This window comes from Ascaphus truei, chromosome 7 (assembly GCF_040206685.1).
Source record: "Ascaphus truei isolate aAscTru1 chromosome 7, aAscTru1.hap1, whole genome shotgun sequence".
NCBI lineage: Eukaryota > Metazoa > Chordata > Amphibia > Anura > Ascaphidae > Ascaphus > Ascaphus truei.
Genome location: NC_134489.1, coordinates 35,153,447 through 35,225,535, shown reverse-complemented (window position 1 = coordinate 35,225,535; position 72,089 = coordinate 35,153,447). Strand labels below are relative to the sequence as shown.

General features: G+C 46.1%; 2 protein-coding genes across 6 annotated transcripts in view; both read right to left on the bottom strand.

Annotated features, from left to right (window-relative positions):
- Positions 1-1,375, bottom strand: part of LOC142498957 (SLAM family member 5-like) — a 31,506-nt gene extending 30,131 nt beyond the window's left edge. For 3 of the 4 annotated variants that reach the window (XM_075607642.1, XM_075607643.1, XM_075607645.1), the window contains exon 1: positions 1,091-1,373. In XM_075607642.1, coding sequence (XP_075463757.1) covers positions 1,091-1,139 — 49 coding nt within the window. In that variant the 5' untranslated portion in view covers positions 1,140-1,373. Of the gene's footprint in view, positions 1-1,090 lie in introns of all 4 variants that reach the window. The other variant, XM_075607644.1, reaches the window with a different exon arrangement.
- Positions 1,376-17,770: 16,395 nt separating this feature from the next.
- On the bottom strand, positions 17,771-50,469 carry LOC142498960 (SLAM family member 5-like). 2 transcript variants are annotated; one of them, XM_075607649.1, is made up of 4 exons: positions 47,842-47,999; positions 43,436-43,756; positions 32,365-32,667; positions 17,771-20,959 (listed from the first exon to the last, which is right to left on the bottom strand). In XM_075607649.1, the coding sequence occupies exons 1-4, from the start codon at positions 47,870-47,872 to the stop codon at positions 20,928-20,930; spliced, it is 687 nt and encodes a 228-aa protein (XP_075463764.1). In that variant the 5' UTR covers positions 47,873-47,999; the 3' UTR covers positions 17,771-20,927. The 2 variants fall into 2 exon arrangements, with proteins under 2 accessions (XP_075463764.1, XP_075463763.1); XM_075607648.1 differs by lacking the exon at positions 47,842-47,999 and adding an exon at positions 50,275-50,469 and having other exon boundaries at positions 17,772-20,959.
- Positions 50,470-72,089: the final 21,620 nt, after the last annotated feature.

Genomic DNA, 72,089 nt, shown 5'->3' with positions numbered 1-72,089 from the left:
GATAAAGTATCTGTTGTCTAAATTTAGCATAGGTTGAACTTGATGGACGTACGTCTTTTTTCAACCTCATCTACTATGTAACTATGTAACTACATAATATATTTCATGAAATTATCATGACCGTGAATTGCAGGTTTTTTTTAACCTTAACCCGATCTGTAATATTGATACTCGCCATCAATTTGTGAAATGTGTCCATTATAATTAATCTCCGGATAAGACCATTGTTTTACGCAGCAAAACTCAGGCAAAAACACACCAGATTTAGCATCTCCCCCCCACCCCATCCCTTTGTTCCCTCTGAATTTTACCACTTGTGTCTTGATACAGAGAGGGTTATTTATCAAAGTATACCGTCTGCAAAAACACTGCAACAGATTTATTAAACTAAATATTCTTATTAATTTCAATGGGAATGCTTTTCCTTAATACTGCAAGTCTGGTGCAGTTTTTTCTTTCCACCAATATTGCAGCCAGGATCTGCTTATTTTTAATAAACAAAAATAGATCTGCAGCAGTTGAAAGCCTTACATTACCTCTGTGCACAATAAAAATACATTTTACAGCTGCACTATAAAATTATAAATCTATATGTTTTTCCACGCATAAATCAGGGAGAAAATCGGTCTCCAAAAATATATAGTAAACATTTCTCAATAAAATACAAACTAATATTTACGAAAGCTCCAAAATGCAGGAAAAGCAGCATTATAAAAACATGCTGTAACCCATCTCAACTCCAGTCCTTAAGCCCCCCCCCCCCCCCCAAACAGGTCAGGTTTTCAGGATATCCCTGCTTCAACACAGGTGGCTCAGACTAAGCAATGTGCTGAAGGTGGGATATCTTTAAAACCTGACCTGTTGGAGGGGTCTTGAGGACTGGAGTTGAGGACCCCTGCTGTAACCAATATCCCCCAAGTGTCTCACTGCAAAACAGCATTCAAAGAGATTCAGCAGAAGTCACAGACCCTTCGTGTGTACAGTTTCCTAAAAACTTTGCCTTGACCTCAATAGAAATGTTTAGTACTAAGACCCATAGAAGTAACACATTGTGTAATGCTGAGAATGCTTAACCCTTTGTTTTACTGACCTGACACAGGGAAAGTGTAAAGAAAAAGAAGTTGCAGGACTTGCAGCATGTTGCTTCTGATACAAATCGACCGTTGTTACTTCATGAGAGGGGAACGAGAGGGGAACAAAGGGGGGTGGGGCCCAGGGCTTCCAATTGGAAATGTCAGTTTTACTAGTCCCAATTGTAAATGTCCTGGTCAAATTTCTCTGCCCAACGTACAACAGGAGCATTACTGCTTTAATTTGGGGGACAAAAGACACCTCTGTGTGTTTTCCTTCTTTCTGCAGTTAATAAACCTGTTAATGTCCGTGTGAGACTAGGTGGGTGCCTGCCCCTGGTGGGCGGCTAACTTAAAGAGGAATATGTTATTGTGCTAGCCAGGAGACGATATAATGTAATGGGACTAAGTGCTATCTCCTGATAGCGATATATACTAAATATATCATGGGGTGTAACAAGGACATTTTGTGGTCGCCACCAGAAGACAATAGGGCTGCAGAGAGCTCTGCGTGCCGCAGGAGGTGACCTGGCATTGCACCAACACAGTCTGGCTATATTCCATGGAGTCACGACCCCCAAGCCCTCCCTCTTCCCCCCGCAAGCGGTGACAGAGGCCCTCGCGCTCTTCTCCACAGCAATGAAGCGGATTGCCAGGGGAGAGAGCAGGGCCTGTGTAACAGAGCTGCATCGTCATGGCGACGTGTTGTCATGGCAACGTTCCGCCGTGACGCAGCGAAAACACGACATCGTGATATTGCCTGGGGGCCCCTTAAGGCAGGGGTGCGCAAACTAATGGCATTGCGCCCCCCCCCCCCGCCTGCTCCCCTGGTGCTCGCGCCCCTCCCACCTTGTTTTCCGGTGTCAAATGACGCTGCGGGGTCATACCGTGCTTAAATGACGCCGCGTTGACATGGCGACGGGTCATGTCACGTCACATGGTCCCTCTGCATTATTTGACGGCGCGTTGCCGTGGCGACACGTCACCACGCTTCTGAATCCCAGTAAGTTGAGAGTTGCAGAGGCCTCACGCGATCCCACGGCATTAAATGCCTTGGGGGCAGAGCACGGGGCCTCTGCAACCGCCCGCACCCCCCCAGGAAAATCTCACACGGCAGCTTCAAAACCACAGTGAGAACCGCAGACACGAGTTGCGTAATGTCCTTCCTGCGTCTCATTTCAGTCATGCCCACCGTCCGTAAGAGATTCTCAAGTTAGTATTTTGCTGAAGCAGTTAGAAATGTCAGCTAAAAATGAGGCACAAACTCTGTTGATAATTCAGTGGCCTAGCAAACATTTAAAACGATACATTATATTCACTTGTAAAGTCGCACACTTGTCATAATCGGAGTTGACAATAGGAGAGTAATTAATTACCTATTCCTGTTTCTTAGCATCCTTACATCATGGTACCTAGCTAACAACGACCTGTTTTGCCTTCTATGCATGATCTTACTCATTGGAGACGAGCGCCGAAGAGAACCGCATGGTTAATGGCAGCTTGAAAGTAAATGACTTTTATTCAGTGAAAACACAAAAATGGCTTTCTTCTGCACATCAATGGTTGACAGCAGGCACCAGCATAGATATAGCAGTATTACTCAGACGGTGTGTCATAGCTGTGCCTTCCGCTCTGCGTCTGCAGATTTACAGCAGGGGAAATGTACTGCGCTTTCAGCGATGCAGCAGCTCAGCCCAGCAGTGCTCTGCTCACACTGCGAGTCACGCTTCTCTGCTGAGCGATGTGTGCTCATCTCCAGCAGTCAGAATGACGCAATTGGAAGGGGGACTTTAAAAAAAAACTGTGTGTATGTGATTGGCTGGCGAAGTACATGTGACAGCTGCCGCTTGAAATCACAACTTCATTTGTCTTCAAGTGCAGCGGCGTCAACGCTGTACTTTGCCGCCGGGTGTCGTTTTCTGTTTGAAAACTCCCACCCACCAAAGCAAAAGCGTGGCGAACGCGCGCACGCATGTAAGTGCTCACACGTCGCATCGCAGCCAGTTTGAACTCAGCCTAAATGTGAAGGGTCCAGGAGTATAGAAAAAATGGAGCACAGCTGCAATAATCGGAGGGCTACAATACTGGAGCTAAATTAAAAATCTTTTAATTAATGAGTGACAACATGGCAATGCGTCAGAGTTGCTTGCTTATTACATCTTGCCATGTTGTCACTCATTTATTAAAAGATTTTTAATTTAGCGCCAGCATTGTAGCCCTCCGATTATTGCAGCTGTGCTCTGTTTTTTCTATACTCCTGGACCCTTCGCTTTTACCTGTACAGCGTGCGGCGTGCACGAGGAACCAACAGCGTCATACTGTGAGTAAGCATTATTTCCTCACCGTTCTACAATTATATACAGTGGGAGGAATGTTTTACTGGACTATATATTAGCTCTAGGGTGGTGATCCATTTAGGAAGAGAATCAAACAGTGTTAGTACAGTGGAACAAGGAAAAACCCGGGCGCTCCCTGGGAAGTTTTAAAGCAGGGGAAATATAACAATGAATTTTACAACCTTATAGACAAAGGCCCCCTCAGGCTCGTCTTCTCGTCCTATGGCTCTCACCCCAATAGAATCCTATCCAGGATTCTTATTTGTACAGGGATATAGAAAAAAAAGGGGGAGCACAGGTTGAGGAATTTGGGGTGTGTATGGTATCTAATAGATACTGGTGGGTGTGGTTGAAGTATATATAAAATCACTTACACGGCCTTGTGTAAATGCTCTCACAGCAAGGTTTCGTTGCAGTTTTCTTGTCTTTTTATTTCCTGGGTTGGTTTCTTTCTTCTTTTCAGGTCTTGATCTTCTTCCTGGTTTTCTTCAGCAGTCCTCAGCTCCCAGTGAGGATATCCCCACGGGCAAGTGTGAGTGCAGTCCTAGGGGAAGGTGTCTTTTATCTGATGGGGTCTTCATACATGGTGACCTGCAAGGGTAATGGGGGTCTGTTCTCTTTTTTTCAGCATTTTTAATTGTATTTTTATGTTTGCATTTTTTTAGTGTTTTTTCACAATAAAATCATTTGTAGTCTACCAGAAGCGAGACATTGTCCTAATTCGCACCGACACCGTGGAGGGGCTATCTGCTTATATATCCCTACTTGGAATCTAGCACCACTACTCCTTCAAAGAAGTTAAAGACACCTTTATGTGAATTTACTCACACAAGGCCGTGTGAGTATCATTTCATTTGTATCTTTATTTGCATTTATTGCACACCAGACCCCCATTACTTCCCTTTTTTCTCTATATCCCTAGTGTTAGTACAGTGACTGTAGTGAAACATCAACCAAGGACATTACATATACACCTTTCCCGTATTCTGAGCATCATATCCTTACAAATAGCCTTGAAAGCACTGTTTCCTCTCTAGCAAGTACTGAAGATACTTTTTCCATCAGCTAAAAACCTGTTACCTTGTATTCAACAACTTGGAAGCACTGATCATGGAAACTTAATTTCTTTTTGAAGTGAAACTTCTTTAGTGGCACCTAGTTCTGATGGAGCAAAACTGGATAGATGGAGATGAAATATGAAACGGAAGTGACGTCATGTAATGTCCGCCGCTCCCCCCACACTCCCTCTGTCACATGCGCCGCTCCTAATGGCCGCTGCTCCCCCCACACGGCTGCTGACATATGCGGCGGCGGCGATAGCCGCCGGCGCTGCTCCTAACGGCTGCCGTTCCCCGTCCGCTGCCCGTGCCCGCTGCCATGCCGCGCATCCGCAGTTGTGATGGCGCCGCTGACAGACGCCACACATGTGCAGAAGCGTCGGACAGCGGCGCTGTTCCCCCCCACACGTACGCTGCCATACTGCATTGCACCCCGCCACCCACAAACAGCGACCCGCAGGCACCTGCACAGACATATTGTGGAATAAGTGATATAAGGCGCAAACAACTATTAAAAAGTAACAATAGTGAATAAATCTATATAAAGGGAAGTGTGATGATTAAAGTCCAACCACCCAGCTCAAACCTCACTGGTGGGACCTGTTTCACGGGTTCCAAGGATTCAAGTATTTTTCTCAAACATCCAGGGGGAGCATATGGGGAAAGAAATAAAAATTTAAGTGCAGACGTTTCTATAAAGTAGAATGATATAGTCTTGGCTCGTATAAATGTATTACTCACAAGATGTATGAGTTAATCAGGCAATTGGCAAATTGGGTTGCCACCCATCTGTATCTGGACCCCCCTTGTTTAAGATACCGTCAGCAGGATGATGTATATATAATAGAGAGAGAACTACATAGTGCGATCAAAAAGGTACAACTTTATAATTTTAAAAAACGGGTCAATAAAATGCGCACTTACAATGTGCCAGTAAAAATCATGCATGTATCTCACAAATGGAGAAAATGGAAGCTCCCCGAACTGCTCACCGCCTCCCTCGGGTGTTTGGCTGGCTTTCTCTCACGGATCTGTGTGCCGATTCAGAGCCTCCCTCACGGCGCCCGTCCAGGAAGATGACGTCACGGCTGCAGAGTTGGTCAGCTACGGGTCGCGTTTGAGTCCAAAATTGGTACACTCTACGCGTTTCGCCCAGCTTGCTGTAGCTGTTGTCGGCTTCGTCAGGAGTGTGTAAAGGTTGGGTGCAGTTGATACTTATATACCCTATATACATGCTAATCTATTCAATTATACAATTAAACAATTGAACAACCTGATCTAAGACTATTATTATGGGAGTAAACTTGGAACTTACAAGTAATATAATCAATTGCTACGCATATGTTAATGTGTAAGTACAGATGACAATACATAAATGGAGCAACCAGAGAACAGACATTATGACCTTGTGATGTTTCAAGGTGCATATATATATAAAGTTACAATGATATCCCAACTTGGGCAATATGAAATGTCATTAGACAATTAATGTTTTGAATGGCATATATTTGGATTATCTTCCTTTCTATAATCCTCAAGGCGCAACACATATAAAAATAGATTGGGGAGATGGAGTTTGCGGGGTAAACTCTGTGCTCAGTATAAGACTGTTCACAACATTTTATAATAGTTTTTTCTTACTTCTTCAATGGGTCTTTTATTTCCAATAGTTCTAGCAATAATGTTCAAATTGCAAACAATGGGTCTATCAGAATAGTATTGTTATGAGTTAATATATATGTGCAGTCTTTGGTGGGGTGCAATCTTCTGCACTAACATATATCTGGGAGCTAGTTTGTCATGAAGATATGGCAGGGTATTTATTTCTGATGGCAGTTTAATGGCATCTTATTCTGGGTGTATCTTGGTGGTCCAAACTTTATGTTTAGTGTATATACGTTAATAGATAAATATAATGAGCTGTAAAGATAGTATACAGATTCAATTAATCATATTTGAGATGTGAAGCAAAATTCTAAAGGCTTTCACTAGGGTTGCGTTGACAGGGGGGCTAAATACATATGGAAAAAGACGAAGTGAAGAAGAGTAATTATAAAAAGTAAAAATAAAAAATATATAAAATGTAAAAAAACAGTACTTAGGTGCCAAAAAAAAAAAAAAATCTCTATCAATCAACTATAATGACATTTCATTTACAGTTTGTGGACACAGGATCAAACTATCAACATATAGATATAGTGTGTACAGTTGTAGATTCCTAGGTGATATCCTGAAAAATAAGATAGGAAAAGCTGATGCAAAGACAGAGAGACAAAGGAACAGAAGAGGATCATATTAGTACCATCATTTTGAGCATAATCTATTTCAAAAAAGGAGCAAGATCTATCTCAGCATTGAGGCCTCTTGGAGCTAATGTTTTGAGGCGATGGATCCAAAATGTTTCCCTCTTTAGGAGTTCTGACCCCCTATCCCCTCCCCTCCAATGGGGTAGTACATGTTCGATGGCTTTAAAGACTAGGCCTGTTGGTTCCCCACCGTGACATTCAGAAAAATGATTTGGAATACTGTGGTTGGTTAATTTTCTCTTGATGCCACTCAGGTGTTCGATAATTCGAGTTCTTACTGGTCTTATGGTCTTTCCGATGTATTGTAACTTGCAGGAACATTCCATTAGATAGATTACATGGTCTGTCCTGCAAGTCATAAAAGTTTCAATATTGAAGACTTCACCGGTGACATTAGAGCAAAAATTGGTATGATCAGAAGACCTAAAACCACACGCCTTGCAACTTGTGCAGCCAAAAAAACCTTTCTTATTTAGCCATCTATTGTTCTTAGAATTGGAGTCCCTTAATGCACTAGGGGCTAGTTTGTCTTTAAGATTGGAGGCTTTTTTAAATATCACATTTGGTCTATCGGGGATATTGGGGCCCAATACTGGATCATTTTTAAGTATATCCCAGTGCTTTTGAATGATATTCTTAATTTTTCCTGCATCTCTGCTATATCCCGTCAGAAATGCAAAATCATATTTGTTGTTTCTATTTGAATTCTTTTGCTTGGGTACCAATAGATCCTCTCTCTGAAGTTCCCCTGCCCTATTTATAGCTGATTCTATTGTTTCCTCTTTGTAGTTTTTCTCCAAAAATCTGTTTTTGATTTTTTCAGATTGTGTAATGTATTGTTCTTTGTCTGTGCAGTTCCTTCTTATTCTGGTAAACTGGCTTGCTGGTACATTGTCCATCCATTGTGGTAAATGGCAACTGTCTCTCTTGATGAAATTATTTTTATCTATATCTTTAAAATAGGTTTTTGTTTTGATAGATTCGTTTTCGATATAGATATTTAAATCTAGGAAATTGATTTGATCCTTGCTCCACTCACTAGTGAATTTCAAATTATATGAATTAATATTCATCTCATTAATGAATTTAATGAGTGTGTCTTCTCCCCCACTCCAAATGAAAAACACATCATCAATGTAGCGGCGATAAAGGACAAGATTCGCACCAAGCTCACTCCCTGACCAGATGTTGTCTGTCTCCCAATCTGATACAAACAGATTGGCGTAGCTTGGAGCGAATCTCGTCCCCATCGCCGTCCCACATTTTTGCAAATAAAAAGTGTGTGAATACCAAAAATAGTTGTGCTCTAATATGAACTTTATACTGTCAATAATAAATTCAGCCTGTGATGCTGGTAAAGTCTCATCCCCCTGTAAAACCCGCCTGACTGATTCGCAACCCTGTGTATGTTCTATAATTGTATACAGTGAAGAAACGTCACATGTTGCCAATAGAAAGTGTTTCTCCCACTTTACACAATTCAAAAGGTTGAGTATCTCTACTGTGTCTTTCAAATAAGCCTTTTGTTTGACCACATATTTTTGTAAGAATGTGTCTATGTATAAAGAGAGGTTGGCAGTTAGCGAGTCAATCCCCGAGACTATTGGTCTGCCTGGGGGATTGACTACACTCTTGTGGATCTTTGGGAGGAAATAGAAGACCGGCATCTTGGCTTTATTTCGATATAAGAAATCATATTCTTTTTCATCCAGTATGCCGGTCTCCCTTCCCCCATCTAACAGCATTTTGAGTTCTTCTGTGTATTTGATGATGGGATTGCCTGACAATTTTTCATATGTGTTGGTGTCTCCTAGCAATCTCAATGCTTCTTCTTCATATTTGTCTCGATCCATCAGAACTATCCCCCCCCCCTTATCTGCCTGTTTGACCACCAGATCCTTGTTATCCATAAGTTGTTTAAGGGCATCTTTTTCATTCTTAGTTAGATTTTCTTTTTGTTGGTTTCCCTTTTCTTTCAAATCTGTACTCAAATTTTCAAATTCTTTTGTTATCATTTGAAAAAAGACTTCCAAATGGTTCCCTTTAGCAAATTGTGGAAAAAAGGTGGATTTAGGTTTCAACCCTGTGTGTATATATTTTCTTTCTTGTTCTACCACTGCTGGTACTTCCCTGATAGTGTTGTGCTCGATGTGTCTCCCTAGGAAATAGCGTTTCACAGTGAGTTTCCTTAGGAAACGGTTTGCATCAATATATAAGTCAAAGCTGCTATGTGTTTTCATAGGTGCAAACGACAACCCCTTTGATAGAACACTTTTTTGTGTGTCAGATAAAGCTATCTTACTTAAGTTGAAAACATTTTCTATATTTACTTTGCGCTCCTTTTGGTATTTCTTGTGTTTTCTTCTACCCCTCTTTCCTCTGAAAGTCTTCCTCTTTTTGAGCTGCCCGTCTGACCCCCCTCTATCTGTGGTTGTGGTTTGGGATCCCACAAAGTAGAAGGGCCCTCTGCCCCTAAAAAAGAGGAATCTGCACTGTATTGTCTTTTTAGATCTTTCTTTTCCTTTTTCTCTCTAGAGTCTGATGAATTAGTTCTTTCTTTGTTATCTCTTTTCTCTCTAGAGTCTGCTGAATTAGTTCTATTTTGCTGTTTGCGTGTCCTATCTTCCTCTCTTTTATCTTTTTTTGATTGGTTAATAGGGGTGTAGTTAGCTCTGTCTCCTCCTCTATAAGGTTCTTTTCTTGGAGAATGGCGGTTCTCTCTAGTCATTTTGTCTTTATTCTGATGGTCTTGTTTCTCATCTCTTTCCCTTTCACTGTGTGCTTTATTGTCATAGTTGATGTGTCTGTCTCCATGTTGTTCTTTTCTATAATTACTTTTGTAGTATTTCTTAAAAATCCTATTTTTGTTCCAGCTTCTTTGTTCTCCCTTTCTGTAGTCCTCCTCATCTCTATGTAATTTTTGTGTTTTATTGTTATCTGTATCTCTTTCTAGAACTTCTAGTTTCTTTTGTAATAGGCTATCTTTTTCTTTGAATTCCTTTGTGTTTTCAAAGGGGGTCAATTTTTCTTTTATTGCATTAATCTCTTCATCTAATTGCTGCAAATGAGCTTTTTGTTGTTTTATAATGAGATCAATCAGCCCATGGGAGCAATCATCTAACAGTTGATTCCAGCTTGCCAAAAAAGACTCATCCTCCAAATCAAAGGATGGTTTCTTTTGAACTCGCAATCCTCTTGGTATTATATCACAATCTTTATATTGTTGTAAAAATACAACGTCTAACCACTTTTTTGTGTCCTTAATCATCACTTTTTCTAGTTTAGTGAATTCATTTGTGATTATTTTTTCTACATTTTCATCATTAGAAACTTCTTCCTCCTCTACTACTTTGTCAAAATTAATCTTTCTTTGTAATCTCTTAGAAAACACATTAACATTATTAGTGCAAATATCCATAATTTATAGTGTGAGGGAGGCTCTGAATCGGCACACAGATCCGTGAGAGAAAGCCAGCCAAACACCCGAGGGAGGCGGTGAGCAGTTCGGGGAGCTTCCATTTTCTCCATTTGTGAGATACATGCATGATTTTTACTGGCACATTGTAAGTGCGCATTTTATTGACCCGTTTTTTAAAATTATAAAGTTGTACCTTTTTGATCGCACTATGTAGTTCTCTCTCTATTATATATACATCATCCTGCTGACGGTATCTTAAACAAGGGGGGTCCAGATACAGATGGGTGGCAACCCAATTTGCCAATTGCCTGATTAACTCATACATCTTGTGAGTAATACATTTATACGAGCCAAGACTATATCATTCTACTTTATAGAAACGTCTGCACTTAAATTTTTATTTCTTTCCCCATATGCTCCCCCTGGATGTTTGAGAAAAATACCTGCACAGACATGACAGGCAGCTGCCGGTGCGGCTGGCACAGCAGAGACCGCCAGACCGGGACACCCCCCCTCCTTTCCTAATCCGAATGGGACCTCCCTCTGACCTCTAAAGCTCCACCAGACACCCAGCAGTATCTGTCTTCTGTTTTCTGCTATCGCAACATGACTCTTCCTCCTCACCGTTGAACCCTCCATATGGAGGTCGGAGATAGTTGGTGGGTGAGACCCAGAGGTACAACCTTCCCCCCCCCTCTCCCCCACCCATTACCCCCTCTATTCCTCCCCCACACTCCCCCACCGGCATCATGGTGTTCCTCCCCAGGGGGGGGGGGGCAGCAGCTACAGTCACACATGGGCCTCCTCGCCGTCCTCCCTGCCCTGATCCCCGGCACTGCGGGGCAACACAACCTGTGCCTATCCCTCCTCCTACCACACTGATAAATCCACACTGTGGGAGCTATAGACAGCACGCAGTCCTGCCTACTCTGCCGCCGTGATCTGAGGTGTAGGGGGTGAGGGGAGGTGTAGGGGATGATGTGATGTGAGGTGAGGAGGTGAAGGGGGGTGATGTGAGGTGAGGAGGTGTAGGGGGGTGATGTGAGGTGCAGGGGGGTGATGTGAGGTGCAGGGGGTGATGTGAGGTGCAGGGGGGTGATGTGAGGTGCAGGGGGTGATGTGAGGTGCAGGGGGATATGTGAGGTGTAGGGGGATATGTGAGGTGTAGGGGGATATGTGAGGTGCAGGGGGTGATGTGAGGTGCAGGGGGTGATGTGAGGTGCAGGGGGTGATGTGAGGTGCAGGGGGATATGCGAGGTGCAGGGGCATATGTGAGGTGCAGGGGCATATGCGAGGTGCAGGGGCATATGAGGTGCAGGGGCATATGTGAGGTGCAGGGGCATATGTGAGGTGCAGGGGGGGTGCGCATACATCACACACACACACACACACACACACACACACACACACACACACACACACACACACACACACACACACACACACACACACACACACACACACACACACACTGTCACACATGAACGCACACAGAGTCACACGCACACACACAGTCACACACAGTCACACACACACACACACATACACGAGGAATTCACGCTTAGTGCAAATAGCAAATACAGGGGATGTGTGCCGAGCACGCACGTTCTAAGTCCAAATTTATTTGCGTTTTGTCAATGAAATTGTATTTTGATTTTTAATTAAAACATCACAAACACAATTTCTGTGACAAAAGTCAAAGAAGTTTCACTTACTATGCGCGTGCACAGCACACACAGCTTTTTTTGTCTAGTGAACTCAGCCTAAGGCCGCGTTTATAGTGCCGGTGACGCGACCGATGACGTCACCCGTTGCCACTGGCTAAAGTTGAACTTTAGTTTTAAGCGACGTCGCTGGCGACAAGGCCAGTGACGTCACCAAGGAGGAAGGCAGCGCTCTATGATTTGTTTAGAGACAGTCACATGTGGCGATTGTCTCTAAAAAAAAAATCAAATTTCAATGGCTTGCAAATTTTTGGTCACTTTGTTGCTCCGTCGCGCTTACTATAAGCGCATGCAATGGATTTAATGGATTTGTTTTGGAGCGACGTCGCGTCGCCAGGCACTATAAGCGCAGCCTAAGACACTAAGATAAGAGTCAAGTTCCACTGCTCGAGGCAGGGGAAGGGGGGCGTTCACCCAATGTGTTTGTTTTTTTAGCCTGAACCCCAGAACTGCTCTGCTACCCCCAACACCTGGGGACTCGCCAGTTCTCACGAACTGGCAAAAATAAGTGCCCCCCCCCCTCAAATACAAAATGGCCACAGGGTCATGGCTCACTCCTGATGAAACTGCCATATCGGTAGATAATGTCACGATTTTCTATTTGTGACCCAGCCATGTTTGCAGCCCTGGGGGACATGTGTTTTTTTTTGTGCGTGTTACTGTAAAAACAGCACACACAAAAATCTCCATTGCATCTTAATTTTACTTGCTGAATCATCTATTTGTGCCACTTTTTCTACAGTTTTGGTAGGGAGAGTGGAACTGTACATTTGTAAATAAAAAATAAATTAACACATCTGTGTTATTAGTGGTTGTGAAAATAAAAGGATAATCCATACCCGCTGTTGCTATCACACTTCGACCACAGCTTTTACTAGCTGTGTATTACTATCAAGGTGTAAATACTGCAGACCGAGTCATATTTACTTTATATAGCCTCTTTTTGTGCGTATTAAAACCATTTGCAAACTCTAAATTACGTCTACTGCATCAACTAGCTCTAAATTCATCAGAGTTTGATGTGAACTTTTTTTAATGGACTAATGCTGATTACCACTGAACTATTACCAAGTAGATGTTTCTGGATCTTTTTATTTAATCGAAGGTTCAAAAATCTTTCCTGGCAATTAATGCTAATCTTTATAGTCCATAATTCACTTGCTGTTTATTTTGCCCCCTTCCTAAATAAAAGTACCACATATTATTTGCACCAATCCTACAGTACAATACCTTTAGTAATCCTTAAATATTACAGTTTATAAAAAGTCCCTGAATTGTTTCATCTCGTCCTGTTCATGATTAATCCCCAGTTTTATCTTTTTGACTCCTGAGTTCTATTAAACTCACACTAAACATTGTATGTGGACTAACTCTATAACATAATTAAATTAATCTAACAGCTGAGGGATAACAAATGTTTAGTTCACGAGATGTGATGCCGGCCTGGTTTAAGAGGTGCTAAATGTCCCTCGCTCCTGCAGGCCTCACAGACAAATGCCAGACCAGGATAAATTTGCGTGGGACTTTTCCTTTTTTGGTAATGAACTAAAGCCCTTAATGTCTTCCAAGTAGCAAAAGGTTTGTGGTAGGAAAGAATAATGGTGTGGGCGGCTCATGCCATTTTAAGAGTAATATTAATGGGTTTCATAAAGGTACTAGTGTCTCGTTGTCGGCTTTTTTAACCACATAGCTCTCTTGTTTTAACTATAACAGAAGCAGTGGTGAGCAAGCACCAGGGAACGCTCTCTGTACTGTCCCAGGCTTACTGTGGCTAATGAGGTGAGACAGGCAGCTAACTCAATTCCTTTTTCTATACAAAGTGGAGTCTTCTTAATTTCTGGTGTTTTTATTATAAGAACAAACAGAAATAAAAGTGGGAAAACGTTTTGGGTGATGTGTAAAAATAAGGAATAGTTAAGAAACAAAGCTCTCTCACAGGGAGAGCAGTGGGGAGAACCTATAGCAGAGGCAGCAGTCTCTAAAAGGCAGAACTGCAACACAAAGCTAGAAGGAAACACAGTTAAGATTGTACCTGTCACTTGGTTGCAAGGACCGTCCCAAAGCTTGAGGGGTAGAGAGAGGGGAGTTGCTAAGGCAACCGATAGAACACCCCATCTGTGTGACTATATCTTCATATAAAGTACCAAAAATGGAAAAGTGATTTGAAACAGTTAATAGTAAAAGTGATAAAAAGATGCAAAGTGATATATACTTGAATACGAGACAAGGACGTACTTAAAAACGAGAGGTAACTCAATGTTTTATTTCCTGGTAATAGGAGATCTAGAGCACTACAGATTTTTGCAAAGAAATGTATTAATTCATTGGCACACACGACGCCAGTCACTTGAGAAACAACTCTGTGCAGTTCGAAACGGCGTGTGTGCCACTGAAAGAATACATTTCTTTGCAAAAATCCGTTGTGCTCTGGATCTCCTATTTCACTGCGGTATACTCAGGATTTCACCAGACAGGGTTTCCCTGAACCAGGTTGCACCGGTACTATCTCCAAACGCAAGCATTTTGCTTATATATTATTTATGGTGTGCAAAACTGCAATCTTTACACTGTTATTTCCAGGCAAAACATGTTATAAATAAATATGCATTTTATGTGAAATCACCAAATTAATTAAAATACCACCCTACAGGATGTGCAGTCCATCCAAAGGGATTTTCCAAATTCCCTCCAACAAATGGCAAAAAAACAATAGAGCTCAAAATAGTCTCAGGGTATATAGTGTGACAAACGGCTTCCTTACTATGTACTGTATAACATTGTTAATTTAATGTAACAATGTATTTGAAAAAGAGATGGAGGACAGGGCACACGGATTTGAAATAGAAAATATTTATTAAAGCTAACACGCCGTTTCAACCGCAATGGTCTTTATCAAGTGCAAAAAAATGGCTTCATGAACAAATCACAAGTGAACGCTTAAATAGCACCCACATTACCCACAATGCTCACTGAACAAATCAACCTTAATGTATTACATCTGTGTGTGGCTGCCTTCTCATCATCACAATGCAAGCCTCTCCTCTCTTGTTGTCAGAATGTCCTGCATAGTAACCAGTGAAAAATTCCTGACTCAACGGAGTCACGTGATCTGGATCCCCCTGACGTGTCATCTGCTGGAACGCATGCGTTTGCGTGTCACAGTTCTTCCACTCGGCGATTATGCAATACAAAGTTCCTGAAGCGCATCCCTCCTGCGTTGCGTGCCACGACCTCCTCGCGCAGCGTGTCATACCCTCCAGGTCACATGCGGCATCATGGTGCATAATTCGAATGGCAGATCCCTGCTTCTCCTCTGCAACTCCCTTGGGTGACAGGGGGGGTGGGCCTAAGGCCTGTGTACTGCCCCCTCAGGGGCTCAGACCTAGGACCCTCCCCTGGGTACAAAAGGAGCTGCAGAGCTAAATTTAGTGTTGTGCTGGAAGTGTGGAGCCAGGTGTCACGGTAGCTCATGACAAGATATAATGAACACCAAATACCTGGGTTGAACTGAACGAGGCTTAGATATAATAAAATATAATTTATTCCTTAAAAAAGGTGAACACAGCAATATAGTACAATTAACAGGCAAGAAGGTAACACTTACTTAGGGTTGGGGAATGGAGAAGTATCAGCTAGCAATTCTCCAGCAATCTGGTGACATTCAAGATGGTATCAGAAGAAGAACTAAAAACTGTAGGTTTGACACAGTTTATATACCTGTGTAACCCTATTCTTAACATTGAATACAGACTATTGGTGAACAATTATCTGTATCCAATCCCTAACGTGGAGACACAGATTAACCCATGCCCTCCAGCTGGTTAGCCCATGTGTACTGGGACTCTGAGGGTCTTATTTCTGTAGCCCCATAATTAAATCAGGGGCGACAGTGATAAACTGCAGCCGCTCCTCCAGTGTCCCTCTGTCACCCCACGCAGTAATCAGTGCCAATATTTCAGGGGTGAACGGACTGGTAGCCGCAGCAACCAGTACCCCTCCTTTGTGCACTGCTCCCGGGAGGTGCACTCGTTCCCTCCCCGAGATTCCGCCGCCCCGGCACTGGGTTCCTTCCCTGATCTCTGGGTGGCTATATAAGGGCAAGCTGAGCCGTATCCTGAGGCTCTGCAAGCCGGGCTTCATAGTCACTGATTGTGTCAACCATGTCTGCGACCTCCTGGTTCTCATAGGCCAGTCCATATTCACGGCACTTGTCTTTCAGCTGAGCTCGGGTCCTCATGTTGGATGAGCCTTCAGCCTCGCTCATGGTTCACGGTCGCAGCAGTGAGGTGGTGTTACAACTTGTGTTAACTGTTGCACTACTGTGTGTTCAATATCTTTAGTCCCAGGAACTCGCAATTACTCTCGAGTTCCCACTATATGACAGAGTCCCGCAAGAACACTGTAATATAGGTTCAGTTCAATCCCACCGCTTGCCACCAGTTAATTATAGAGCTTGTCACGGTAGCTTATGACAAGATATAATGAACACCAAATATCTGGGTTGAACTGAACGAGGCTTAGATATAATAAAATATATTTATTCCTTAAAAAAGGTGAACACAGCAATATAGTACAATTAATAGACAAGAAGGTAACACTTACTTAGTGTTGGGGGATGGAGAAGTATCAGCTAGCAATTCTCCAGCAATCCGGTGACATTCCAGGTGGAATCAGAAGAACAACTAAAATTGGTGAACAATTATCTGTATCCAATCCCTAACGTGGAGACACAGATTAACCCATGCCCCCAAGCTAATTAGCACATGTGTACTGGGACTCTGAGGGTCTAATTTCTGTAGCCCCATAATTAAATCAGGGGCGACGACCAGTCTACCAAATGAAGTATCTGCATTGTTTGTAGGTGTAGACATAACACTTACAAACCACTCCAGTTTGATTCTCCACCTTCAGGTAACAATTAGAGTGGCAGAGTCTGTTTATTAGTACTTGGTCTGTTGATTAGTACTTAGTGTAAACAATCAGGGCAGTTAACTTTTGATCACAGTGCTTAGGCTAATCAGCCGGCTGCCCTTCATGACCTATTAGCATAACAGATGGAGTCTGCATTTTCAGAGCAGATCCAAAATACCATACATATACACTTTAATATCTACACATATTAATAAGTTCCATTCTGGTGGGCTCAGTGGGTCGAAATTTGCCAGTTCTTAATGCCTACAGTGACTCCACACATTGGGCAAATATCAACTCTCTGCGACCTCCAGAATTGGAGATACAAAAATGCACTTTAAAACATTAAAATACAGGATTATAATGAAACATGGGAACAGGGGAACATACATTTTCCTGACATGACAAGGTGTAAGCCACATTCCTGGACCGCAGTCCAGTTAACCCCTTGCCTCCCTGGTGAGGTCAGGGGGTGGCCATATGGGGTGCAACCCCTTTAATACCGGGCCAACCCCCTCTCCCTCTACACCAGGGTTCTAGCCACCTTCCTTCCCCTCCCACAGGGGAGTGGGATACTACCCCTTACTCCACCACGGAGTAGGGGAGCAAAGGATAGACCTTTGGGGCCTCAATCCCTGGGGGTTGAGTCCAGGGACCAGAGGGAGAGAAAAGAGTGTACATGTTGGTATGCTGTATGAAGAATCCAGAGCCCTGACAGCTTGGTTAGGGTAAACCAGCCTCTCTCACGGTAGAGGCAGACTAGCTAAATTCAGGAAGTGCAGTGCCTTAAGTACAAGTCCAGTAGGAACCACCCTGTGCCTCTGACTGGACACAAGGCCTAATTACACTATCTTCCCTGACTCAATGCACTGCTATGAGTAATAATACTCCAGCCAGCCAATAAGAAGCCGCAACGCCATCGGGGGTCCCCCAGTTAGAAAAAAATATCAGTACTCAAAAAGGCGCGGGACTGCTGCTTTAAGTAATCCCAATGTCATACAAAGTCCGCAAGCATCTCTTTAAACTCTCGCTCCTTATCTGCTCCCAGAATTCTATATCTTTGTCATCTGCTAAGAAAGGATCACCAAGTTGTTGGGTAAAGATACTTTTATTAGCCACATAATTCAAGTTAAATCCAAGGGTTTGCATCACTGTTATTTCCAATTCATTTAATCATACCAGGCAGTACTGAGATCCACTGTTTATTCTATGTACAAATTTGCAATAGTTTCTTATAACTGTAACCCATGGACCCCCACTCAATCGCAGACCAGGTCCCCTAAGGTGTTCTGTGGTCTGGCTACATGTCTCGTTGTGGTGCATACCTGCTGGCAACAGGAGGGCCTGAGTCTCCCGCGATGACAAGGGGGGACAACAGGACAGGTTTCTGGGGTGAATGCCGTCGTTCTTCTAATGGTGCAGCGCCTCCATCTGTAGTAGGCCCCAGGGATACGGGGTGGAATCTCTACCGCAGAATCCCCTCCCAGGGATGAGAGATTCCAGTCTCACACAATAGATCTTTATCTATAGCAGCAGCTCTTTATTTCTCTCCCTCTTTGCAGCATACAATCATCAGGTATCACATAGGAACCAGCAGCCAGCTGTACTCCTGTAGGATGTCCCTGCCTCCACTCTGGACCTAGGGCCATCCAGAGTGGGGCTAGCTCTTCCCTTACCCCCTAGGCAGGGTAAGACATATTTGGTCCACCTATAACTCACTATCAGCTCTACTCATCTCCTAGCTAACTAACTCTCTTGAACTCTATACTTAGGCTCTCACTAATCACTGGACTTCACTTAGACTCACTCTAAATAGAAAGTGCACTGCTCTTTATGATTTCAGCAGGCACTGCCCTGTGTCTCTTGATTGGACATAGGGTCAGGTGACCTACCTTCACCAATCAGGGCAAGTGCTTGAAGTGGGGGAAACCCATGTTAACTCCTGGCAACCTGCCCTTACCAGGGATTACTGCACAGGAGGAGGATAGAAAGACAGCCCCTAATCTTACCAGGGCTACATAACATTTAGTAAAGTAACGTGGATTTCCACATTACTTCACCGGTTTTCCTCCACCATTTTCTATTGAATACACTGGTTAGATTACAGTTGGTAATGTTTTCATATTTAGCTCCTACGTTTTGGAACCTTAAACCTGGTATTATCTATATAAGAGATTCCCAACTCCTGTCCTCAAGGATCACTACCAGTGCAGGTTTTAACGTTACCCCCGGCTTGAGCACTGGTGGTTCAGTCAAAATGATTGGGCCACCTGTGCTAATGAGAGGATTGCCTTAAATCCTGCACTGTTAGTGTCCTTGATCCTGGCGTTGGGAACCTCTGATCTATATTATAGGCTAAGACACTGAGAATATACAATTGGACATACACAAACTCAGCAAGCTCAAAACCCAGACACAATATTATATAATACTAGCTGAGAGACCCGGCGTTGCCTGGGATTAAAATTTTGTGCTCCCTCCTCTCACCACTCCCCCTGTCTCTTTCTCCGCTCCCCCTCTCTCCACTCCCCCCCCCCCCCTGTGCATCTCCGGTCTCTTGCCCCCCCCCCCTGCGCAACTCTGGTCTCCCCCCCCTAATAATTGTTTGGTGGGGTGGTGAATCTTGGGAGGGGGGGTGAATCTTGGGGGGGGGGGGGTGGATCTTGGGTGGGTGTGTGGGGGGGGTGAATCTTGGGGGGGGTGAATCTTTGAATCGTAGGTGGGTGGGGGGGTGAATCTTGGGTGGGTGGTTGGGGTGGACCACCCAAGATTCAGGACGGACATTCTGTATGCCGCACTTCCCCCTCACCCCGCCCTGCAGGACATCTGTCACCCTCCTCCAGAAGCCTCTGCAGGTGGATGGGGATCCCCACCACCAGTTCCAGCGCCTTGGCCAGCTCTCCCACCTTCATGTGCTGGCTGCAGCTGGGCACCGTGAATATCTCCCCGCTCTCCCGCAGCAGCACCCGCACCCGGTACTGGCCCTCGCAGCGGCCGGAGGAGCGGGCCTTCAGCAGGTGTGGGGACCAGCCGGGGAACGCCGTGTGAATCGGGGGAACAGCATGGCAACTCCGCAATGACTTCGCGCCAGAACCGCCCAGGCTAGGCCGCACTGTGTACATCCTCCGGGGAGACGCGTCGCTAGGTAACGGGAGCATTGTGCGCACGCGCAATGAGCTGCGGGTGAGGGAGGGTGATGGGGGGGTGGGAGCCGACGGGGAGGTGAGCTGTGGGTGAGGGGGGGTGATGGGGGGAGCCGGCGGGGAGGTGAGCTGGGGGGTGATGGGGGGGGGAGCCGACGGTCCGGGCCACTGGGTGCGTGTGTGGCAGTTGGGTGAGGCCGAGGGGGAAGGTGAGCTGCGAGTAAGGAGAAGAGAGTGGCAGTTGGGTGACGTCATAGAGCCACGCAGGCAAATGAGAGGCGTGCGGGGCGGGGCAGGGATACGGACCAATCTGATTGGCCAGAGGCTGAGTGACAGACCCACGGACCAATCAGATTCACCCCATCTACTATCAACCCCACAAATTTCAATTTTATATATTAAGATATGTATATATATATTTGTGTCAATTGGAGTGCCACTGGGAAAGTGACCAAGTATACTACAATAAACAAAGAAGCCCCAATGCATATCCAATATGACAAATGATTTAGTTCATTTCTATTTGTTTTTTCTATATATACTTCCCTCGCTTATTGCGACAGCAAAAATTATCACTACCTTCATTATTCACATGTATGTACTTGTTGATTAAATAGAAACCCTTAGGCACCGCATACTGTACATGTTGCGTGTTAGGTTTACGGAAGAAAAAGAGTTCCAGGAAAATGTAACGTGTTAGGGTAATAAACCTCCGGCATTCAACTTAAAGTCCATCCATTCAATTATTTTGGTCTGTTCTTTACTTTGCATAATAGAGGTGGATACGTCTTCTTCTTTTTTTTTTTTACCAGCTATAACCTTATTGTGTACGGTTTTCAGCCGGCTTCCAACTACACAATACAGAGACAGCACAATCCGGTCAGTATGAGGAATCCTACAGGATACAATAGATGCTGGCTCTATTTACTCATCCCAGGAGTGTCTGTACGGTACCCGTTGCTCAGTGCTGCACGCTGACGGTTTGATAGGTTCCTGTAATAAGGGAGCAAACAATAGTATATTAGTAGCATTGTTTTATCACTCTACACCTTCTCTTGTATTACATGGCCTTTCTGATACAATAGGAATGACAGTGAGTGCAAGATAAATGTATGGTTGCCAGTGCACCAAATACAGAGCACTGAAACCTCACACTTTTGCTACATGAACTGCTGCCATACAAAGCTGCACATTATTTCAGGAACTCTGCCTGTTCTGACAGGAAATGCTTATTTCACCGACAGGGACAATACTATTTAGGATCGGATTGCTGGTCTCACTCACAAACACACATGAAAACACCAACATCGGTTGTTAGCAAAAAAACATACAATGTATTGGCTACTTAGCTTCAGATAAACACTTCATGGTCTTACTGCAAGCACAATACCACATGTAGACAGCCAGTGGACCCCCATTCTTGTTAGTTGCATCCTTCTGTTCCCGCACGCAATGCCTTCAAGCTTATCTCATGCCACTGGTGAGGGCCCTAGCCCTTACTACCAAGACAAAGCTTACAGTATACTGTATACCATTATCTCAGAGAGAGGGGGGGGGACGCGCTCGCTTAAACATAAACCCATTTAAGTGCCCGCAACCTGATTTACAAAGAGGAAGTATCTTCTGAGCTGATTAAAAAAAGATTTTAACTGTGCTGGAGCAGACAAGAAACTGGAAGTAACTGTCTGAGCTCACAAAATACTGGAGATTTTCAGACAATGTAAGCATAATTACAGCAAAAATAGACATTTTTGTAAAAAGCAAGAAAAGTTAACTCATTATGCGCCTGAAATTAGACAGCTAGGCCATCAGAACCAGGATAAATCTCATTCCCCTTACACTGTCCAACCTGGTTTTTAAATTGTTACATATTTTACCAACATAACCAGGGTTGCCACCTCTCCGTGTTTGACCCGGAGACTCCTTCGGGGCTACGGGTTTAGCCCATCAATCTCTGGGTGGTGGTGTGCTGCTGCAATGGCGGGTGGCATCGTGCTGCGGCGGCCGCGTCTCAGGCATTCTCCGGTTTTCTTCTGCAATTCCCCCTCCAACTGCAGTGAACATGGCTGCGCGTTGCCACGGCAATGGGACGCTACGTTATGTCATGACGCAAAGCGGCGTCACGTTCCCATGACAATGTGGCATCATATGATGCTGCGCAGCCATGTTCACTGCAGTTGGAGGGGGAGTTGCAGCAGGATGCCGGGAGACGCAGCCGAGCACGCCTCCAAGCAAGAGATTTTTTATTCTTTCTCCGGGTTGGTCATCAGTTGAAGATAGCAACCCTGAACATAACCTACTGTACATATGCAATGCACTAGTAGCCACAGGCATCTCAGGGGTTAAATAATTTACTTCCATGGGGTTTTGTAAGGAATCCTATTACACAGCCCTAGGGTAGGAAACTGATCTCTCCTCCCCCTCCCCCCAAACACACACTGTTGAATCCCTGACCTGATGGAGTCAGCCCTTATTTGTATCGCTAGCATTATTTCCCTCAGATGAGCGGCGTATTGCAACCCGTCTGCATATAAATAATTCTTAGTGAATATGGCAGCCATTCCACGTAGTATCGCTGCGATCCTGTTGACCTCGGAGAGATCACTCGTACACAAATATGACAAGCAACAAGGCCGTGGCTTTATGAACGTATATAAACAAACCACATGATCCTGACAGGCTGCCGCCCTGATCTAAAGTCGCAAGCTCACAGTCATTCACCTAAACCAGGGGAGGCCAACTCCTCAAGGGCCCCCAACAGGTCAGGTTTTCAGGGTAGCCCTGCTTCAGTTTCATTTAATTACCCCACCTGGGCGGAAGGGAAGGAGTGGTCCCGCATGGGAGGGCAGAATTACTACCAATGCTGAGGGTGCTGCCAGGGGATTGATCCCTGCTGCCAACTGAATGGGAACTGGGACCTCCCCTCAGTCACGTGGTCCCCACCTTAATGTGGGGGCCCGCATGATCAATAACACAAAATTGTAACGCAGCTATATCGACTTTTAGTGAATGTCGCCCAGTGAGAGATACAGTATCTCCAAGGTGCAGATCTGGTGCAAATCAGGTTCAATAAACAGCCCTACATTTAAAGGATCATTCCAGGCTGAATTATATGTATATGTAGCGGGGTACCCCTGGCTACTATTCTACCCAATGGGCTGGCAGTAAAGCCTGGTACTATCAGGTTGGCAGTAGTTGGTATGGGGTTTTCCCCTTCACCTTTGGTACTGCACTTGAGTGACAGCAGAGGGTGGCACATCCTGTTGTAGCTGGGACAATGGGGTGCCCGCCTTCTGGCTGTACTTAAGGGCAGGACCGCCCTAAATTTGGAGGTTTTTCCTTCCCACTGAGGAAGGCAGGTCACACGACTGGGAGCCTGAGATTGGGGCCTTCCCATGTGCTCTTCCCTGCGGGGAGGAGTGAGTGGGATTATACTGTACCTGTGGGTATAAAGCCAAAACCCATTGCTGCTCAGCCGATACTGAGTATTACTTTAGTGTCGGGTTCTAGGGATGTAATTGTTCAGGTCTTGGACACATTCAAAGGCCCTTTGCCCTCGACCAGTACGCCTGGTCTTCAGGACTCTTGCCACTCTACTGACCAGGGAACCCTGTTTGCCCGATTGTCTGAGGGTGGGTTACCGCCTGGAGAAGCTGATAGAGCCGCAAGAGAACATTACTCCAAAAAAAAGAGCTTGCCTCTGCAGACTGGAAGGACTGGTCTTACGGGAATATGATGCTGACGGATGACAATGTTATCGCTGATCACAATGTTATTGCTGATCACAATGTTATTCCTGATGACAATGTTATTGCTGATCACAATGTTATTGCTGATAACAATGTTATTCCTGATCACAATGTTATTCCTGATTACAATGTTATTGCTGATGATGTAGATATTTGCAGTGTAAATAGTGGGGTCAGTCATTATGCAATGTCTGTTACGTCCGATATTTCCACATCCACTGCCACTACCTTACATACAGAGTTGGCTGTAACAATGTCTGCTAGTCCATATCCATGGTGGCAGTTTGGGTTTCAGGGATATGTACCCTTTATGGACCGCATGAGGTTCTTACTCAAAACCGAGGATATAGAGCATGGTTGGTGAGCTGTAGGAGTGTTTAGTCCTGATGCAGCTGCACAAGAAACGAGAAGAGTAGAAGCAGACATTCTAGCAGGTCTTATAAAGCCTACAGGTAATGTTGCTGCCACTTATGTACCTCCGATGCAAGAGCCCTTGTACTGGGGATTGCCAGGTAGTGCTAAGGGTCGTCGGCTCCCCAAGATAAGTCGAGCTGAGCGGCATATATTCCAGAAATACCGGAGCTCTCATGGGTTTGAGTATCCATACGTCCCTGAGCCGATAATGAGAGTGTGACAGGGTAAATAACAGCCACCAGTTATATGCCTGGAAAACCTATGTCTAGTCTGCAGTGCAGCACTGACTAGGTTAACTTCAGCTGGGAACCTCAGGACAATTAGCTGGATCCCAGCTGCCTAATCAAGGTGTGTTAAAACCCAGGCTGTACACAAATGGGTTGGCTGTTGATGAGAGAGGAGTAAGCTGCTGCTAAAGAGATTTCCTGATACAAGGTCTGATAAACAAAGTAACTGAATTGTGAACTGTCTGTGCCCTGCATAGACAAGGGCAACTGCCATATACACTGTCTGCTAAAGTGAAACTATTTTTGTCTGTCTGCTGAAGCAAGCCATTTTCCTTTTGTTGCTGATAAGAAAGTTATTTTTGTTTTGTGTGTTGTATATATTACAAGGCTAAATAAATAAGCCTTGTCAAGAAACCCGCGTGTGTAGTTGCATATACCCTGCAACATATGGCGTCAAGAATTGGGAAGGTTTTTTTCAAAAGGCTCCTGCAGTTAAAGGGCCACACACACACACACAAGAATGGAAGAATTTTTTAAAGAGTTTTTGTGCTTCGCAGGCCCGGCTGCAAGCAGAGAGAGATGAAAGACTTTGGCAGCAGCAAACCCAGCTCGTAGCCCAGCAGCAGGCAGCACAGGAGGAGCGAATGGCCAAGCTGCTGACCCAATTCCAGGGGTCTGCCAGTACAGAACTTGCAAGCAAACCCCCGATACTCCTGAGGAAAATGGCTCCGAACGAGGATCCAGAGGTTTTTTTACTGACTTTTGAAAGAGTTGCCGAAGCTCAGGGCTGGGCTACAGATCGCTGGGCAACTGCTTTGGCCCCGCTCCTCATAGGAGAAGCCCAGGCCTCATATCAGGGTCTCCCAGCAGATCAGGCAATGGACTACCGACAAGTAAAAGCCGCCATACTGGATCGCTTAGGTCTGACCCCAGAGGCCTACCGAGAGCAGTTCCGGAACATGAAGTACACCGCTAAGATGAGACCCCGGGTCCTCGCACAGCGGTTATTGGACTTGTGTACGCGCTGGATACAACCCGAGGAGTGCACTAAGGAGGCAATTCTTGAGCAGGTGGTTTTGGAACAATTTCTACAAATAATACCCCCTTCCGCACGCTCGTGGGTAAAACGCTACGCTGCTAAAACCCTAGCTTTGGCGGTCCGACTCGTGGAGAACTTCCTTGGGGCTGAGCAGCAGGCCAGTGTCCTGGACCCGACTCCACCGGCACTTGCGGACGCCCAAAGAGGAAGGTCAGATCAATGGGGAACCTACCGCCCGTCACGGAACCGCCAAGTCCAACGGAAGGAGCAGTCGTTCCAGCAAGGACGGAGTCCAAATGCTGGTCCCCGCAGAGACCCTCATCTCCTTCCGGATGTCGGCTCGTCACAAAGTGAGAGGAACTTCCGAGGACGTCGCCCACAGGACCCACCAGATGCCTGGTCTCCAGTAACCGGTCCAGCGGAGCGCTATCCACAGCCCCCTCCTGCGAGGGAACCTTCTCCATGTTCCGCCTGCGGAGAACAAGGCCACCGGTATGTGGACTGTCCACTGATGGATGGTTCATTCAGCAGAACCGTCGCCTCGGCTTTTACTGGGGAAAATTACAAGCCCTGGCTACTTCCAGCCCTGATTGGGGGAAAAACCGTCCAGGCCCTTGTAGATTCGGGCTCTGGGAAAACTCTGGTGCTCCAGGAACTGTTACCGCCCAACGTGTGTTCTTTTGACTCCCCATGGAGCATAGAATGTATACACGGCGATGTAAAACGCTATCCGACAGCCAAAATCCGGCTACAGGTAAAAGGTCAGGAGACTTACCTCGAAGTAGGAGTCGCTCCTTGGCTCCCTGCCCCCGTTGTGCTCGGTCGGGACTGGCCTTTCTTTTCGGACCTAATGGCCCCAGTCTTTCACGAGGAGCCTCCTTCTAGGGCTCAGGAGAACCCTGGCAAACTGTTCCCCTTCTCGGCAGACCTTTTTCCCAGTAGACACCGAGTTCAAAAGACTCGGAAGCAAAGACGCTTGGACAAACAGGACTGGTTGCAGAAATCTGGGTCTCAAAGTGACCATTCTAGTAGTCAGAGGTCACAAGTGATGGCTGGGGATGGCCAAAAAGAGGGGGATATGGGCCCTGGAGATTTACCAGACCTATACCTCCCTGACTTTCACCAGAAGCAAAGGGAAGACCCAGTCCTTGCTAGACAGTATGACAAGGTGGTGAAAATTGATGAACAGATTTTAGATGCACAGGGGGTGATAGTATTCCCCCATTTTGAGCTATCAAAGGATATCCTATATAGGGTGAATAGGCAGACACAAACAGGGGAGGTCACCAGACAGATATTGGTTCCCAAGGCGTTTGTTAAATCTGTGTTCACTCTAGCCCATACTGTCCCTTGGGGTGGTCACCTGGGCAGGGATAAAACATTGGACCGTATTTCATCCCGATTCTATTGGCCAGGGATGCATAGTGATATTGCTAAGCTATGTGCAGCATGTCCAGAGTGCCAGCTAACTAGTCCAAAAGGACAAAAACCAGCCCCTTTGGTTCCTCTACCCTTGGTGTCAGTACCCTTTGAGAGGATTGGGGTAGACTTGGTAGGACCTCTAGAACCTTCTGCGAAAGGACACAGGTTTATCCTTGTAATAGTTGATTATGCAACAAGATATCCTGAGGCGTTCCCCCTGAGAACAGCAACGGCGAAGCAAGTAGCCAACAAGTTGTTGGAACTGTTCTCACGGGTTGGACTTCCCCAGGTTATGTTGACAGACCAAGGTACAAATTTCATGGCTAAACTGATGCAGGATGTCTTAAAGTTACTAGAGGTCAAGTCTGTTCGGACATCGGTCTACCATCCACAGACTGATGGATTGGTGGAAAGATTCAACCGAACTCTAAAAGGGATGCTGAGGAAATTTGTAGATTCAGAGAAGAGAGCCTGGGGTGAACGTCTCCCTTTTCTGCTGTTTGCAGTGCGGGAAGTTCCCCAGGCCTCCACGGGATTCTCTCCATTTGAATTGCTCTATGGCCGCCAACCCCGGGGTATCCTAGACCTCCTAAAAGAGTCCTGGGAGGAACAGCAGTCCCCTTCTAAGAATACCCTGCAATATGTACTAGACCTTAGGAAGCGCCTAGATGTGGTCAGCCATTTTGCCAGGGAGAATCTTAGATCAGCCCAGGACAGTCAGGAGAGACATTACAATCAGAATGCTCGCATGAGAGTATTTAACCAAGGAGACCAGGTGATATTATTGTTACCCAGTTGCGAGAGTAAACTCCTGGCCAAATGGCAGGGCCCATTCGAAGTACTCTGCCGTACGGGTGATGTGGATTACGAGATCAATCAACCAAGGTCCATGAAGGGTAAACAAATTTACCATGTGAACTTGCTGAAACCCTGGAAGATGCAGCGGTCTCTATTCATCCACCCGGTGGAGGAGGAAACGGACTTCGGTCCTCAGCCTCCACGGGAGAACATCGTGAGTGACGATAAAATCCCAATGGGTAAACAGTTGTCCTCTGAACAACAAGGGGACTTGTTAGCAATAATTACACAATTCCAGGATGTTTTTTCTGACTTACCAGGACAAACTAACTTAATTTCCCATGCAATCGAGACAGCACCTGGGGTAAAAGTACGTTCCCGTCCTTATAGGTTGCCTGAAAGTCGTAGGGCTCTGGTAGAGAAGGAGGTACAAGAAATGTTATACTTAGGAGTGATTGAGGAATCATGCAGTGAGTGGTGTAGTCCAATAATTATGGTCCCTAAACCCGATGGGAAGGTAAGATTTTGTGTGGACCTCCGAAAGGTCAATGCGGTATCCAAGTTTGACGCATATCCGATGCCAAGGGTGGACGAATTAATTGACGCCCTTGGTAACGCGGAATATATATCCACGTTGGACTTGACAAAAGGATACTGGCAAATACCCTTAGAGGAAAAATCCAAATGCAAAACAGCCTTTGCCACTCCCATGGGTTTATACCAGTTTGTGACAATGCCATTTGGACTGCATGGAGCCCCAGTCACATTTACCTAAAATCTGGGGGTAACTGGAGCGAGAGTCAAAGAGGCTGGGTGACAAATGCGACGCTAGAGTTTTAGCTTTGCGATAAGTAAATCTCGGTCCACATTGAACAATTTTAGAGATATCTTTGTCCAATGACAAAGTCTGCCAATGTTTATTGACTATGTCACAAATAGACTGTGATTGTCTATTGTACGTCGTCACAAATAGAGGACACATGAAATTATCATAGGAGAAAGAATTCAATTTAGTTGCATTATGCCAAGGTTTCTTTTTTCTAAGGAGAGTAGTTCTATCAAGAGATTCCGCGTGATCAAAAGCTATTTGAATGGCCTAATTGGTTTAACCCCTGGCCTTAAACCTGGCTGACATTTCTTTGGACTGATGAAGAAAAGTATCATTGTCAGAACATAATCTTTTGAGTCTAATAAATTGAGCCTTAGGTATATTTTTAACAAGTGAACGTGGATGGCAACTTTGGGCACAAAGTAGAGAATTCTTGGAATTTGGCTTCCTAAAGATAGCGGTTTGAATGGTCATGACATTGTCTATATACAGGAGTAGATCTAAATAATTGATGTGATGAATATTATGTTCAAAAGTGAATCTAATATTTAAATTATTAACATTGAGTGTATTGATGAAAGAAACAAGTGAAGATTCGTCACCCTCCCATATCATTATAAGATCGTCAATATATCTCTTAAAGAATATAATATTGGTGCAAAATAAATTATGAATCTGATAAATAAATTGTGCTTCCCATAAACCCATAAACAAATTAGCGTATGAAGGTGCAAAACTCGTCCCCATTGCAGTGCCTAATAATTGTAAATAAAATCGTGAATCAAACATAAAATAATTGTGTGTTAATAAAAAGGTGATAGATTCTAAAAGAAAAGCACCGTGAGTGACAGACAAATCTGATAAATCCAAAAAGTGACGTATAGCTGAAAGTCCATGTGCGTGCTGTATAATAGAGTACAGGGAGACCACATCTAATGTGACCCACCTGTACTCCTTTTTCCAAACCACATCCTGTAGAGCGACAATGAGTTCCGCCGTATCCTTAATATATAAGGATAGACGGAAAACCAGAGGTTGCAAGAAACTGTCCACATACCGCGATAAACCATCTCCCAAAGATCCAATGCTCGCAACTATAGGGAGACATGGACGGTCAACCAGCGATTTATGGATCTTTGGGAGATGGTGGAATACCGGAATCACGGGATGTGGACAGTACAAAAAGTCACATTCTTTATTATCAATTACACATAGAATTTTTCCCAATTGAATGAGGTCAGTAAGTTCCTCAAGAAATTTAGATGTAGGGTCACCGCTAAGAAGTTGATAATTAGTTACATCGCTCAATTGCCTCAGTGCCTCACGTCTATATTGCTCAGTAGAAAGTACCACAAGGGCACCACCCTTATCTACATTTCTAATGACAATATCATGATTTTTCTTCAAACAGTCAAGTTGTGTAATCTCAGTATAAGACAAGTTATTTGAATGTATATGGGATTGCGAGAAACCTTGGGCTAACAATCTTAAGTCACATTCTACCAATCTTTCGAAGGTGGTAATAAAAGGGCCTCTGTTATAATTAGGACAGAATATCGACTTTCTTTTAAAGCCTGATTCCTGATGACTAAAAAATGGCTGAGAGAACGTATTGATAGGTTCCCCTTGTTGTTCCAATAATGAATTCAAATCGGAAATTGCACAACATTCCTGAAAATTGAAGTTATTAGTCAATACATCAACATCAGTAACAGGTGGAACATCAAAAAGAGGATGAGCATTAGAAACAGAGTCAGGGTTTGATTGATCAGTCCTGGATTGATTGATATTAGGTCCTAAACCCTCCAAACGACCCCTAGAGGAACATAACTTCTTCAATGTTAACTTCCGTGTAAATTTTTGGAGGTCAATAACCGTCTGGAAAAGATGGAAGTCCTGAACTGGAGCAAATCCCAAACCTCTGTTTAATAATGTTAACTGCTCAAAAGAAAGTTCCACTCCCGAAAGATTGATAACGTTACTATTAGCCCCATTTACGTGTATTTCTTCCTCTTTGTTCTCCCTCGGCCTCCCCCGTTTCCTCTTTGATCTTCTTGTGCTCCGTAGTTTTTTGACCCTGTTGGTAGAGAAGAAGAAGACGGCTGGTTCGATGAATTGGAGGGTCTGATATTAACCAGTGAAATGGAAGATCTACTATCACTCCTAGACCTTCCCTGATTATCAGTAATATGATCTGATGGACCTTCAAAAGATACTGAATGGGATCTGGATTCGTAGTTCGAATTATCTGAATCAAAGCTAGATGTCTCTGTTTGTCTATTTTTTAGGATGGATTTACCAGATGTTTTCTTGTGCCATTTCTTAGAAGAACCCTTTGGTTTACTGGAACCAAAGCCCTCTCTGACCATCTGTGGTTTTTGCCAACAATAAACTTGACCTTTGATGTAGTCTGTCTTGTCTCTCTCAAATTTATTGTGCTTTTTATCACTGATAATGTCCTCTATAGACTCTATGTTAGATAATAGAGTTTTATAATTTTTGGCAAATTGTTCCATTTTGGCAAAAGGTTGTAATTTGGCCCTTAAAATGTTAATATCAGACATAATGACCGCCTTTTCTGTTAATTTTTCCAGACGAAGCTCCGCCTGGAGAGAAACGCGTAGGGCGTGGGCACCGTGGCGTGGTGACGTCACACCACGTTGAGCAACTGATCCCGAGCAGGAAGCAGCTAGGAGGAGTGTATCGGCAGCTTTGGCAATTCTGTGTCCCAGTATGAGCAGAGCACAAGAGGCACATAGCTAAGTATCATGCACAATGTTATTTTAGTACTGCTAACAACCATCTGACACTAGCCTCAGGGACTCCCAGTAAATATTGACAGCGATGTTGGAGCTGTGTTGTTTGGAAGCAAGCAACGTTCATATGACAGTTTAGATACAGGGAATCCCCCATTCACTCGGCAATTCAGCCTATATCACTGATTATAGAGATATTGATTCTCTGTTCTACTGTTACTTCATTACTACTGTCACTAGTCACAGGGACTCCCAGTACTTGTTGAGAGCGATGTTGGAGCTCTGCCACTTGCAAGCAAGTGGCGTTCATATGATAGCCTTATATTGAGGGAGTCCCATAATGAAATGGCAACTCAATGTTAACGCTTCTGCTTGCTCTCATGGTCTGCAGTAACACACAGTGTCTTACACAATTTGTGTTTGTTGTCATTCCTCCTTGCTGTTATATATATGAATACAATTTGCTAACTGGTTTGAACCTGTCATTACCATAATTAGGCAGGAGGTACATCCAGCGATTAACGCTTACAGTTCAGGCAGCTAGTGATCTTGTGTAATATAAGATTAGCCTTGTTTGGGTCCAAACCATCTGCTCAACGTGTTTTAATATTTTATTCACTTTTTATTTTTCACTTTTCACCTTGGTTTTCACTATAGCATGTTAGAAAATTAAAAATGTTTATTGTGATGTGCACCCCAAATGTACTTCTGTGAATGGTCATGTGACTTTATCATGCGATCATTCAAACGTTAAAAACATTCGTTTACCTTGCAGTAAGACTGCAGCTTTTTGGAGCCTTTATATTTGTTTGTCCAATAACTTCAGGCAGTCTAAGCAAATTCTACAGTTTTTATTCATCTAAAGCCAACAAATGCGGTATATTAGGAGGTATATATTATATTATATATTTGGTATAGAAATAGTGGCTCAATGAGTAAAGACACTAGTGCTGGGACACCAGGTGGAACCTGGTTCAATTCCTCGTGTCGGCTCCTTGTGGCCTTGGGCAAGTCACTTTATCTCCCTGTGCCTCAGGCACCAAAAACATAGATTGTAAGCTCCACGGGGTGGGGATTGTGTCTGCAAAATTTCTCTGTAAAGCGCTACGTAAAACTAGCAGCGCTATACAAGAACAAACAATTATTATTATTGCTGCCACTCACCAACAATGTCTGAAGCGATGGCATATGGACAGATTTTCTGTGATTGTAAGGAGGCATTTTTCTGATGCGCCGGGTTCTGCACCAAGCAGAGAAATTCCGTGTCCCATGATGAATTAGGCTGCAGTGAGAGTTGGATTGTGCTGCCATTTGCATAGGGCTGGTACCCAAGATCAGGGTCTCTGTGCTTCCAGCTGAAGGAGAGCATTGATTGGGTTTTTGAGACAGAACAATGAAGAGTAAAATTGCACCAGTCGGTAGGGTTCCCCTCCAATTCCATCTTTATGTCTGGGGTAGGAACAGGCTCTGCGTTTAGAAACAAAGTCAGTGTTATTTAGTTTAATTTTTTACTTTTATAGAAGAAAAATCTGGCATGCTGCATATAAGTTTATTGGCTGAACATTTTAATAAGCTTTAGGGAGATACGTTTTATCGTCAACACTTGATTAAAGGTAAGTTCTGAAAACCCGTCAAAGATCAATGTTCAATTTTAAAGGTTTTATATGTAAAAGAAGCTTATTACCCAAGACACCTTTACCCAGATTACAGTCCTCTTTCCCAAAGACACAAATTCATTGCAGTTTTATAATTTTATTTAGTTTTCTTTCCTGTTTAAGTTGAAGTATGAAGTAGAGAAATTTGGTATTTAACATCTAATGAAAGACTTTTAGAATCGTTACGCTGCAGCCTAAAGGCCAGTTTGGGCTCGGCAGGTCAGTCTAATACCTTAATGACCGCTGCTCCACGTGTACAATTGCAACAGAGTACAGGGAAGCTTCACTTTCCCAGGCTCCTGAGGATACATCGGATCTTCCAAAGTGAAATGATAAAACCTAGCACACAAATTCCCTTATGCTGCAGGATTTCACCGCTGCGTTTTTACACACTGGTAACTTCTTGCAATAATATGTTTTAAATGAGCCAGTGTCACTCACAGAATGATTCACTAATAGCATATTAGTGTTACTGCTTTTTGATTCCATTTGGTGCAGCAAGAGCCACCGCACTTATGTAAATGACCCTAAATGCATCACCCAGCATTGCCTCCCTTATGTTATTTATGTCTTGTCAATTACACTACTGGACAGTTATCTACTGTATGTAAACCATGTATTGCCATTAGCACTGTGCAGCTATGCTGAATAAGTATGTAGCCCTGTTTCCTACTGAATACAGTGTAACTACCAATGCTGTGTAACCTGTTGGCTCGCAGGGCCTGAGCCTCTGCCACGGAGAGCCTTAGGCAATGTATATGTATGGATTATATCTTATCAGATGCAGCGCCTCCACCTGCGATGGCTCCCAGCAGAGCGGGAGTTGTGCCTCGCAGGACAATAACACAATACTACTCACACAGCATGTAAAAGAAACAGTAGCTTTACTATCGGTAACTATAACCATGCATATATGTATCATAACCCATCAGCATTTCTCCCTGAGGAGACACATTAGTTAACGTGTCTCACAGGACGCAACCTTCCACCGTGCTCCCACCCAGTGTCCAACACCCCGTAACACGAACCCCAAAGAAAAGTGTGTAGGTGTGTGACTGCGCAGCCACTAATATGAGCAATGTTATAGTTGGTGCACTTTATGAATGTTACCTGGGGCCCGCAAACAGACTTCACTAAGGATCCGACGACGCGGAGCTGCCTGTGATACCTTCCGGGGCGATCCCACCCGGATGGCTGAGGATATGCCTGAAGAGGTCTGGTCCCAAACCTCTGGGATGGTGCTGTGACAGTCTCTGTGTCGTTAGCAGCTTCACTCACTAATGTGACAGGTTCCTATTCTAGGGCTTGTCTAACTCTGACTGACTGGGACTCAGGGCCTGGGGATATACGGGCCTAGTGTAGAGGCTACTTGCCTCTCTACACACTGAGCTCCTTCCTCGTCTCCCTCCCGATCTTCTCTGATCAGCGTGCTCCCCTGCGCAACCTCCTAACCTCTTCCTGCTAAGCTCCTGTCTCCCTATTGGCTCCCTGGCATCACCGGGTCTGACTGAGGCTCATGGGACTTGTAGTCTCCGATGCTATGCCCCCTCTGGTTGGTCCGTGCTTTGCGCACTACCGCAGCCACTCTCTGCTGACGCCGTCAACTCCGAGACTCGCTGCGCATGCACGAGTACCAAAATGGCGGCGCACTGAATGCTCGGGCCGCCGCGGAGCCTCCGGTGCACCAGAGCGCTCCCTGCAACCTTCCCTTACTCTCCCTATTGCAGCGGAGATAAGGGTGAACCTGGGGGACCTGGCAACAAGTAGGATAGAAGAAAAAAACTGAGAGCACAGCAAAAAGGTTGGGAACTGGAGGCCAATGAAAAAATAACAATAAACTTTATTGAAGCATGTCCTAATTAAAAAGAGAAACCTCTAACGCGTTTCTCGCCAGGGGCGCTTTATCAAAGAGTAGTTTCAATGTTTTTTTCTTCTATCCTGCTTGCTTACCTGTGGATGCACGCTGCTGTATACCGGATGTCTTCAACTCACCTGAGAATGAATTTGTGAGTACCCCATTCATTGAACTGTTTGCTGCTACATTGTTCATCACTAGGGGATTTGTCCGGTATTTCGGGGGTCTGCTGGTTCCCGTCGGGGACATCATGATCGCCGTGGTCAGCCTACCCCTGTTCTATGTGATTGCCTTAGTGGCATTAATCATTACAGCTACAGCTTGCTTGGTGTTTAGAGTTCTGGACTCCGGTATGGATAGGGTTAATATCGTTGCCTCTGCGTGATGCACCCGTGTCCATTAGGCTAGTAGCACCGAACATTGAGGTTCATTCCTCTATCTGCTACTATGCTGAATTAGTATACTATAACTACAAGATGGTAACTATGAGGAATAATCCTATCAAACCTTTATCATAACATTGTGTTTCATTTTTTTAAAGTAAATGGTGAACTTATTATGTGCAGTAAATACAAATACCACTTGTGAGTGCATTCACATTCACGTCTCAGGTCTGCAACCCTGCTTTGCACCAGTATCTCTTAGCATACACTGCTTCCACTGCAGCAAGGGATTCTGGGAAATGACATGCAAATGAGCACACACATGCAGAACAAACAGATTTAAAAAATAGCTGCTGACTTCTTCTCAAATACTAGTAAGAGATGGGTGAAGATACTTCGCAGTGATACAATCATGCAGGAAACATGGTTTAGTTATGCTATAGCGCTGGTCCGCTAACCAATGCTGCTGCTGGGAAATAAGGGCCAGCCACAATCACTGCTAGAGCTGAGTTTTCAGAGCTCCGTCCACCATAGTCTTAAGGTCGGATACAAATCACCACGTTGTCTTCTTGCAAACACACAGTGATCTTGTGTTAGAGCAGGGGTGGGCAACTCCAGTCCTTCGAGATCCCCCCCCCCCAACAGGTCAGGTTTTTGGGATATCCCAGCTTCAACAAAGGTGGCTCAATTATGTCTTTGACTGAGCCCCTGATTGAGCCCCCTGTGCTGAAGCTGGGATATCCTGAAAACCTGTCCTGTTGGGGGGTCCTGAGGACTGGAGCTGAGCGCCCCTGTTTAGAGTGTAAGAAAACATGCATCAAATGGGTGTGCACCGCTATCCAACGTCTCCTACAATCCAAACATGAACATACTAACAGGCTGAGGTGTAACTTATTGTGCAAGAATTCTATTGGTATCAGTTAGAATCTTTCTAGATGTTTTATTGCACTAACATCAAAACAACGGGCTATGTAGAAGTTTTATGCAAGACTGCAAACAGTCTATTCCTCATTTTTCTCCCCCACCAATGACTACCATAAGATTTTGTATCTTATTGTGAGTACGTACCTGTAGCCCCGGTCCCCTGCGGCTCCCAGAGACCCCCCTCCTTGCGCGCCGAGCGGTCGCGGGTGCCGCCGGAGGCAGCGAGGGACCCGCCGGCACACGGCAAAGGTGGGGGCCGGAGCAGGGAGCGTTCCGAGCCTCAGGAGGCTCGGCGGCGCACCCGGCTAGCGGGGGCCGCAATGATGGTTTGCGCGTGCGTGTGCAGTGGTCGCGCATGCGCAGTGAAGTGCGGGAGTTGTGGCGGCCATTAGGAAGTCGCGCATGCGCAGAGGAATCGTGCACGCGGCCCCAATGTTATAGAGGCCTCCACGGGACTACAAGTCCCATGAGGTCAAGTTAGGCCTGCACCAGGTGCCTCATAGTGGCCAATGAGAGGCCAGGATTCCAGGGAGGAGAGATAGATACTTTTCGCGGGGTTTGCAGAACGGCAGTTGGAGCTGGGAGCAGGAAGGGGGAGGAAGGGTGTAAGGAGCAAGTGGCTCTTACACTAGGTCAGGTCACCCCCAGGCCCCAGGTAGGCCCCACTCCCCACTAGGTTAGTGGGTAAGGCCCTAAGGTAGGGACCCTGCCCTTAGGTGTGGGTAGTCTTGTCAGGGACACAGCTGCAGTGCTGTGTGCTCTGACAAGGAGAGGCTGAATTAGCAAGAGGCAGGTGTTATGCCGGTGCTGCCCGCAGACCAGACCCGTCCCGTCCCCTGAGCTGAAGAGGGAAGTGGTAATACACGCACCCGCAGCAAAGGTAGCATGTCCGGAGTGTGGTATGAAGCGTTGCCAGACCAGGTGTAGTAAGGTAGACAATACTTGCCGGTACCGGTTGTAGAGATAGAGTGATGAATGCCTTGCCGAGGTCAGGGAGTGGAGAGTGGAGATAGGTCGTTGTCCAAGCCGTGTTCAAGGGGTTACCAGAGTGAGCGTTGTCCAAGGAGTGCCGAGATCGAGAGCCAGAGGGGGTAGTCGTACAAGCCGCGTCAGAACCTGTGAAACCACTGAGAGAATCCAGAAGTACTTCCATACAGAGACTATGTCGAGCAAAGACTGAGAGCATAGAGGAGCTAGATAAAGCAGGAAGGTCCAATTAGGAACGGAGGCGGGACAGGAAGAGCTACAGGGAGACACTGCAGATTGGTGCAGGCATAACAGGCCAGGTGAGTCTTGTTGGTAACCTGAGTATGCCCGTGCGGTGTGCGGGGGCGGAGCCTGAGGTCCGGGGGACGGGAAGAAGAGTGTGCAGACTGAGCGTGCTCCGCAACTCGTGTACGCGCGTGAACCGAGCCAGTGGATGGTGCAGGTATGCGTGCAGGAGGGCGTGGGCGCGCGCGGCGCTGTACAGAGGAATCGCCAAGGGGAGTGATCCCACGACGGCGGCAGGGGCGGGGAGCCGTGGAGGCCGGTAAAGCAGGATTGTTTTGTGTGTCCAGGGGCTCCCTGCGGGGAGGGAGTGCTCTGTGTGAGGAGCGTGGAGAATGCCGATTCCTGACAGTACCCCCCTCTTCAGGAACGGCCCAAGAACGGTTTCTCTGGAAACTTTTTCCTGAAGGACTTAAGAAGAGCCGGGGCATGAATGTCCTTTGAAGGAACCCAGGATCTCTCTTCAGGGCCAAAGCCCTTCCACTGCACCAAGAACTGGAGCTGACCCCTGGATAGGCAAGAATCCAAAAGAAAGTGAACCTCGTATTCCTCGTTATTTTGTACAGTAATGGGATCCGGTTTACGAGTCTGATCCGGAAAGAAGTGACTGGAGATAAATGGTTTTAAGAGGGACACATGAAAGACATTGGGAATCTTCATACTGGGTGGTAGTTGGAGCCGGAATGCCACGGGATTTATTTGTTCACAAATAGGGAAAGGACCCAGGAACTTGGGTGCCAGTTTAGGAGATGGTACCTTGAGGTGGATATTCTTAGAGGAGAGCCATACCAAATCCCCTGGTTTGTAACTGGGCGCCGAACGACGACGACGATCGGCCTGTAGTTTTGACCTGCGGGAGGAGTTGAGAAGGGTAGACTGAATCCTGGACCATGCGGTTTGGAGGGAAGAAATGCGTTCATCTACGGCTGGTACTCCAGAAGGAATGTTGGGGATGGGAAGACAGGGAGGGTGGAACCCATAATTTATAAAGAAGGGCGACTCCCGGGTGGACTCGTTTTTGTCAGAATTGACGGCATACTCTGCCTAAGAGAGGAGTTGAGCCCAATCATCCTGGAAATCGGATATGAAACATCTCAGGTACTTCTCCAGGGATTGATTGATTGATTCTCTCCGTTTGTCCATTGGACTGAGGATGATAGGCGGAAGAGAAAGAAGAAGAGATGCCCAATCTCTTCGTGAAAGCTCTCCAAAATTTGGATACGAACTGAGAACCTCTGTCAGAAACAATGGACGAAGGGATCCCATGAATCCGGAAAATCTGCTCTGTAAAGATATCAGCAAGGGCGGGGGAGGTGGGTAATCCTTTAAGTGGAATGAAATGGGACATCTTTGAGAACCTGTCCACGACCACCAAGATAGTGTTCATTCCTCTGGACCTGGGCAACTCCACGATAAAGTCCATCGAAATGTGGGACCAGGGGCGGTCGGGAACTGGAAGGGGTAACAGAAAACCCTGAGGCTTTTGACGGAGAGTCTTGCTTTGAGCGCACGTGGGACAGGCACGGGTAAACTCCAGAATATCTTGAGACATCCTTGGCCACCAGAAATTCAGACGAATGAGATCAGTAGTCTTCTTAAAACCTGGATGACCTGCAGATTTAGAGGAGTGACCCCAAGACAGGACCTCTGGAACAAATTTGGAAGGTAAAAAGAGTTTGTTGTCGGGAACGACCAAGTCCTTGGGAATGCGTCTCTGGGAGTGCAAAATCTTGTCAAGATTCTTAAAAGAAGACGTGGCGAGAATCCTCTCATGCGGAAGGATAGTCTCCAAAGATTCCTCTGGCCTCTCTTCAGAAGAATGTATTCGGGAGAGTGCGTCTGCCTTAACGTTCTTGGTCCCGGGGATATAGGAAAGGTGAAAATCGAATCGGGAAAAAAAAGGGCCCAACGAGCCTGTCGTGGACCAAGGCGTCGAGCGTTCTCTATGTAAAGAAGGTTCTTGTGGTCCGTGAGGATAGTAAACGGCTCTTTCAACCCCTCCAGCAGGTGTCTCCACTCTTGAAGAGCCATCTTCACAGCCAGAAGTTCCCTGTTACCCATGTCATAGTTCCTCTTGGCAGACGAGAATTTCTTGGAAAAATATGCACAGGGATGTAACTTATCTTGGGGCGTGGGTCTCTGAGAAAGAACGGCACCAGCGCCGCAATCAGAAGCGTCGACCTCCAGGACGAAGGGAAGTTCAATGTCGGGATGACGGAGTATAGGTGCGGATATAAAGGCTTCCTTGAGTGTCTCGAAGGCGGAGATGGCCTCGGATGACCAAGCAGAAGGATCAGCTCCTTTTTTGGTGAGCGCAGTAAGGGGTGCCACAATGGTGGAAAAACTCCGTATAAACTTACGATAATAATTAGCGAACCCTTAAAAACGTTGTATGGCCTTGAGAGAGTTGGGTCTTGGCCATTCAGTGACTGCTTGAAGTTTACCGGAGTCCATCATAAACCCCTCATCGGAAATGATGTACCCCAGGAACGGAGTAGAGGTCGTATGAAAGGTGCACTTCTCCAGTTTGGCGTACAAATGGTGTTCCCGGAGACGGGAAAGGACGTAGGAGGTGTGGCGTATGTGGTCCTGGAGATCTTTGGAAAAAATCAGGATATCATCCAAGTATACAATAACAAAAACATTGAGTACCTTACGAAAGACGTCGTTGATGAAATCCTGGAAGACAGCGGGAGCATTACATAAGCCGAAAGGCATTACCAGATATTCGTAGTGTCCACTACGCGTGTAGAAGGCCGTCTTCCATTCATCCCCCTTCCTGATGCGCACCAGGTTATAGGCACCACGCAGATCCAACTTGGAAAAAATCTTGGCCCCCTGTAATTTATCGAACAGTTCGGTAATAAGGGGAGGGGGGTAACGATTTTTAATAGTTATCTGGTTTAAACCCCTGTAGTCGATGCAAGGCCTCAACGACCCGTCCTTTTTCTTGACGAAGAAAAACCCAGCCCCTGCTGGGGAATTGGAGTGACGAATAAAGCCTTTCTTGAGATTCTCCTGGATATATTCATCCATAGCGTGAGATTCTGGTAACGACAAGGGGTAGGTCTTGGACATAGGTAGGGAGTAACCAGAAACTAGATCGAGTGGACAATCTTAAGTCCTGTGTGGCGGCAAGAGGTCTGACTGTACCTTATTGAAAACGTCCCGGAATTGATGGTAAACGGAAGGTAGAATAACTTCGGGAACAGAGGTATTGGCCAGCAGTTGATGAGTCTCGCCTGACCTCGGCATCCAGGAAATGGGAGCGGAGGAAGTCCAGTCAATGAGAGGATTGTTAAGCTGTAGCCAAAGAAGACCAAGGGTGATGGGTATCCCAGGAGCGTGAATGGCATCGAGAACTAAGGTCTCCTTGTGCAGATGTGAAGACAGAAGCAAGGGAGCCGTCTCTAAGGAGATGTGGGCCGGGGTAAGAGGACGTCCATCGATACCGACGAGTGCGATGGGAACCTTCTTTCTCACTAGTGGTATGCGGTTTACCCTGGCGAATTCAAGATCCACAAAGTTTCATCCAGCTCCTGAGTCAATGAAAGCGGCGGTAGAAGTCTTGAACTTATCGCCTGAAAGGAAGACTGGAAATGTAAGTTTCTTAGGGAGTTCATCTTTATGAAGGGGACGTGGAGACATTACACCCAGAGAGAGCCCCTCTGTACTCACTGGGTGTTCCCGTTTCCCGGACACAGTGGACACTCCCGAACCAGATGTTCCATGGATCCGAGGTAGAAACACAATCCCCCGGCGTGGCGGAACTGCCGTATCGGTGTGCGGATGCATTGTACCCCCAATTGCATTGGCTCTGGCAACTCCAGTGCAGGACGAAGAGGTGTGGTAGCACTTGGGGGAGCAGGAGTGCTGCTGAGAGTACTGGAGAACGGAATTTGAAAGTTATGGAAGCGAGTGCGCTGACGCTCTGAGCGGCGTACCTTGATGCGTTGATCCACTCGGATGGCCAAATCAATCAGGACCTCCAGTTGATCCGGCCTGGATTGGCGAGAGAGTTCGTCCTTGATGGGATCTGCCAGGCCTTGCCAGAATACGGAGACGAGAGCCTCTTGTCCCCAGTTAGTCTCGGCTGCTAGAGTCCGGAATTCCACAGCATACTGTGTCACCATCCGCCGTCCCTGAGTGATCTGGAGGAGAGAAACAGATGCCATCTCCCGACGAGCGGGGGAATCGAATACCCGTTGAAACTCAGCTTTAAATGCCGGGTAATCTTGGGTAAGATCAGAACGTCGCACCCAAACTGGGGAAGCCCAAGCTAGGGCACTGCCAGTGAGGAGGTTATAAATGTAGGCTACCTTCTTGCGATCAGTATTGTAGAGATGGGGGGCCATTTCAAACTCACCTCACACTGGTTTAGGAAACCCCTACAATCTTGCGGTTCACCTGCATAAGGCTTGGGGGGAGGAATCCTTACATCTGAGCTGCTAACTGCGCTTGCGGAGTGGGGGCTTACATCTGGCAGGGTCGCGGTCGGTACCCTGTCTGAGAGTACTGCGACCTGGCGTGTAAGTGCCACAATTTGATCCGCCATGGCCTGGTTTTGCTGAAGCAGATTAGAGAGAAACTGCTGTAGTTCGGTCTGGTCTGCGTCTTGTGGGCTCGACATAATGTTACGCCGGTGCTGCCCGCAGACCAGACCCGTCCCCTGAGCTGAAGGGGGAAGTGGTAATACACGCACCCGCAGCAAAGGGAGCGTGTCCGGAGTGTGGTATGAAGCGTTGCCAGGCCAGGTGTAGTAAGGTAGACAATACTTGCCGGTACCGGTTGTAGAGATAGAGTGATGAATGCCTTGCCGAGGTCAGGTAGTGGAGAGTGGAGATAGGTCGTTGTCCAAGCCGTGTTCAAGGGGTTACCAGAGTGAGCGTTGTCCAAGGAGTGCCGAGATTGAGAGCCAGAGGGGGTAGTCGCACAAGCCGCGTCAGAACCTGTGAAAACACTGAGAGAATCCAGAAGTACTTCCATACAGAGACTATGTCGAGCAAAGACTGAGAGCAGAGAGGAGCTAGATAAGTCCTGAAGTCCGGGGGACGGGAAGAAGAGTGTGCAGTCTGAGCGTGCTCCGTAACTCGTGTACGCGCGTGAACCGAGCCAGTGGATGGTGCAGGTATGCATGCAGGAGGGCGTGGGCGCGCGCGGCGCTGTACAGAGGAATCGCCGAGGGGAGTGATCCCGCGACGGCGGCAGGGGCGGGGAGCCGTGGAGGCCGGTAAGGCAGGATTGTTTTGTGTGTCCAGGGGCTCCCTGCGGGGAGGGAGTGCTCTGTGTGAGGAGCGTGGAGAACGCCGATTCCTGACAGCAGGAAAGGGAAGCGTGGGGGAGAGGCCACATTAGCCAGAGGGGAACCGGAGGGCAAAGGAAGAGGTAGTGTGGGTGCAGGGGGTCCGTGACCCACCTGCATAGGACAGATCTTCCCCGCAGGACCATAAGAGAATCCCTGAGTCACGGTAGAGTAAGGTTGCTGCAGGGACGCCCTATAGTGGTAACGACATTCCCCATTACTGTATATGAGCTAGGGACCAAGTGTGAAGATTTAAGGTTGCTGCAGACGTCTGGGACCAGGCCGCTGAGCACTGTGACACCGGAACACCATTGCTGGATTGGCGGATCCTTTTTGAAGTATTACCGGTCACCGCAGTGACCGGAAGGTATTTACAACAAGTGCACCGACACCGGTCAACAGGCACTGATCCCGCCTTAGGGAACACTCTTTGGGGACACTAAGTGGAGTGGTCAAAGGACTGGGCCTTTATATCATTACATTACATGGACACGGTGTGGGGCACGCGGTGAAGGGACAGAGACATTACTCCTTAAGATAGAGTGGCTGATCCACTAGTGTTATAGTATAAGTACAAGTATGGTATGATATGTGTTATTGCCTCAGTTAAGCATTAAGGTTATTATTGCATTCTAGTAAAGTCAGTTCAAGCATTCAAATATGTGTGTGGATATGGTTCTTGCCCAGGGGAATCTTACATGATGGGGATCCTGGGTAAATGGAGGCGCTGCCGTTAGTATAAAGTGTTACCCCAGGCTCCCAGCTAGCGGAGGCTCAGATCTCCTGGAGCCACAGGTGTGTGCAGTACCCGTAGTCTCTTTAGAGCGTCAGAAAAAGGGCTACATACCATAAACAGTAAGATTGAAAAAAAGTTCCTTTGTGTCTTGGTTTGAAAGAATAATTGATGCCCGAAAGACTCCGGTATCATTCAACCTCAGTTCCGCGATCCTTAGTCCTGTTCCATTGTTATATACTTCCGAGCGATTGCTGAACTCACTGTTGGTGATTTTATATTGTAGACTTCTGAATTCTCCAACTTTAACTTTTATTCCATTGTTATGAAAAAACCAGGTGACTTCTTCTACAGGACTTTGCAGGGGCAGATAATGAGACAAATAGATGGATTGTTTGACAAGGCCGTTCACCTTAATAAAGACCTCTTGGCTTTCTACAAAGAATAGGAAATCAGAAACAGATAATTATTACCACTTACAAAACATGCTGCACATCTTAGTTGTCTCAGTAAACAAAGAACCCCCAATGTAGATCCATTATATCACATTATTTAGTTAAAACATAAAAAATTATTTTCTTGTATATATGGGTCATTTGATTCAATCTTTTCGCTAAAACAGGTCAACCCTGCAACCATGTCACACTGCTTATAGGAGTTAATCTTGCAAAGCAACTGCATCTAAATTGGGCTGTACAAAGTCAGGGCCGGAAAATTATAAAGAAGTATCAACAGTATTTGCAGGTGCAGATAATGAGACAAATAGGTGAATGGCTTTGCCAAACAATCCGTCTTAGTAAAGACATCTTGGCTTTCTACAAGGAATAGGAAATCAGAAACAGATCATTATTACCACTTGCACAATATATAGTAGATATTAGTTGCGGCCTGTTGCAGCATGTTCATGTGATAGAGATTGCAAAAAAAATACAAATATATTCATCCAATATAAGGTAAAAGTCACAATTCTGGCAATACAGAAGTACAATCAGCTGACGGCAGATTCTGCACATCGACATGATGATGTGAACTCGATCGGCGCTTATGAGCGTGTCATCCTGCAGTAATGTAGAATGGTAACGACCTTCGGATATTTAGTTTCTTTTGGATGAATACATTTGTATGGTAATAATAACATTTCTTTGACTTTGCTTTTCTACTGAGGTGCTGGTCACTCCTAATCTCTGTTTTCTTTTTCCCTTTGCTATGTATGTATGTATGTATTGTATGTCTTTATTTATATAGCGCCATTAATGTACATAGCGCTTCACAGCAGTAATACACATGACATAATAATATAAATAACAAATAATACAAATAACACATAATGGGAGGAAGCGCTTCGACATAAAAGTAACATTAGGAAAAGGGGTCCCTGCCCCGAAGAGCTTACAATCTAATTATTTTTATAGTCCATGTAGCCAGCAAGGATGTCCCTCTCCAGTTACGCTGCTTTATCATCAGGTCTTTTTACTTGTACTGTATAGCCGTGAGGAGGGGAGGGGAATGTATGGGGAGGGATGGGAAAGGTATGAGGAGGGGGGGGGGAAGGTATGAGGAGGGGTGAGGAAGGTATGAGGAGTGGGGAAGGTATGAGGTGTGGGGAAGGTATGAGGAGGGGGAGGGGAAGGTATGAGGAGGGGGAGGGGAAGGTATGAGGAGGGGGAGGGGAAGGTATGAGGAGGGGGAGGGGAAGGTATGAGGAGGGGAAGGTACGGGGAGGGGAAGGTATGAGGAGGGGGAGATATGAGGAGCTAGGGGAAGGTATGGGGAGGGGAGGGGAAGGTATGAGGAGGGGAGGGGCAGGTATGGGGGAGGGATGGGGCAGGTATGAGGAGGGATGGGGCAAGTATGAGGAGGGATGGGGCAAGTATGAGGAGGGATGGGGAAGGTATGAGGAGGGATGGGGAAGGTATGAGGAGGGATGGGGAAGGTATGAGGAGGGATGGGGAAGGTATGAGGAGGGGAGATATAAGGAGGGGGAGAGGGTAGGTATGAGGAAAGGATGGGGAGGGAGAGGTATGAGGAGAGGAGGTATATGGGAAGGTATGAGGGGAGGAGAAGAGGGGGAGGTATAAGGAGAGGGGGAAGAATGAGGGGGCAGGAATGAGGAGAGGAGGGGGCTTTGTGTGTTTGTCAGTGTGTGTGTGTGTCACTGTGTGTGTCACTGTGTGCACGTATATTGGGGAGGGAGGTTGAGTGGGGAGGGGAGAAAAATACATGGGGGTGGGGGTGTAAGAGAGAGGGGGGGAAGGAATGGGTGAGAGGGTGGGGAGGAATGGGTGACTTGGGAGTGTGAGGTGGGGTGAGAGTGAGGAGGTGTGTGAGAAGGGGGGGTTCTCGCAAGGCCGCCGAAACGTGGGTAGAGGGCCCCGGTGAAAACGTTCTTCCTGGGCCCAAGGAAAGCTGTCTGTGGCCCTGCATGGCAGTGATGTCACTGACTGCCACGAGGAGAGCAAGAGACCCTATTTTGCAAAGTATAAGGTCATGAAGGTCACATTTTTAAAAGTCTTAATTTTAATTAATGCCTAAAATCTTTTATTTCATTTATGTCAATTAATTGTTTATTTAATTTTAATTTGTTAATTATTTAAATTTTAATTAATGTCTTCATTATTTATATACACACAAACACACACTGCAGGGCCCACCTCCTATACACACCGACACACACTGCAGCCCCCACCAACGGGACGCATTATGGTGCAGAGGCATCACGTGATGCCACATTGTCATGGCAACATGTCACCGCCTGACGTCAGTGTCTCGTTGTCATGGCAACGAGGTGCATCACGTGATGTATTTTGTTTTAGAAATAATTTTTTATTGTTTCCCGGTTTTTCATTTTGAAAATCTGGTCACCCTATGTGTACAGGCTTACCCCGTTTTAAGGACACTCACTTTAAGTACACTCGCGAGTAAGTACATATCGCTCAATAGGCAAACAGCAGCTCACGCATGCACCTGTCAGCAAGTCCTGAACAGCAATACCGGCTCCCTACCTGTACCGAAGCTGTGCGCAAGGGGGGAGACTACAGAGCCTGTTACACATGCGTTATTTACATCAGTTATGCACGTATATGACGATTGCAGTACTGTACATGCATCAATAAGTGGGGAAAAGATAGTGCTTCAATTTAAGTACATTTTCGCTTTACATACATGCTCCGGTCCCATTGCGTACGTTAATGCGGGGTATGCCTCCACGGTATATTCAGAATGTGGACATTTGTTAATATGTTGTATTGAATATGCTGTGCAATATCTCTCCCTGCTGTCTAGCTCAAGGGTGTGCAAACTGGGGAGCGCAAGATTTGGGGGGGGTGTGTGGCTGCAGAGGTCCCGCGCTCTTCCACAAGGCATTTAAATGAAATGCCGGGGGACTGCGCGAGGTCTCTGCAACCTCTACTTACCGAGATTCAGCCGGCTTCAGGACACGTGACGTCACATGACCCCGCTGCGTCACCGAGGTAAGGGGGAGGGGCGCGACATCAGAGGAGAGCAGGCAGGGGGGGGCGCAGCAAGAAAAGTTCACACACCCCTGGTCTAGCTGAAGCTAAAAGGATTCTGGGTGCTCGACCAGGACGGATTTCCCTGAGCGATAAGTATACTAGAGATAAAGCAGGGAGGTGCTCTAAGGCTGTGGCCCCAGTGTTCACGGCTGCACATGCACACAGCGGTATGTGCACGGGCGAAAGCCGCAATCTGCGGTCTGTGGTTGAGCTGCAGTAGAAGAGCAGGAGATCGCGATGCAGCATGGCGGGCGGGCGCGGCCATGATGTCACACAGCTGTTTCCCCCCCATTGGCTGAACCACCGCGATGATGTGGCCAGTGCTCCGTCACCACAAGAACAGACTGCGCGAGGTAATGGGGGGCGCACCAAAGGAGGTGAAGATGAAGAGGGCGCACAGCAAAAAAAAGTTTGTGCGCCCCTGATTTAAAGCATCGTTTGGCTGGTTTTCCCTTTCCTTTTTTCCCTGTCTACAGATATTCCTGATTTGTTTGTGCTTTATTTAAGAATTGTGCAAACTGGGACTGCCTGGGTAAGAACATACTGCAACTGTATGTACAGCCAGCAATCCCACAGGTTAAACAGGGCATACTTTACCATTCTGCTCAGGAAACAATAGGTTATATGGTATTGAAATAACTATATCATTTGAATCCCCATTAAGACAGTTAAAAAAATGACATTTTCACCCTTATTACATACTTTTAGGGTGCCCTTATAATGTTCCCATAATCTAATCAGCCCTGCCTAACACATAAACCCTGGTACCAGCGCAGGCAGTGTTAGGCTTAAATCCATGCTCCTGCAGTAAACAACTCCCTTGAGTGACAGGGGGGGGGGGCCTGAGGCCTGGGTAATGCCCTATGAGGGGCTCAGACCTAGGACCCTCCCCTGGGCACAAAAGGGGCTGCAGATCCATTAATGTGTAGCCCTTGTACCCCCCCCCCCCCAAGTGAGATTGGGGTGGGTATGCTCTTCCGAATTCTTGCTAGGTGTTGTGCTGTATACCTGTTGGTAACAGGAGGGCTGAGTGCTCCATGGTGTTGTGGAGAGAACCAGGACAGGTGAAAGAAACTCTTTTCCTGCCAAAGAGCTGGAGGCCTTGTGACTGGATTCACACACTGCACCCTGCAGCAGACTCCCCCCGGGAAGCTTTTTATCACGCACTAGCACTGTTATCTCCGATTTGATGGACGTACAGGCCCGGAAAACCAAGGAAATGAAACGTAACACAAGCCAGATTTCAAATTCCTTTGTCTTAGTTTATTAAGCATAGGGTAACAATTTTTATAAAGAAAAAAGAATAGGTTTGGTTAGAGGCGTAACGTAGGTGTAACCTGGGTGTGGCTTGGGCATGGCTTGGGTTAGAGGCGTGATTTAGGGGCAGGACATATTAGTGGCATGATTTTGGGATGTGATTCTCCCAATACAGGCATTGTCTGAATACATAGCTTATTCATTGTCAGTTATCAAAAAAACTTGAATTTCTCTAGCAACTAATTATATGATTCTGCCACACACTATAGATCAGGCCTGCACAACTCCTGTCCTCGAGGGCCGCAAACAGACCAGGTTTTCAGGATATCCCTACTTAAGCACAGCTGGCTCAATTAGTGGCTCAGTCATACTCAGCCACTAATTGAGCCAGCTGTGCTTAAGTAGGGATATCCTAAAAACCTGGCCTGTTTGCGGCCCTCGAGAACTGGAGTTGTGCAGGGCTGCTATAGATGAACCAATCAGTATCCTTCCCTCAGGCTGACACTCTCTGGTAGTTGCTAAGGCCCGCCCTTGGATACTGGTGACACAATCCAAGTCTGCAAAAACACACAGGCCTTATTGAAGGAATGAACCCCTCCACTGCCTGCACCTAACAGGGCTTACACTGGAAAGATCCAGGCAGAGAAGTAGCGGGGGCGTGGCCATGACCTCACGCGGCTGGTTCACCCTCATTGGCTGAACCGCGGGTGGGCCACGCCTCTCGCAAGTTGTAAGCTCAATTTGCATGTCTTTTAAAAAAAACTGGCAGTACGGCGAGGCTGCCAAATGCGCGCGTACTGGGCCCAGCCCCATTGAGGGGCGGTACTTGTACGCACAGCGTACGCCGAGCCGTGCGCTGTAGGACACACTGGGGACGCAGCCTTAGGGTGGGGGAACATGTGTTATACTTGTACAGTACTGTACTTAATGTGATGGAGTCAGACGTTCCCTCCCCAAAACAACAAGGGGAAAACACTGCTACTTATCTGCAGTATGAAAAGAAAACATTGAGAACAATAAACCCATATATTTGTTCTGAGGGGTGCCAGCGTAGTCCAAAAGCAAATTACAGATAAAAAAATAATAAAAATCTGACTAAAATTAAAAGCTGCACTAATAAATTATACAAATATTGATATAGAGTTCTGTTCAAAATTAACTATAGACATTTATTCTTGCATAGAAATGATATAATAACTCCGTTACTGTTAACGTAATGCTAATAACGCAACAACATTTAGCACCCAAACCCGCTCTTACTCACACCCAGACTCTGATTATCATGGTGTTATTTCTGGGAATAGCCTAAAAGCAATGCAATGAGTACAGGACTTAACCCTTTCACTACTTGCACTGTTGACATCTTGAAAGTTCATCTCAGAGGGACTTCTGGCATTCCTAATGTTACACGTGTACAGCAAATGCACCAAGCCTTTATCATGTACAAGCATGAAGAAGTTCATACAGCTGCATGCAAAGTGCAGAATAAGCTCATATTTCACATCTGCTATGATTATTTTTGCTATAGATTGGTAACCTGTATTAGTGACCTCTGTTATACTGAACCTCCTGATATGAAATGCATGGGTCTGCCGCTTTCGTTTCCCGCGCATAAGTTAGAATTGAAACTTGTGAATTTCAATTGCAATGTAATATCTAGTAAATAACACTAATAGAAAATAGGAATTAAGTGTTCACAATAACAATAAAGGGTAGAAACTGGTGGGAAAAGGATTCAGGTAATAAGTGATTATCTGCGAATCCCGCAAGCCTTATTGCCAGACACAAAGTGAGATTTAGGGAAATTGTCTGGTATGTAAAAATGAAACAATTAATTAAGGCAGTTTGTAGCTCTAAAAGTTTATTTTTTAATTTCACTCTATTTAATGATATTTTTTTCCGTGTATAATTCCGTGTATTTTGACGGTGTACGTGGCGCTATACATAGAATTTTGCAGGCACCGTCCCTGCCCCATAGAACTTACAATCTATTTTTTGGTGCCTGAGGCACAAGGTGATAAAGTGACTTACCCAAGGTCACAAGCAGCTGACACCAGGATTTGAACCAGCCCCCCCCCCGTGCCTTTACTCACTGAGCCTCGTCCTGCTTAAAATAGAGATCAATGATGCCCCACCAATAATATAATTTTGAACAGACATTCATATGGGAAGCATATTACTGACCTGAAACAGAGAGGATGGCTGGCAGGACAAGAAAGCCCAGGACCTTTTCACAAAGAGAAGTTTGCATTTTGCCCCTGGGTACCCACGCAAGATATTGTGTCTGTGTGTTAAAGATGAAACAAAGAAAGTGGGAGGATTCGAAATAATGAGGAACTGGCTGACACTATATATGGTGTGAATGTGACATGTGGCATTAAAACAGACCACAGAGTGCCCAAACCGACTTCATATTTCTTGCATTGGATTGTAAATGATACAGCTTACAATTATTTAAACTTTTTCAGATGAGTTAAGAATCTCTACTAAACCAGCAGTGTCTTTCTCAGCCGTTGAAGCTCACACTGCAAAGCTATTTTGATAAATCCATCTAACCCAAACCATTTGCCAAGATTCATTGGGATTGTAACATCTGCAAAATGGACATGATGTAAAAAGTGACGCATGCGTGCTCATGTGCATGTCATTACCCAGAATCCCTGGCTGCACTGGAAGCATTGTATGCCAAGAGATAATGGGGAAAGGCAGGGTTGCAGACCTGAATGTGCTCACAACGTGGTATTTTTATTTACCATAAAAAGGGAAACATTACTGCACACAAAACAAGTAACGTGTCTGTCAACATCACTAATCATTCAGCCACCAAGAATGTCATGGGATACAAATGTATAACCAGAATCGTTTTACAAAAATGATTTGTTTATTTCAGATGGCAGAAGAGAGAGCCAATGTTTTAATAGAACTGTTCCTAATGGAGGCACCAGAATGTGTTTCTTATCTGCAATACACATCTACATTCTTATTGCAAGTAAGTTGCATGTTCTGTAATTGTCTCATTTAAAATGTAATCATATAACAATAATAATAATATTAATAATAAATGGTGCGAGTTACATTCTCTGGCTTTAGGTGGCATTATCTGCTGCTCCTATGAGCTTTCCGTCAAATGTAAATAACAAGATATCATAAATATGCTGGTGACATAAATTGATGCAAATGAAAAACGTGCCTGCTAGTTACGAAGTCAATTGTGTCAGTGTAGGTGATGCGAGGGGAGGAATGAGACCGCAGGCTTTTATTAGGCCGTTCAGCAACATAAAATATAGAAAGTAGAAAAAAATAGTGGCGCCCTTGCATACATAAATAGTGATTAACACAAATATATATTACAAAACATTAATTATACAATATAGATGAATACAACCGTGAGGTGATAAGGAAGGCTGAATACGGTTCCCAAATGACTGAATCGTATTCCCAAATGACTGAACCGTATTCAGCCTTCCTTATCACCTCACGGTTGTATTCATCTATATTGTATAATTAATGTTTTTGTAATATATATTTGTGTTAATCACTATTTATGTATGCAAGGGCGCCACTATTTTTTTCTACTTTCGAATTTCTTACTAACTTAGGGTGGTTAGTTCTAGTGGGCAGCCCCAAATATTTATCACTGTTTGAGTGTAATTAATTCACTCAATTATAGAATAGCGCCACACACACACACACACACACACACACACACACACACACACACACACACACACACACACACACACACACACACACACACACACACACACACACCCCAGCGAATGAAAATCCATAGACATCTATATCAATCAATCATCTATATCAATATCCGGTGTCTGCATCATGGACACGCGCACATGTGGTTTGTACCCAGACCAGGGAGAGAGAAGAAAAACCACTTCCCCTTCCTGTCTTTTAAAGGCTTAGTGTGCCTACTGCGTGGTTTACTTACACCCCCCTAACAAACTGAGACGACACAGTTTTGTGGAAGTAAAAATGGTCACAGCTTTATTGTTTTAACAATACTTGCCATTAACGGTCAGTCATAATCTTAGTCCTTTGTCATCCCTATTCTCAGTATCCTCCACCCGCCCTCTTCTATCGTCCACCGGGAGAGACACTCCCGACCGCCACTGGGAGACTATTCTCAACCGCCACGTTATCCTTAACTTTTTTTTTTTTTTTAATATCCTTCTGCACCACACCCTGTGGGGAAATAATTAGCTGGGGGGGGGGAAGGTGAGTGCAAATGCCCCCCCCCCACCCCTGATGTGAAACCCCCCCTTGAAACCCCTCCTCCCGGCATCTTGCCCTCACCCGGTCGGGGTATCCCCTACCCAATGGCTCAACCGCTAAGGCTGACCAGTGTTGGGGCCCTCGTTATGGGCATACCCTCCTCCCTGGTAGAGGTTCCCCGGAGTTTTGAAACACTTCTTGGCGGGGTGGTTACCTCCACAATGACTGCACACATGCCTAAACTTGCAACCCGTCCCCAGCGTGCAGTGCCCGTCATTAAAAGCCCCAAATTCCCCTTTCCTGCCTCTGGCCTTTGAATAACTCCCGGGCCGCCCCTCTGGCCCCTCGGGAAAGGGCACGTCGCCCCCCTGCTTCCCCTGTCCCACTAGCTTCATCCACAATTCCATGTCCATCTTCCCCAAACTCAACCGTGATCCCCCTGCCACCTATGCCTGAACTGCTCGTCATAATCTCGCCACGCTGACCCCCTGTGTTCCTCATGTATGGTCTGTATCACATTCAGGTATTTCATAACATTATGCAATTGTTTTGGATGTTTTGAAAGGAAACAGTCCCCGAACTCAGAATCCAGTTCGCATTACTCCTCACAACCTGCACTTTCTCACCCACCTCCCGCGCACGCTTCCTCTCTGCTCTCCCCGTTACAGACAGCTTAAACATATCCTACTTCGCTTCGCAGACTTGCTCAACGCTTCTACCTGCTTCCTTATGCGCTTTACCCCTGGGGTCTCGTCGCTGACTGCGCCGCTGCTGGCGTCTGACTCGGTGCCCGCCCTAGCGCTCTCACAATCGTCGCAGTCCGACCCTGTCATAACCGACCCCCCATCACTAACATCATCACGTCCCAACACCGCATTATCATGCTCACCTGATCCTGCAGCCTGGACGACCGGTCCTGGATCTTTTGGCCACCGCATGGCTCTTGTTGCCGCTTCCCTGCGTCCCGGGTACTGGCGTATCTGACGGGGGCCGCCCGGGACGATGGGGGTGACCGGTTGAAACGCGGTGGCCAGTGGGGCTGCCGTCGGATCCAGGGCTGGTGCAGGTGCACAAGGCGCGGGTCTAACTAACGGTGCGCATGGTGCAGGTACGTAAGGGGCGGGTGCATAAAGCGCAGGGGCATAGGGCGCAGCTGTGTAGTGTGCGTAAGGGGCACACTAAGGGGCCCCATACACAGTGCAATACCTATATATCTCTTGTAAAAAGGGTCATTTAGTTTAACCCTTTGGCCAAAGCGTCTTAAGCCTGCTGCCGGTCAGTTTCATTTTGCCAGGATATGACAGATCCAATGTGATCATTCTTCCTGTAATTATACAGGTAAATAAGAGTTTTAACCCAGGTGAATATTAGGACCTGCTACGGTCATGCCTTGTAAGTGGCAGCAGGCTTAAGATGCTTTGGCCAAAGGGTTAAACTAAATGACCCTTTTTACAAGAGATATATAGGTATGGCACTGTGTATTTTTGTCACATTGGAAGTAGCTTTGGGCATTTCTGTTTTTTGTTGTATACATATGTAACACCTTTCCCCCCCCCCCTATCGCAGATGGGGACCATATGTAATAATACACTTGTGTTACCGGGTGTGGTGCGTTACCTGAACCTCCGCCACTGGGAGCCTAGGGTTACATGCTTATTCGAACACAGCGCCTCCACCTGTAAGGGTTCCCACCTGAGTGGGATGGTCCTCTTACAGGAACACAGAAATAGTAAGACACGCACATAATATATGTTAGCAACCGTTTTACTATAACTAATAATAATCTCGGTACCCTGTACCACACAGCATAACGCATATAACCATACACATAGAACTCCACTTGGTGCACACATCAACATAGATCTTCCCTTCTCCAAAGTACCTGGGTGCTGGGCACCAATTCCCTGATGTCCCTTATGTCCAAACCCACCCAATGAGTTGGAGATAGCGCTATCCCTTGAATTGTTAGTGCACTACTAAAGGTACCTGCCCGGGGCTCCAGCCCGCGGGTGCTGCGGTATAACTGAATTGGATCCGCCTGATTCGACGAGACGTCCTCCTACGTGTGGGGTGAATTCTGGCGTGGATAATATCACCGTGCACCGTACCGTCTATACCTTGAAGGGGATCCGTCTGACGCTGGCAGGCCGCAGTCACTGCTTGGCGGGGCCTCCGTGAAGATAGTCTTTATATATAAATGAGTCTGAGCCCAGACCCAGGAATCAGGCTGCGCGCCACTGAGTGTTTCTTACTTGACCAAACAGCTAAAGGGGCAGATCTCCTTCCTGAAGGCCTGTCCCTGAAGCAACCACAAACTGGGGGCAAGGGTAACTGTATCTGGGGCCTATGGGGGTGACTGGCCTAGTGCAAGGGGCTACTGCTCCCCTGCACCCTCACTTACCCAGCTCCCTGCTCCAACTGACACTCTTCAAATACTGTATAACGGAATTTCTGGCCTGGCCTGACCCACCCAATCTCACATTGGCCCCTGTGGTCTAACCAGTCCCCATTACATGGTTGTGTCTGGTGGTGCACCTGTTGGCAACAGGACTCCTGAGTCTCCCGCATGATGTTGTGTGGGGATTGCCAACCCAGACAGGCAGCTGAGGTAGTGTGCATGAGTCCTACCTATATCCAGTGCAGCGCCTCCACCTCATCAGGATCCCAGCGTCCGCTTGTGGATGGTCCTGGTGAGGAACTCCTCTGTGGTGCACTCCTCTGTGTAATCACTCCACACTTACACACGAGGGTATGATTTAACAAGATCATCTTTATTGACTTGCGGCGGGCCAGCTGCCCCTCACAGCGGTTGTACTCAGCCGCTCATGTTCACCGCACTTCCCTTTGAAAGGTGTCTTTTCCCAAATTAGTGGATTCCCTATCTCCCCTTAGAGAGATATTCCCTGTGCCAGGTCCCTGGTCACAGTCTCATGAGCTGCATTCTCCCAAGTCTGTACTCAGACTTGCTCCTTCTACAACCAACCAACTGAACTCTTCTCATAACCTCTGAACCACACTCACTTTTGAGCAGTGCTGTGCCTTATATATACTCTGGGGGCAGGCACAACTCTGACATCACTAATTATGGATTCAGAGTATGTGGCCACTCCCATCCATACATAGGGCACCTCACCAGGGTGTGAGGGAAAACCTCCATAATTACTGCTGGCATGCCCATAACTTACCAGGCCTTACTGTCAGCAGGAGAGATGACTGTAATCCATTTTACAGCATGGTTACAACTGTCTTAACTGTCATCATCTCACAGCTTCACTGGTTGCCTAGCAACATGTAAACTGCAGCCTTTAAGGCTGCTCTGCTCCTATCTATCTAATTGCAGCCGCCCTATTGGCTAAGCTGCAGCATGTGACAATTCCCTGAGGGATACCGGGGCTATACATATAATTTAAAACATAGCATTACGGGGTTGCATTAACTTATTCTTTATACTATACTGTATATAGGAGACTTACTGTCCCTGGCACTGTGGACAAACAAGCAAAAATCTGCAGCACTGAGGACAGCGCCTGCGGGGATTGATCGCAGCCCGGGAGGATTAGCGCACAGGCGGTTCATGCTTCTGATTGGGACTCCAGCAGGGTCAATCTTCCCAAGCCAGACAGTGTGAAGGAGCTGCACAGAGGTACACGGCACACTCTTCTACAGTACAGAAGCAGTCTCTGTGAGTGAGAGTGCCGTGTCCCAGAGCAGCTCAGAAGGTAAGAATCATTCCCCGTGTTTGTCCAACCCCTTGATGATCTAGATTAGCAGTGCGCAAACTGGGGGGCGCGCCCCCAGGGGGCACACGGTTGCAGAACCCCCTCGCTTTCCCCCCCAAATTAAATGCCGGGGGAGGCGCGAGGCCTCTGCAACTTCACTTACCTGCTCTAAGCTGGCTCTTCCCATACGCGTCGCCATGACAACGCGGCGACAAATGATGCCGCGGGGTCAAATGGCAACGTGTCACATGACGTTGTGACATTATATGACGCGTGGAGCCCGAGAGCAGGTATGGAGGGGGGGCATAGGCAAGAGGGAGCGGAGACGGGGGGCGCGAACTTAAAAGTTTGCGCACCCCTGATCTAGGTGACCGAATATGGTCCTATAGTATTCCCCCTACTGATGTAGTTACCCATATTCGGGCATCAAGGGGCTGGACAGACATGGAGTCTGCTTCTTACGGTACCTTCTGAGCTGCTGTGGGACACGGCACTCTCACAGAGGTTGCTCCTGTACTGTAGCAGAGTGTGCTGTGAACCTCTGCTCAGCGCCTTCACACTGTTTGACTGGCTCTGCCGCATTTACGCTGTGGGGTCCCATTCAGAAGCAGGGACCCCCACCGCTTTAATCCTGTCTGTTTTCAGTGCCGTGATCGCGTGCGCCCTCTCGACTGTGCATGACCGCGAGCAGTATGTCCGGCTACATCTGTACATCTAATTGATGCCAGAGCAGGTCTGCTGTCCCTTCATTGCAAAATGCCTATGATATAAAGGAGACACAGGCATGTGGTAAAACTTAACAGCGACAGATTCATCCAATGGGCATGTCCTTCCAATGCAGGAAAATCATCTGATTTTAATATTTATATTAATCTAATGTACTTGCTAGAGCTGGTCAAAACCGTGTGTGTGAAATCAGAACCGTACATCCTAAAACAAACCCCCCCCCCAATATTATATAGAAATAAAACCAATAACAGTAGGCCAAGTGCCCCTTCCTCGGTGCAGGGCTGGCCCAAGGTGGCATGCCGGCAGTGCGGCCTTCCTCCTGGAGTGACATAACGTCTCGTTTTCATGGCAACGTGTTGCACCGTCCTGCCAACGCGACACTGGAGAAGGAAGGCCGCTCCGTTTAAGGTAAGACCTCCCCCAGCTATATATGCACGCGTCGCACACACCCCTCCCCCAGCTACCCCCTCACCTACTTTGGGGTTGAGTAGTGGTGCAGTTCTGTGCCAGTTCGGGGATTCCCCAGCTCCCCTCTCATGTCGGGTGGAATTTGGATCCTGGAACCGCCAGGAGGGAGAGGAGGGGGAGCGTGGGGCCGCCCCGAAGGCGCAGGGCCCGAGGCAGCCACCTTGTTCGCCCTGCCCTAAAGCAGGCCCTAATTTCTTACCATTTCCTTTTTCCAAATATTATACGTTTTTCTGTTATATTATTTTACGTTTCTAAATGTGAGATTTTATACTTATTTTAAGCATTTCTTTTCATGCTTCACATTGCTGTTTTAGCTTGTCCGGGATGGGAAGGGAGCGAAGATAGCAGGGATACACCATAAAAAATAAAAAATAAATGCATACAATAGTGTAATAAGTTCTTTTCAATCTGGATAAAACATGTATGTCTTGGCTCTATAGCAATGCCTACTTACAGCAGGTCAAAAGGTAAAAAGCATTGATCTACACAGCAGGTAGAAAGGTGTCAGGATCTTCAGGAACAACAGCCCAGGTTTACAGCATAAGAAATCAGCACCTCAGCTCAGACGTCAGTAGATGTGAGTGGATCAGAGACATGCAAAAGAAAGGCAGACCATAGTGTCGATCGTGCATAAAATTTATATAAACAAACAACAAATTTTAGGAATTGTACTCACATTGTGTACATAATCATGGTTCACATAAGGCTTTACTTGAGGCAAATGGAGTGCTGGTTCAGTGTGGAGCAGCTCACCGGGGATCTTCTCCTTAGACTCACAACAGACCGGGTGGGAGATGGCGTCTGACGTCACATCCGCTGTTGGGGTGACGGCATCCGGTCTTGGAGGCAAACGGTGGGGGAACTCAGCAACTCTGAAGCCTTCAGTAGAAAGAGCAGCTGCAGCAATGAAAGTGGCTCTACGCGTTTCGTCGTACTAGACAACTTCCTTGCTCCTGAGGAAGTTGTCTAGTACGACGAAACGCGTAGAGCCACTTTCATTGCTGCAGCTGCTCTTTCTACTGAAGGCTTCAGAGTTGCTGAGTTCCCCCACCGTTTGCCTCCAAGACCGGATGCCGTCACCCCAACAGCGGATGTGACGTCAGACGCCATCTCCCACCCGGTCTGTTGTGAGTCTAAGGAGAAGATCCCCGGTGAGCTGCTCCACACTGAACCAGCACTCCATTTGCCTCAAGTAAAGCCTTATGTGAACCATGATTATGTACACAATGTGAGTACAATTCCTAAAATTTGTTGTTTGTTTATATAAATTTTATGCACGATCGACACTATGGTCTGCCTTTCTTTTGCATGTCTCTGATCCACTCACATCTACTGACGTCTGAGCTGAGGTGCTGATTTCTTATGCTGTAAACCTGGGCTGTTGTTCCTGAAGATCCTGACACCTTTCTACCTGCTGTGTAGATCAATGCTTTTTACCTTTTGACCTGCTGTAAGTAGGCATTGCTATAGAGCCAAGACATACATGTTTTATCCAGATTGAAAAGAACTTATTACACTATTGTATGCATTTATTTTTTATTTTTTATGGTGTATCCCTGCTATCTTCGCTCCCTTCCCATCCCGGACAAGCTACTATTGAAAGGAATCTGTACACATTCCTGGAAGGTTGAGAATTTGATCAGTGATCACCTTGACACATTTTATTTTGAATTTTAATTTTGTGCACTATTTTATCACAGATTGGGTGTGGTTAGCGCCGGTAACAAATCACTTTAAGTTCACATTGCTGTTTTAGCATTTTCTTGCTTATATTTATTTATTTTCCACATGAATTATAAAAATGCCCAGACAAATAAGAACCCACATTATTTCTTACATGCAATTTACAGTAAGGAAAAGCAGCTAGTGACGCACTGGGCTGTTCATAAATATTTCATATGGTCAACAACTGTCTGAAGGGAAATTGAATATTTAAGTAAATGTTCTACAGCAGGGGTTCTCAACTTCAGTCCTCAAGGGCCACCAACAGGTAAGGTTTTAAGGATATCCCTGCTTCAGCATAGGTGGTTCAATCAGGCAAGTCCCAGCTGCAGCAGATGTACTGGAAAAAGGACCTAGGGCACATAGGAGAAAAAAAAACAACAAAAACAAAACATAGTGTAATCTGTTTTGATAGGTGAGTAAGAACCCTACCTTAAAATATTGCACTTACAAGATAAAATTTCAAAACGAGCAGTGAATGTAATCTTTAGCTGCAGTGAGTAACACTCGGGACAATCATACACATTGCAGGAAGCAGTGGTTATGCAAAGTACTCCAGCGGACATATCCTTTTATGTTTTATAGTTCAATAAATGTGTATTTGTATGTTAGTACACTTTCCTCTATTATTTCCTTATCTTGCTGTTCAAATATCCTGTGTGTGCCCACCTGGGTGGTTATTTGGTTCAGAGGTTGTTTCAACATAGGCAGAGGGTTTTTCTAGAGAAGAAGCAGCAGTACACCCTCGGAGAAGAGCCCAGCTGATTTGGGCAGGGTGGATATCTTGCCAGCACACCTGCAGCTAAAGATTACATTCACTGCTCGTTTTGAATTTTTATCTCGTAAGTGCAATATTTTCAAGTAGGGTTTTACTTACAGTACCTATCAAAACAGATTACACTATGGTTTGTTTTTGTCTTTTTTTTCTCCTACAGTATGCGCTCTAGGTCCTTTTCCCAGTACTTTTGACTTTTCCTCTCTGGGTGAGAGTTCGGGCCAGCTGCAGGGAGAGATTAATTCATTTATTTATTTAAGGTAGTTATTTGTGTCGTTTTATGTTATCTGTTTAGATTATATTTTTTTGCGCTATTCTGTTTTTTCTATTCCAGCTGCAGCAGAGGTGGCTCAATCAGTCCCTGCTTCAGCACAGGTGGCTCAATCAGTGACTCAGGGCCTCATGCAGAGAGCAGCGCTAAAAGGAATCTCGCCATTAGCCGGCGAAAATGGAGCTTTAAACTGCCGAAACAGGCAAGTTTTTAAAAAAGCGCCATTTTGAGGCGCATGCGCGACGGCAAGGAGTATGGCAGCCTAGTCTGAGAGCTCCCTGCCTCGCTTCCCGAAATATAGAGCAAAATCTACCAAAACCCACACCAAACAGCACACAAACCCATATAAAGATTAAACAATTAACCAGGATGTCGCGGAAGACCCCGAAAACGACGAAAAAACGAGGGCTACCAGAATATTTTGGCAGACAGGGGCCGCGCGGTGCAGGCTCAGAAATGGCGCCGGTTTCAAACGCCGGCTCAGAAACTGAGCCCGACAGGGAGGAGGAGGAATTAACCCTGCAGGAACAACTGCCGGCAAGACAATGCGACATAACTAGACTTTGCACTGATCTTAAAGCTTTCTTTCAAGCTGAAATAAAAGAGCTGAAAAGGGAAGTGTCCGGACTGGGGGAAAGGACAGGAGTTCTGGAAACGAAAGTGGACCAATCTATAAGAGCCATCCGGAGACAGGAAAAAAAAACTATTGATTTACAAGAACAAATTAATGAATTAAAGGAGCGTCAAGAAGATGCTGAAAATCGCGACAGGCGAAATAACCTCAGGATAAGAGGGGTCCCGGAGAGTGTCTTGGACTGTGAGGAATATATTATACACTGGATGGAGACACTGCTCCCTGAAAACCCGAAAGACACCCTGGCAATGGACAGATGTCACAGGGCACTGAGGGCTAAACCTTTACAAAACGAGCAACCGAGGGACATAGTAATACGTTTACACTATTACAAAACAAAAGAAACCATACTTAATAAAACCAGGCCCCTACCTGTTGTGGAACATGAAGGAGTGCGGCTCTCGGTGTTCCAGGACCTGTCCCCAATAACACTGGCCCGCCGGAGAAACCTACTGCCCATCACCAGAGCCCTGAGGGAGAAAGGAGTCAGATACCGGTGGACCTTCCCCTTCGGCTTACTAGTAGCTCGGGGGGGCAGATCCTTCACCATCAAGGTCCCGGAAGATGGACCCTCTTTCTTGGGCAAACTGGGACTAGCAGACGGCCCCGTAGCTGCTGACCCGGCGAGTCCAACCCCGGACCCCATCTGGTCACAGACCCCAAAGTCCCCCCGAGCGCAGAAAGATAAAACCTAAAGCTATGAATCAAAACTAAAGTTCAGAGTTATGCAGCTGTTTGGTTGTGCTGCGAAGTTAACTACAAAAGGTCCCATCGTTCACAGTTGAAAGAGACACTGTTGCTGTACGCCCTAATAGACTGCTGAAAATGGCTAGCTAGTAAGCTACAAACTCACTTACCTCCTAAGAGTCCGGATCGTGGGGATGAAGAAAAAACTGATTTCCCCATGGCGTCCAAGATGGAGCTCGTCGCAGAAGATGGCGGTGAAACACGAGGCAGATGGAGTCCACGGTGACACGCAGGAGCCGGATGGCAGGTCTGGGCGGGAGCCGGGAGAGCGCGCGAGCACCTCTGCATCAGGAGAAGGCCGGATCCAAAATGGCGGCGGCCCGGAAAGACGTCAGCAGGAAGGAGGTGGAACCGGCAAAACAGACGCCATCTTGGAGGAGGCAAGGAGAAACAGAAGGACCCGAGAGGTGGCCAAGACGCGCCGGAACGGGGAAATCGAAAAGGCCCACACCGGCATGATTTAGACAGTCCCAGCTCTCGGCGGGCAAATTTAAACAGATCAAAGCTGCGGAGGACAGCAAAAGACGGCAACGGATAAGAGGAGAAGGTTTGGGAAGTAGCGGGATAGAGGAGGAAGATGGAGAGAGGTACAAGGGCATAGGAGGAATTGAGAGGTGGGGAAAAGGGGGGTCCCAGATAGTTTAAAGGGAATGAGGGAAAAGAGGAAGACAGCACTGAAGCGACAGAGACGAAGGAAGATGCAGGTAAGATCAGAAAGAGATGATAGGAGGTTATTGGATAATTGAGGGAAAGAGGAAAGTAGGATTAAGGTAGGATAAGGCAGAAGATAGAGAGAAGGAGCAGGTAGGCAGGATAAAGAATAGATAGAACGCAGGGGGAAGATTAGGTTAACAAAGAAAGTAGAGGGTTCAAGTATGTAGATAGAGGGGGGAGAAATCTGAGGGGGGCACCGTTAGAGGAAGGGGAGACGAAGGTGATAGAATAGGAAGGGGGAGGTAGATAAGAGAGAGGTAGAGGGAACGAGGGAAGCAGAAGGTACAAGCAGGACATACTAGGAAAGGAAGAGAGGATGGAACCAGGAGTGGGGAGAACACAGTAAGGGACTGGGTGGCAACGAGAACGTAAGCTAAAGAAGAAGATATGACAAGGAGAGAGAGATGAGAAGGAGATAGAGAGAGACAGAGGTAGGGCATGAAGCTGGGAGGTGTAAACACACAGAGGAATATCAAAAGGGGATATTAAGGAAAGAGGCAAGCTAGGGACAATTAAGGGGATCGCTACACAAGAGCAACAATGAAACCCCTAGGAAAGGGGCAAGGGGACGATTGAGACCTGGTAGTTTAGCCAAAATTAGGTAGATAGCATGATTTAGTTGTTAAAGGGAGGCGAGGAGGGAGCAGCTGGGGAAGCCTGCTCCGAAGTCTGCATGGGCCTGGCGCCGAAGTGGGGGAGCAGAACCCCGAGGCGCACTGGCGCGACCTTTTGGGTTAGATGCTCAGGGAGGGGTGTTCAACATCAAGCCTCAAGTCTGGACATCCGGCGCAAGAGCCATAAACCCAGAGGCGGACATGTCGGCGAAAGGAGAGATGCAAGAGAACGCCGACAAATGCTAATTGTTATTGTCTGTTGTGTTGTGTATACGTCTACCCCCCCGTCCCTTGGTGTTTGTTCCCTTCCCCCTATCCTTTCAGAGGGGCCCGGAGAGAGTCGAGCGGGCGGAAAAAGCAGGAGACCCACGAAACGACAATATCAGAAAAACAGGACGAAGCTACGTCAGAGGGCCCGGCACAGTTCTACAAATGAGTAAGGACATAGTGTTAGTATCACATAATGTTAAAGGCCTTAATAGTCCTGCTAAAAGGAGAGTCGCATTTAGAGACTACAGACGCAAAGGTGCAGAAGTGCTCTTCTTACAGGAGACCCACTTTTCCCAAACCAACTTCCCCAAATACCTCAATAAAGACTTTAGGACTCACTTCCTGGCCTCAGCACGAGTAAAAAAGAGAGGGGTCGCCATCCTAATTCACAATCATATACCATTCAGACATGACAGATCATATAGCGACAGAGAGGGGAGATATCTGATAATCACAGGCACCATTAGGGAGTATCCAATAACATTGGCTACAATTTATGCCCCAAACGACAACGCGACATCTTTTTTTAGTAGTTTCTTCAATAAGCTAAGTAAAGTCGCAAAGGGGAACATCGTAGTGGCAGGTGACCTGAACAGAGTTCTCAATCCAAACCTTGACCGTTGCACAACCACTAACAAATCACTCAGACAGGACGTATTAACTTTGACAAAAGGCCTCACAAGTTGTCAGCTTATAGACATATGGAGAGAGCAACATCAAGGAGTACGCGAGTACACGTTCTACTCCCACCCCCATAACACATACAGCCGGATAGACTACTTCCTAGTATCCAATAGATTGGTCCCTGGGGTCTCTCGCTCAGAGATCCATGATATTTCATGGTCTGACCACGCACCTGTAGAGCTGCGGTGCACATTAGTTCCGCTGGACAGACCTAGAGCGAATTGGAAACTAAACGAGATCCTCTTAAAGATCCCAGACCTTGGGCGGGAGGTGGGGGGAAAAATTACAGAATATTTTGAGGAGAATGAGGGAAGCGTGGCGTCACAAGCCACATTGTGGGAAGCTCATAAGGCAACCCTCAGGGGAATATTGATGAATCTGGCCGCCAAACGGAAACGGGAAAGAGAGAAGAAAACTAAAGAGTTAGAAACACAAATAGCTGAGCTCTCTGCCCTGCACAAACTTAATAAGCGGGATCACACGCTTAAACAACTTTTAGATGCCAAAATTAAACTTAATCTTCTCCTCACCTCCCAGGCTGAGAGGGAAATGGCGTGGTCGAAGCGTAAATTTTATGAAAAAGCGAACAAACCTGATACACTCCTTGCCAATAAGCTAAAAAAGAAGCTTCAAAATTACTCGATTCACGCAATTCGGAACCAAAGGGGAGACCTTACCTCCATACCTGGGAAAATGGTAGAGGAATTCAAAATTTATTATGAAAAACTATATAATGGAGACAAGGTCACCCACAACACTAAGACGGGTGAGTTATTAAACACCTTCCTGAAAGAGGCAAAATTACCAACCTTAGGAAGGGCGGAGAGAGAAGCGCTACAGGCGGACTTTACCTTGGAGGAAATTTTGGAAGTCATCAAAGCATTAAAACCGGCTAAGGCGCCGGGACCAGATGGCTTCTCTAATTTGTATTATAAGAAGTACGCCAAAATTCTAGCCCCACATATGCTAAAATTATTTAACGACGTACTAGAGGGGGCCTCCTTCCCAGCACAAATGCTTCAGGCGTCCATCTCGGTGATCCACAAACCCGGAAAGGACCCGGCAGACTGTAAGAGCTACCGGCCCATTTCACTGATTAATTCTGATATCAAAATCTACTCCAAACTTATAGCGAACAGGGTGGGTAGTGTCCTTCCCGGGTTAATCCATGCAGATCAGGTGGGGTTTATCGGAGGAAGGCAAGCGGCAGACAACACCAGAAGAATCATTGACTTGATTGATCTGGCCCAAAAGAAAAATACACATTCTATGGTGCTAAGTCTGGACGCGGAGAAAGCCTTTGACAGAATAGACTGGCCCTACCTAACGGAGACTCTGAAGGCATTTGGCTTTGGAGGACGCCTAATGCGGGCCATCATGGCACTGTATGAGGGCCCAGCGGCGAGAGTGAGGCACCAGGGCTTTCCTTCTGAGCAATTCCATATAAAAAGTGGAACGAGACAGGGATGCCCGCTGTCGCCGTTGCTGTTTGCCCTTTGTATAGAGCCCTTGGCGGCGCACATTCGTAATAGCCCAGATATAACAGGCATTTCAGATGGAGAGCAAGAGTATAAGGCCGCTCTGTATGCGGATGATGTTATCCTAACACTATCTAAACCGCTCACGTCCCTTCCTAATGTATTTGAAATTCTGGGCAAATTTAACCATATTTCTGGCTTTAAGATTAATCAGTCTAAATCAGAAGCCCTCAATATAAATCTTCCCAAAGAAGTTGAAAAACTGATTGATCTCAACTTTAATTTTAAATGGCAACCCTCCGCTATCAAATATTTAGGGGTATATCTTACACGGGACTACAAAACTTTATATAAGGCAAACTTTCCCAGGTTAATAAAGGCGCTGGGGGAGGATCTCAGAGTATGGGCAAAAGGGGGCATCTCATGGATTGGAAGGATACACTGCGTGAAGATGAATCTCCTCCCAAGGATGTTATATCTTTTCCAGAGCCTACCTATACCATTGGTCCGCTCTGACATCCTCTCTCTTCAGTCAGCAATAATGAAATTCATTTGGAATAAGAAAAACCCAAGAATTGCTAAGGGTATTTTGACGAGACCCACATCCAGAGGAGGGCTAGCGGTACCTTGTTTGTTCGCTTACTACAAAGCGGCTCAATTGGCCCAAATTCTTCAATGGCACACAGACCCAAGCCTTAGGAGATGGGTAGAGTTGGAGAAAAAGTGTTGTGCACCAATTGACATCCAAACGCTGATCTGGTTGCCCAAGGGAAGGGCACGTCAGATCGGCACGCCGCTACAGACCATTGCCAATTCTATTCGGGTGTGGGAGGCCACCAAATTTAGTTGTAAATTAACCACAAAGGCATCACTCATGACGCCAATCATCGGCAACCCTGATTTCGCTCCGGGCCTGAACAGTAAAAACATGAAGTACTGGACACAAGCGGGCATTACCCGACTTAATGATCTGAGGGACAGGATACATATACAATCATTTGAACAAATCAAATCCGCAAAAAATATCCCAAATACAGAATTTTTTAGGTACCTCCAGATCAGAGATTTTTACAACAAAACTCCAATTAGACCAGCACGTACTAATTTCGAGCAGCTGTGTTCCAGAGATACGGACACAAGGGGACTCACATCTAGAATGTACAGGGAGGTGGTCTGTCCGAAGATGACAAGCGAGACCCGGTTACACTACATTCGACAGTGGGAGACTGACTTAGGGGAGACGCTAGAGGACGAGGAATGGGAGCAGATCACACAAGCAGCAGCTAAAAGCTCCATCTGTACCACACTAAAGGAGAACGCGTATAAGGTCCTGATGCGGTGGTACTACACCCCATCTAGATTAGCTAAATTTGTTGGGGGCTACTCCCCGCTCTGCCCAAAACAGTGCGGGGAGGTGGCTGACTTGCGACACATGCTGTGGTCCTGCACAAAAGTGGCCCCGATTTGGGAACAGATTAGAGATTGGTTACAGCGGATTCTCGGTTGGGAGATCCCCCTGGACCCGTGGTTGTTCCTACTGGGCAGGCGGGTCCAGGGTATGCCAAATGCGACGCACAAATTAATCGCGCATTTTGCACTAGCCACTAGATGCGAGATCGCAGCATTATGGAAGCAACCAGTAATTCCAGTTATCCCCAAGATTCGAAATCGGATTTGGCACGTTTGCCGGATGGAACAATTAACGAGTTTGGTTAATGACACCGGCACAAACTTCCTAAAAGTCTGGTCGCCTTGGCTGACACAGACAGACATCCCCGGGGTGGATGCCACCGCAATCCTGCTATAATAGGTACAGGCGCGTTCTCCTCTGGGGGTCAGAGCCCAGACGACGAATAGCGACGAACAGGTAGGTGACAGCCCCCAGGGTAGCAATCCAACACACCTAGTCTATAGGGATAACTCGGCATACTCGAGATGGAGACAATGAGGGATATCTACAAAGATAAGAAGCTTATAAGAGACTATACGTCGGTAGGCATACCCGGAGAAAACCCCTCCCCCCTTCTCCCCCCCTCCCTTGTCCATCGTCTAGTTTGTCTTGTTTGTCCTATATGTTTGCTTCTTGTTCCATATTGAGGCAGTTCAAATAGTCTAATGTATGATAGAAAAACTTTATTGGGATGCTTTAATACAATGGGCTGTGATACAATGTAAGAATCTGTGAACCCAATAAAGAAAAATTTGAAGTTGAAAAAAAAAAAAAAAAAAAAAGCGCCATTTTTTTTTCCCCTTGAAATTCGCCGCGCGGCTGGAGAGTTTCTATTCTCTCCAGTTTGTTTTTCTGCCTTATGCAGAGAGCCGCGATCGCCATCTAGTGGCTGTTCGCGCCAAAAAAATGGCGCGATTTTCAACATTTTTCCCCTCCACCAAGCAGCTGGCGCTCCGCGGCCGGTGGAGGGGAAAAAAAAAACGCGATTTTTTCCCCCACTAGTTTCAACAGCGCTCATAGCGCTGGTTGAAACTCTCCATATGCAGAAAGGCAGTTTTATGCCCTTTCTGCATATGGAGATAAAAACTCTCCAATAAAGCTAAAAAATTTCCCCCTCTCCAATTCTGAATAGCGCTGCTCTCTGCATGAGGCCCTTGGTCTTTGACTGAGCCACCTGTACTGAAGATGGGATAGAACCTGACATAGGGGGGGGGGGAGGGGTGTTGAGAATGGCAGTTTTATTCACAGCTCCTGGGTCTTTAAAGTTATATTTATTGTTTTCAGGCAACTTCAACCATATACCTCCCTCCCAACCCCCCAAATGATGGCCCCATTCACTAACTGGTGCCAGCGTGACATAGTATATATTGAGGTAAGTACCTGCTACACTTTCAGCAGCCCTTAGAAATGAACTAAGCTCATAGCAGCCTCAGTCTGCAGAAAGTCGCAAAGCTTGTGTGATATATCTGCTTGGTCAGAGCTGGCAGAAATCTACCTTACTAGTATCTGCGTTAATTGTAATAAGACGCCTAATTAACAAAACGGAAGAAGAATTAAAAAAACATTGTCACTCATCCAGTCTGACATGTCGGGAGCTTGATTCATAACTCCCATAGACTCCCCAATGCAAAGACCAATACACTACTGACACACTGTGTACATGTCAGATGTTACAGGCTATCTGCTTGCCGTTTATACTGAGACAAGCTGTGCGATGAATGATCTCCCACCACTGTGCCTTACAGCTGCTTTCCTGTGAGCAGAGCACTGCTGGGCTGAGCTGCTGCATCGCTGAAAGCGCAGTACATTTCACCTGCTGTAAATCTGAAGACGCGGAGCGGAAGGCACAGCTATGATACACCGGCTGAGTAATACTGCGATATCTATGCTGGTGCCTGCTGTCAACCATTGATGTGCAGAAGAAACCCATTTTTGTGTTTTCACTGAATAAAAGTAATTTACTTTCAAGTCGCCATTAACCATGCGGTTCTCTTCGGCGCTCGTCTCCAATGAGTAAGATCATGCATAGAAGGCAAAACAGGTATTTGTTAGCTAGGTACCGTGATGTAAGGATGCTAAGAAACAGGTATACGTAATTACTCTCTGTCACGGGAGACCTGGCAGTTTACACCTTTTTACCAGGATTATTCATTGAGCAAAACAGGTAAGTGAAATAAATTGTAAATGTATTCGCATAAAAAGGCACACACAGTGGAACACAAAACACAGGCAAAAAGACACACTCACTTGGGAACTGGTGCAAAAAACTAGACTCGACTAGGTGCAGGGAATTCTAAATAAGGATTTCCCCCTGACCGGGATTTAGCCCAAAATGTTCTGGAACTCAAATCGGCATGAAATTCCGGGTGCCACCGCTACATTCTCCTCTGAAGGACGTGGTTGCAAAACTCAGAACTTAGAAAATAATATGCTGGAGACTGGAAACTTGAAAAACCAGGAGAATGATGGGTACATGGATTCTTATAGTATTTCTGACTCCATTCACAAAATACTGCAGCCCCATCAGAAGCGTGAGAACTTTCTCAGCAGCCAATTAGAGACCAGCCAGTAGAAAAAACTGAGTTAGCTGGAAATCTGAATGAACCAAGGGGCATGTGCAACTTGTCACCTTCAGTACCTGGTTCCCTCAATGCCACCCGCGGTGACAGGCTTCTCCATGTCTGACAGAACAACTGGTAGCCAGGACTTGGGTGCTCAGCCTTTTCCTGCTGCCCATTTGCTTCTCACACCTCTGGCATCCTCTGGCTGCTTTCAGCTCTGATGTCTCCCAGACTTACTGGCACCTAACTTGGTCGCCCTGGCAGTCTCTGGGACATCGGTTATGAAAGCCCACTAACTTACAGTGCATAACACTACACTTCATTACCTTACATGTATTAATAAACTAGACCTTTAATACCTCCCTAAGCCCTGGGTATGGGGAATAGAAAAGTGTACTTTGTATTCCTATCAGCCTATATTCCCCACACACTATCTATAGGACTTAGCTTGACTCTGAGAGTCCCCCCACAACCTTATCTATGGTTGGGGCTACCCGTGAACCCAATACTGGTACTGGGATACCTGGCACTAATTGGGGTACCCCTATGTTACCTAGGGATCCCCGCAGCTACAGGAACCCTTTTCGTCCCTGTGCCTCATTTTACCTTTCTTGCTGTGCTGAAGCAGGGTACCCTAGTGGTGAGTCGCGCAAGCGGTTTCAAGGGGAGATATTGCCGGGACAATGTGCCTACATGTATCTGAGAATCAGGCATGATTCCCGGGTACATTTTTGGGGTATCCAGCAACTCTGGACCCCAAATACCTAGACATATTCTGACAACAATCCCTCCGCAAAAACCCCCTTGAAACGCATGCCCTCGCAATCTCTGCTCTCTAGCATGCCCGGAAAGATAAAAACACAAAAAGTATCTTTATTACAGGTAATGCATTTAAAAGATACATTGTTACTGGGCTCGAGCTAACCCTCTTCAACATTTCGGATTAGGGGCAACCAAACGGGCTTAAACCTTTATTAAAGAGCCTGGTTACCCCCTCACCATCACACTCTCCTACTGTCAACTCCGATTATGACAAGCGTGCGACTATCCAAGTATATTGAATGTAATGTATAAAGTTTTAAATGTTTACTAGTCCACTGAATTGTCAACAGTTTGTGCCTCATTATTAGCTATGCCTGAAATTTCTAACTGCTTCAGCAAAATACTAACTTGAGAATCTCTTACGGACGGTGGGCATGACAGAAATGAGACTGTCTCACAGGAAAGACATTACGCAACTCGTGTCTGCGGTTCTTACTGTGGTTTAGACTGCGCTTATACAGCCGGCGACGCCATTGCGATAGTTGCAATTGGGTTAAAGGCGACGTCCCAGCGACGTCATAAAAGGGGAGGGCAGAGGGACGGAGAAGCAACCGATGGGCCCCAAGGGGGGACCCTCGCCGAAAAAAAATCAAATATCAGTGACTATCAGATTTCAGGTAGCACTGTCGCTCCGTCGCTTTGTCGCTTGCACTATAAGCGAATGTGATGGCGACAGTGCATTTGTTTTGCTGCGCCAGGCGCCGGCGCGTCTCCGTCACTATAAGCGCAGCCTTAGAAGCGGCCGTGTGAGGCAAATCACCGGACACATGACAGACTTTATTTATCTCTTTTTGCGGGCGAGTGCCCAGGCATAATGCAGTATTTTGTGGCAACATTACAATAATGTACCGTATATGGAAACTCTATGACCTACTTACCATTTCAGGCAATCCTGGCTATGCTGAGATATCCGATGGAACATTAAAGCCAGCTACATTTATGTGTACATACTGTATGTACTATATATTTACTACAAAAATGTATTTAAGGGACCCCTATGGATGACTAATCAACCAATCAAAAGTTTGGAAATTCCCTGCTCTGAGCCCCAGTCTGTGATATATAATTTTGTTCCTTTTTGCTCTGTATGACATCACTGTTTGACATCATTGATAACATTACAAATGTATTGTAATGACAACATATAATTATGCTAAATATTTTTTACATATAAAAGTGACGTTAGAGAAAATAAACTGGGTTGCTTCTCATAAAATTTGACACATTTGTATTCCATACCTGAGATAAATGGTGCCAAAAAACAGATGCAACTATTAGTAACATAATATCATTTTATTACATCATTTTCTAGCTATACATACATATAGAGATATGCACTGTATACATGGATATAGGTGTGTGTGTGTGTACATATATATTATATACATTTAGATATACATACATTATTCTGACTCCTGCACACTGTGGCAAGTGGTAGAGCCAGGTACTGAAGTTCACTTGCTCCCTTTAGGGTAAGTTTATAGTAGCGGCGACGGATATGGCTTTGCGACTGCGTGATGTCAGCCGTCGCCGCTACTACAGCAACTCCTGCACACTGGTGCAGGAGACGCAAGTGCGACCGAGGGCCGTGGCCGTGAGTGGTTCGCCGTCATTGGCTGAACCGCTCACATGCCCGCGACGTCCCCCCTCGATCGCTGGAAATAACTAAATCTTCTGGCTTCCAACGATCGCGACGGCTGACGCCATCATGTTTGCGCCCACTATGGGCACCCGCAACGGACAACATGTACTTGCTACGGCGCTGCGCAACTTCGCCGTAGCAAGTACTATAAACTCGGCCTTAGATGCACACTGAGTTCTTCTTTCTTTCTGTTCTTTTATTGTAAAGGCAAAACAATAAGAACAAATGAGGGGAACAGTGGGTAAGTGACATAAGTCAGGGAGAGGTGAATTAAGATGGATTCTACCAGGAGATGGGATACAGACTGCTCCTAATGGCTGCTGGCTCCAAAAAGAAGCACAGCTTCCTGTGCAGGCAGGAACAACTAAAGGACTAATCAACTATCAAAATATAGCAGGCGAGTAAAGCCCTCTCGTTTCTGCTATACTTAACGGTCAAAATAGCGCCAGTATTTCCGGACTTATAA

Bases quoted from the DNA above. Each gene is read 5' to 3' on its own strand.
- LOC142498960 (XM_075607648.1), bottom strand. From the start codon at position 50,341: ATGCAAACTTCTCTTTGTGAAAAGGTCCTGGGCTTTCTTGTCCTGCCA. The intron at 43,757-50,274 runs GTCAGTAATATG...TATTCTTTGTAG, and splicing joins AGCCATCCTCTCTGTTTCAG to AAAGCCAAGAGGTCTTTATT. The intron at 32,668-43,435 runs GTATGTAGCCCT...TTCTAAACGCAG, and splicing joins TTTCAATCTTACTGTTTATG to AGCCTGTTCCTACCCCAGAC.